The sequence below is a fragment of the Cydia splendana genome, chromosome 13 (assembly GCF_910591565.1).
Source record: "Cydia splendana chromosome 13, ilCydSple1.2, whole genome shotgun sequence".
NCBI classification, from domain to species: Eukaryota; Metazoa; Arthropoda; class Insecta; order Lepidoptera; family Tortricidae; genus Cydia; species Cydia splendana.
The window spans coordinates 2,647,098-2,714,184 of NC_085972.1; the positions used below are offsets into that span (position 1 = coordinate 2,647,098).

General features: G+C 39.5%; 2 protein-coding genes across 4 annotated transcripts; one reads left to right on the forward strand and one right to left on the reverse strand.

Annotated features, from left to right (window-relative positions):
- Positions 1–10,548: 10,548 nt before the first annotated feature.
- On the forward strand, positions 10,549–16,517 carry LOC134796480 (multiple inositol polyphosphate phosphatase 1-like). Its single transcript, XM_063768672.1, has 7 exons — positions 10,549–10,704; positions 10,953–11,101; positions 11,227–11,505; positions 14,302–14,400; positions 14,582–14,791; positions 15,369–15,616; positions 16,253–16,517. The coding sequence occupies exons 1-7, from the start codon at positions 10,551–10,553 to the stop codon at positions 16,515–16,517; spliced, it is 1,404 nt and encodes a 467-aa protein (XP_063624742.1). The 5' UTR covers positions 10,549–10,550.
- A 5,984-nt stretch (positions 16,518–22,501) lies between these two features.
- On the reverse strand, positions 22,502–60,625 carry LOC134796355 (F-box/LRR-repeat protein 4). 3 transcript variants are annotated; one of them, XR_010144922.1, is made up of 14 exons: positions 60,287–60,625; positions 59,765–59,858; positions 58,446–58,638; positions 55,611–55,768; positions 53,219–53,340; positions 35,487–35,639; positions 34,001–34,098; positions 30,611–30,720; positions 28,867–29,022; positions 28,351–28,516; positions 27,320–27,505; positions 25,980–26,049; positions 25,032–25,206; positions 22,502–22,795 (listed from the first exon to the last, which is right to left on the reverse strand). XR_010144922.1 is itself a non-coding variant. In XM_063768515.1 (13 exons), exons 1-13 carry the CDS (start codon positions 60,503–60,505, stop codon positions 25,096–25,098), a joined length of 1,833 nt encoding a protein of 610 aa, XP_063624585.1. In that variant the 5' UTR covers positions 60,506–60,625; the 3' UTR covers positions 24,961–25,095. The 3 variants fall into 3 exon arrangements, 2 of the variants coding, with proteins under 2 accessions (XP_063624585.1, XP_063624584.1); XM_063768515.1 differs by lacking the exon at positions 22,502–22,795 and having other exon boundaries at positions 24,961–25,206; positions 58,446–58,635; XM_063768514.1 differs by lacking the exon at positions 22,502–22,795 and having other exon boundaries at positions 24,961–25,206.
- Positions 60,626–67,087: the final 6,462 nt, after the last annotated feature.

A 67,087-nucleotide genomic window follows, 5' to 3' on the forward strand; every position in this document is an offset into this window, starting at 1 on the left:
TAAAAGTTAGATTTTTTTGACTCTAAAGTACGCTTTCGCCGAGGTAAGAAATCAAGCCTGTCTGAACTTTGTTCTAGCGGTAAATGTTTTGACATTAACTAAGTAAAAGTTAGCTAACCTGGTATGTATAGTATCTGTAGTACCTAAATTATAAATAATATCACTAATTTTCTCTATAATAAAGCTTTTTTTTTTTTAACTAATAACAAGCAATTTTACGTGATAAAGGGGTCAATGGACATATATGGGGTGAACAGTTACGCCATAGGGGGTGATTAGATACAACAAAGGGGTGTAAAGACGTGCCTTGGGGGTTAAAAGACACGAGAAAATAATTTTGTGTCAAATAGCTGTTTAACAGATATATATACCATTTGCCAATAGAGTATCAACATAATAACGACCAAATTCGATGCCTATGACAACTAAAACTTAATATTTCTATTCACCCCTTTCTTGTGTCTATCGACCCCGTTTTAAGGATATGGAGAAAACAGGTAGATTTCTTTGATTTTCTCTGAATTGGGTAGGTAAACATTTATTTCACAAATGCAAAAGTGAAGAATTAACCAAGACTCAAAAAATGATATCAAAATTTTTACTTTTATCATTTAGATCAGCGGTCGGCAACCTTTTAGCAGCCAAGGGCCACATAGTAGTTAACGGAGGTGACGCGGGCCGTACTTTGTTAATATTTATGACTTTATGAGACATTGTCGTTTGTCACTATTACATTCAAAATAACCAAGGCGCCTCTCGGGCCGCAAGTGACAGATTCGCGAGCCGCATGCGGCCCGCGGGCCGCAGGTTGCCGACCGCAGATTTAGATTATTGGCGAAAATCGTCCTTGAAGTTGAAAATCGTGTCTTTTCACCCCGTTTTACGGTATGTACTTAATGCTTTCTATAGAAAACTAAATGTCGGGCGCTTTGGTCCGGACCTGGGCCGTTCTACCGTAAGCCGTCCTTTACTTTGCACTCTTGTGGATAAAATGCAACTAACTCATCAGTTTTTGACGAATAAAGGGAGCCTTTACGATCTGGTGTGGTGACAAATACATATATCGTTCTCGTAATATAGTTTTCGTCACTGTCACGTTACCTACACATTTTAAAATAAATATGAAACGTGTACCGAACTTATCACATCAGTTCACATCACACACAAGGAGGGGTATTAGCTTTTTAGGGTTCCGTACCCAAAGGGTAAAACGGGACCCTATTACTAAGACTCCGCTGTCCGTCCGTCCGGCCGTCCGTCCGTCCGTCCGTCCGTCTGTCACAAGGCTGTATCTCACGAACCGTGATACAAAGATGATGTATTTCTGTTGCCGCTATAACAACAAATACTAAAAACAGAATAAAATAAAGATTTAAGTGGGGCTCCCATACAACAAATGTGATTTTTGACCGAGGTTAAGCAACGTCGGGCGGGGTCAGTACTTGGATCGGTGACCGTTTTTTTATGCAGTTTTTTGCATTATGGTACGGAACCCTTCGTGCGCGAGTCCGACTATCACTTGCCCGGTTTTTTACCTATAGGTAAATGTGAAACCTGAAAACCGAACTGAAAACCTGCTATGTGAAAACTGAAAAGTTCCAATAATATTTTTACAGCATTCTTCATCGAAATTTAGTTGTAACTGAAGAACCAATGAGCAACGTAAAATGGAAATGTTTATTCAAGCGAGTCCTCTTAATATTTGTGTTCGAGTCCTAAATGCTTATTCAGATAGGTAAATTTCTTGTTATCAATTTGTTAAGTAAGTATATTATTGTCAGCTGTCAATAGTCACATTTCTTCAAATCAAATGAGTACTGTGAATATAGGTACGTCCTTAAGACCTAGAGTACCTATGGGCCCGATTCGGATTTTGAAATAGACATCTATTAGATATCTTTTAGACATCACCAAGATACGATAACGATATGTTTAAGATCTAACCTGTCAAATTTGACATTTGCGCCATTCTGGAGATACTCTTGAATTCCACAGGATATGACTTAGAGATCCAATTCACATCTAATAGATATCTTACTCTATCTAACGTAAAAGTGACATTGGTTGCCCGAATTGCGCTGCAAAAGAGAACTAATTGATATCTAAACTATAACGTATCTAGAATGGATCTAGTACGTGTCGTCTCTTGTGAATATCTTGAAGTTCGAATACGGCAGTATGTCATTTGTAACAAGCATGACCAGTCAGCTGTCAAGACTGACATTTTTTCAACCAGAAGACCTTTGACCGACCGCTGCAACCATTTGATAACAACAAATTACTATGTGAATAGACCTCATACTATGAAAGTAGGTATTTACGTTCCTACATATATGCAAACAGCTGAATAGCTTCATTTGCCAGCGGAAATATCGCATAGGCGGCGCTCTTGGAAAAGGAAAATATCGCGCTAACGGGGCGGGTGCGAGGCATAGACTGAAAACGGAAGAATATCTCACTTATTTTATAACCAAGAGACATGGTAAGGAGAAAGAGGTTTTTAGAGTTAGCTAAGTTAACTTTGCACCGACTTGCCAAATGACAGAGAGTCGAAGTGCCACAATTAGTCAAATATCTCTAAAACATTTCAGAATCGCACTTATATAGCCTCGTAAGGCCATCATACAAAATATTCCTATTTTTAATAAGAAACGAAAATATCGTCGTATAATTTCGTTGGAACTTGGAAGATTATCTCGTAGGTGAGTTTAGGTACTCGCGTAGTGAGCTGTGCCAGAGGAGTTGATACTCGTTGTTGAAGCATAATATATAATAGGAGTATTGTACTTACACATTATACTAGGATAGGTATAAGTACCTACTAAGCTTAAAATTCAGGAAATAGAGTTATCTTTCTCTTAACACTAGCGATTCGCACGGGTTAACAAATTATACACCACAACCTTCCTCAAGAATCACTCTATTGATAAGTGGAAACCGACAGACAGACGCGGCGGGGTACTTTATTTTATAAGGTGTATCGAATGAATTAATTAATTAAATCGTTTATTAAGGTTCCGTCACACAGGTGCGTTTTCCGGGCGGGGCGTGAGCGTTTTTTCATATGAAAAAACGCTCACGCGCCGCCCGGAAAACGCGCCTGTGTGACGAAGCATTTATTCACAATGAACATAATTATTATGGTAATATAATATAATATTACAAGCATTGCGTCCCATTGATACATTCAGTCTAAGCAGACGTGTGAAAACAGTTGTCAGTGAAACAAAATCGCTGTGAATCCCGCTAAATCTTATCGCTTGCACCGTCACGTTATGATCGTGACATGTTCTTATTGGATGCACTCGTTTGTACAAACTGGACAGAGCCTTTATGAGCAGAGACAACTCGGTACCGATTTAAATTTCAATTTGTATTGAAAATCCGTTCAGTAGTTTTTGAGTTTATCGCGAACATACAAACAAAAACAAACAGACATACACGGCGGCGGACTTTGTTTTATAAGGTGTAGTGAAACAAAATCGCTGTGAATCCCGCTAAATTTTATCGCTTGCACTGTCACGTTATGATCGTGACATGTTCTTATTGGATGCACTCGTTTGTACAAACTGGACAGAGCCTTTATGAGCAGAGACAACTCGGTACCGATTTAAATTCACATTTGTATTGAGCAAGCAATTTTGCCGATCGGTTGAGGAAAGCAATATCTTTGTGGTAATTTTGCTGAGTTATATTTTGTACCAAATGCTTTTCAATTCTCTTAGGTTTACCTCACAGACAAAACATCCTCCAGACAGCATAGTAGCTCTACCCCGTCTGCCACAAATACGGTAGTTTTACTCCATTTTTGAGTCGAAAGTGTCTTTGTGTGACGTCCGTGTCTTTGAACCGACCAATCACGGCACCTCGCTCACCTCGTCCCCCGCACCCCCGTACTTTTGGCAGCATCGGTTTCGTGAAATAATTGCTCTAAACTCCTAGATTCCTAGTCTATGGTTTACCTACAATGATTATTCTGTGTCGTGTTCTGGGTGTATCTTATCCGTTTGCCGGGCATCTTCCAGAAGCGGTATCATGGTCGCATTTTATCACCTGTTATGCCATGCGTCACTTTCGCACTTACATACTTGTTCAACGTGACAGACATGGTGACAAATGATAAAGAGCCGACCATCTTAGCCCTACAGAAGCGGTATCACGGTCGCATTTGTATCACACATGTCATGCCATGCGTCACTTTCGCACTTACATATTTGTTAGAACGTGACAGACATGGTGACAAATGATAAAGAACCGACCATCTTAACCCTGGGCCTTACCATTGAATTGCTAAGGGACGGAGCTATATACCTAAGTCGCATAAGGCCGTCCCGTTAGGGCCTAAACAGAATCGCAATAAGGACATCATGGTAAGGCCCCGGTCAAATCATGGAATTAGTTGTCGTTCGGACCCCAGGCTTCCATGAGCCGTGGCAAAATGCCGGGATAACGCGAGGAAGAAGGGGTAAGGGCCACTGTGGATAGTTGGGTGTCAGCTAATATTGTTATTCGATACGCAGAACAAACAATACGCAGACCGATAATCTATTCAATAGAATATGCCAATGACTACGAACTATTATTTTGATTGCATTGTCCGAACGTTGAAAACAAACTAGAACAAACGAATATAGCAGCTGCGTTTCAAAAAAGGCTTAGCAGACTGAGCTTTTTCGATTATCAGCAAATTGACTCGTCAGTCGCACGCTGGAAAACAAAATAATATCTGAGGGCCTACCGCAAATCACGTTCGACGTGTTGTCTCTCTGTCGCACTTGTAATTTCGTACGTAAGTGTGACAGGGAGGCTACACGTCGAACGTGGTTCGTGGTAGGGCCTCTGGACCTTGTTTCTATGTATGCATTTTTGCCATCAAAATGTTATTAGAAACGTATTAAATGCGTACTCCTGATGCTTTCTCTAAAGTTTCTTCAAATGCGTGCGAGCGTAACGCAGAGATTCATATTGGATTTGTATTATAGGTATTTGGATTTTGGTTTTTGAATACAGGCCTCTATATGCCATCACGAAATTGCGAGTATACTGGCCTGTTAATTTGAAAGGCTGTAGGGATTTTGGGAATATACGTTTTATATGAATAAGGATGTGTTTCGCTCGTTTCATTACAATCCAACACGTAGTTTGATAAAAAATAAGTTCAAAAACTAAAACCCGACTACTGCAAATCGCGCTATAAAAATTATGAAACAAGATAGAATTCTTATCTGAAATTATCATATAGGAAAATTATAAGAGTTATCATTTTTTTTATATATTTACAGAGATATTCAAAGGATCGCCGTGGACGTATGCCACGATTATAAACTTTAAGGTAAAGTGGCATACGACCACGGCTATAAGAATAAGAATTCTATCTTGTTTCATACTTTTTTGAGCGCGATTTGCAGTACCTAGTCGGGTTTTAGTTTTTGAACTTATTTTTTATTTAATTAATTTTGAGGTCAGGATTTCGTTACTTACAATAATATTTGAAGTCACCTTCGGCGCCTGGCTTTGGAACGCGTACAGCGAGCCTCGTACCCCTAGTAGCATTTTCGTTGGGGCCCACGGTGCCAACGGTAGGGAAAACGTTGGGATGAGGTTCGTTCCGTAGCCAACATTAATTTTGTATTGGCCCACCATCGCATTTACCAACATTCGCTGTGGCACAGATGCCCAACAATGGGCCTTTGTCTATTTTGGTACCGTTGGCTAAACAACGATAATATTCGTTGGCCCAATGATGACATATATCGCATTTACCAACATAGGCAGTGGCAGTGATGCCTAACAATGGGCCTTTGTGTATTTTGCTACCGTTCGCTAAAAAACGATAACATTCGTTGGCCCAATGGTGACGAATACCGCATTTACCAACATTGGCTGTGGCACGGATGCCCAACATTGGGCGTTTGTGTATTTTGGTAACGTTGGCTAGTCAAGGATATCATCCGATGGCCCAATGATGACAAATATCGCATTTACCAACATTGGCTGTGGCACTGATAGTCAACAATGGGCCTTTGTTTATTTTGGTAACGTTGGCTAATCGACGATATCATCCGATGGCCCAATGACGACAAATATCGCATTTACCAACATTGGCTGTAGCATTGATGCCCAACAATGGGCCTTTGTGTATTTTGGTAACGTTGGCTAATCAACGATATCATCCGATGGCCCAATGATGACAAAAATCGCATTTACCAACATTGGCTGTGGCACTGATGCCCAACAATGGGCCTTTGTTTATTTTGGTAACGTTGGCTAATCAACGATATCATCCGATGGCCCAATGACGACAAATATCACATTTACCAACATTAGCTGTAGCATTGATGCCCAACAACGGGCCTTTGTTTATTTTGGTAACGTTGGCTAATCAACGATATCATCCGATGGCCCAATGACGACAAATATCGCATTTACCAACATTGACTGTAGCATTGGTGCCCAACAATGGGCCTTTGTGTATTTTGGTAACGTTGGCTAATCAACGATATCATCCGATGGCCCAATGATGACAAATATCGCATTTACCAACATTGACTGTGGCACTGATGCCCAACAATGGGCCTTTGTTTATTTTGGTAACGTTGGCTAATCAACGATATCATACGATGTCCCAATGACGACAAATATCGCATTTACCAACATTGGCTGTAGCATTGAGGCCTAACAATGGGCCTTTGTGTATTTTGCTACCGTTCGCTAAACAACGATAACATTCGTTGGCCCAATGGTGACGAATACCGCAGTTACCAACATTGGCTGTGGCACGGATGCCCAACAATGGGCCTTTGTGTATTTTGGTAACGTTGGCTAGTCAAAGATATCATCCGATGGCCCAATGATGACAAATATCGTATTTACCAACATTGGCGGTGGCACTGACGCCTAACAATGGGCCTTTGTGTATTTTGGTACCGGTGGCTAAACAACGATAACATTCGTTGGCCCAGTGAGCACAAATATCGCATTTACCAACATTGGCTGTGGTACTGATGCCCAACAATACCAGCTGAGTTTGCTTGTGGCGTCACTAGATGGCGTTACTCTCTCCAAACATCGAAGTTATAGTTATTTTCTCGATTATTCCGGATATAATCATAATATTTTTTTAAAGTAACTTATAAATCTAATAGCTATAACTATAAAATTTATACATAAATTTAAAAAATTGTATTTTACCAACATTTTCTCAATTTAAATCTCAAAAACATAAATCTCGCTTACGAAGTTTCGAAGTGCGGTTACTATATATACAAATTAGAGTGTATAGTAAGTGTACTTGCTTCGGCAGTTCATATACTAAAATTGGAACGATACAGAGAAGATTAACAACAACTGCTGCCTAGCCTAGGGCCTTCATGTGGATACAACCAATGCCTACCGTAGTGTAATTGTAATATTTATCAGCAAAGGCCCAACGTCGTATTACACAACCACTTACTTAACGTAGGGTAACTGTAGGACTCGTAAACAAAAGCCCATTACATAATTAGACTGTAGGCACACTATAAATTACACAACTATTTACCTACGGTAGTATTGTAAGAATCCTACACAAGGCCCAACGTTAAAGTTACAATGTTGGCCCTTTGTGGGACAAGCTGTGTTGGGCCTTCAACCTGGTGCACGACTACCTACCGACCTACCTGACTTGCCGTTGGGTAATTGTTGAATTTGCAAACAGAAGTACAACGAAAAAATTGCCCTTTTTTATTTTTTTGCAGTTGGCCCTACAGCAAGCCATACGGCCAAATGTAACAATTAACCAACCATCAAACAAATGTGTATAGGCTCAACCACGGCCCAACCAAAACCACCACCGTTGAATAATTGTATGATTTATTTAAATAGGCCCAACGAAAAAATTACTCTAATGGCCCTCTGTTGGGAATCTTCGGGAGGGCCTTTATCGAGGGCCCTCCAGCAAATCGTACGACCAAATGTAACAATTAACCAACCATCAAACAAATGTGTATAGGCCCAACCACGGCCCAACCAAAACCACCACCGTTGAATAATTGTATGATTTATTTAAATAGGCCCAACGAAAAAATTACTCTTATGGCCCTCTGTTGAGAATCTTCGAGAGGGCCTTTGTCGAGGGCCCTCCAGCAAATCGTACGACCAAATATAACGGTTGTCCAACTAATACGTAAACAAAGGCCCAACAAAATCCCTACAAGAAAATGCAATTAGGGACGTCGGGCTACGCCCGACTTTTTTAGTATGAGGGCGCCTTCGGCGCCCGGCTTTGGAAGGCGTACATCGTGCCTCGTACGTCGGGCTACGCCCGACTCTTTTAGTATGAGGGCGCCGAAGGCGCCCGGCTTTGGAACGCGTACATCGTGCTTCGTACGTCGGGCTACGCCCGACTCTTTTAGTATGAGGGCGCCGAAGGCGCCCGGTTTTGGAACGCGTACAGCGAGCCTCGTACGTCGGGCTACGCCCGACTCTTTTAGTATGAGGGCGCCTTCGGCGCCCGGCTTTGGAACGCGTACATCGTGCTTCGAACGTCGGGCTACGCCCGACTCTTTTAGTATGAGGGCGCCGAAGGCGCCCGGCTTTGGAACGCGTACAGCGAGCCTCGTACGTCGGGCTACGCCCGACTCTTTTAGTATGAGGGTGCCGAAGGCGCCCGGCTTTTTGAACGCGTACATCGTGCTTCGTACGTCGGGCTACGCCCGACTCTTTTAGTATGAGGGCGCCGAAGGCGCCCGGCTTTGGAACGCGTACATCAGGCCTCGTACGTTGGGCTACGCCCGACTCTTTTAGTATGAGGGTGCCGAAGGCGCCCGGCTTTGGACCGCGTACAACGCGCCACGTACATCGGGCTACGCCTGACCCTTTTAGTGTCGCCTTTTGGACCGAGTCCGGTGCGTCACATATGTACGTTTCAGTATGTTTCGCCTGACCACTGCGAATTTTAACGAGGTGAATATACTAAGATTACTAAGCAACTTTTACCATGGGACCTAACCCGATCTCGTAAAAAAATTTGCTGATATGGACTTCTATACCTATTCACGTTATAAAATATTGCAGGTCATTTTAAAAAAACACCATGTATATAGCGGCCAAACAAATTTCTTTTGAAAAATCCTTCTTGTATCGCCGTAGTCGCGTAACACGCGGATAGATAGAATCCAGAGCGATTGTAGATTCGTAGTTCGAATTACCTACCAGATAAATTAATGTTTTATCGGGTGCATGCAAGCAAAGCCGGGTGCAAAAGCTAACAATATGTATATATTTGAAATGTGCTAATTGAGCTCTTTCAAATGATATACAACACGTCATCATTACTTATTTTTATTTTTTTGGGTCGTGACTTTATGACCTCTAGAGGGCGCCGTGTTCATTTTTTTGTGACGTCATATAGCCTATAACCAGCGGACGATTAAGACGATTCGAATGACACATCGTTTGTCAAATTTCAATGAGTACTTTAGAAGTTATGAGGGAACAGATGAACATACATACATACATACATACATACCGGTCAAAATCATAACCCTCCTTTTGCGTTGCCGTAGTCGGGTAAAAATGACAACGAAACTCGGTTTTATGGGAAGGTGGAATTCGGCCGAGCTTGATGCGAACTTAAGGCAGTTTTTCCATTCCAACTAAAATGCTAAACATCACCATTTCTATTGTATATGTTGATGAGCTATTCCGTTGAAATAAAGTCGTAAATTGTTTACAGTTTTTAGGTTAATAATTGGTAGCAATGTTCCGAAAATGACGCCAGCGCAAAAATATTTGAAGTCAGTGTAACAAGCGTGACGGTGACTGTTCTATCATTATCACATTTATTTTGCTCATAAGGCTACACACACTATTGTGTGTGTAGCCTTATGCCGAAATATGATAATACATAATTACTATAATTAGGTAGGTACATAGATGAAGAGGAGATATACATATACTGTAAGTACCTATAAACTTAATAAAGGCATGACTGTACTTAAACTGTAAACGACAGTGAAGTTAATAGAATAATTCAAATAATTGCAAGAGATCAAATAGATAGATATCTTGTCGATCATTTATCGAATCGAATACATAGGTACAAGTAATCAATTATTCTTTTGATGATTATGATACAATAATAGCATAAATAACATAAAACATGTTGTATATACCTTATTCACTGTAAATACACAAATTATGTATTTAAATAAAATGACCAACGGCTAGCTGACCAACAAGCTGATGCCAGGTAGCCGTTAGTAGCGTCATTTAGGCAGTGGTGACAAGAGCCTTTGAGGTTCCGATTTCTAAAACATACATGTTACAATACTGTTCCAGTTATATAGACGACAAGACGAAAACTCTAACATATTATTAAACCATCCATCAGATCACTAGGTTTGAATTATTAACACCGTTTATTACGTGTTCGAAAAGCTTTAATTCTAAAAATATTATTGCCGATTAGTAATCCTAAACTCGAGCGCTGATTGGACCGCGGCCGGCTATATATATATACTTAGTATACCGGAGCCGCGCCTGCATCGGCGTGCTCGCAAGTCGCAACCATGACCTCAATCCTCGTCCTCAGTCTAGTCAGCCTGGTCGGAGCAGCCAGCGAGAGCTGCTATTGGAACCGTCCATGCCCCAACCTCCTGCACTCCACCAAAACTGCTTACGAAACCATCCGCGGGGATATAAGGGACTATCCTGACCCTGAATGTGAGTACACAGTCGACATGAATACTACTAATTTATTCATTAAATCTGCAAATATGTCATGAGTTCCTATGTCCAAATCCTCCAATCCTAGTACCTACTATTATTCAGCTTTAATTTTGCTCCCAAGTCTGAAAAAGACATGGACAGAAATTTGAATGTACAATATAAAAAAATACACTAAAAATTTGAATTTATACCCATACTTACCTCATGATTTTCCACGTGATATCATTGATTGTGCTGTGTAGCATGTGAGGCCGTCAGCATTTGGACGCTGCACCGGCACGGCAACCGCAATCCCGGATCGTCCTCCATCGACATGAAGCGGCTCATTGACGCCGTCCAGGGGCAGATCATCCGGGCCCACGAGGACGGCCGCAGCCATCTCTGTGCTCAGGTATGAAGTGCACCTTATATCTTTCTGATATCCTTCTTCTGAAAATAAGTTCAGCTAAAGATATTACCTATATTTACCGTCGGTTTTAAACCAAAAGTGATGCAATGTTGTTGCAATGGTGTCAGGACATCGAAGCTTTCCGCAAATGGACTTTCAACGATACGATCCTGGAGTCGCAAGCGTACCTGACTGGTACCGGCTACGATGAGCTGTTCGACATTGCCAAGCGGCTGCGGCAGCGCTACCCGCACCTGATGCAGGGCGCTCCCGAGGACTACTACCTCCGGCCGACCAACTCGCAGCGCACCATCGCCAGCGTCATGGGCTTCGTGCATGGATTCACCGATGAAACAAACCTTAACATTACGTTCGACGGGCCTTTTGAGAGAGACGACGTGATCAGGGTGAGTTTTGCCATAAACATCATTATGTTTCAATAATTAACAAAACGAGCGCGAAGCGTCTCCTTTTCAGCTTGAATAAGAATAAGAATAAGAATAAGAATTCATTTATTGTGCAAAAATGTTGTCGTATCCCAAGTAGCACAGATAGCTCTATAACTACTCACTTTTAGTTCTATCTAACGCTCTGTGCGTATTAAGACACTTATAAGAGCACACTCGTGGTCCTACAGCTGTATAATAGATCTCAGTGATATTTATATAGCTTAGGGCCGATTAAAAGCTGCATTACGGCTCTGAAAACTACCATTAATACGCAAAGAGTGATATAAAGGTATATTTGCTACGACCCTATACAGCTTTAAGGGTTATCAAATGCTTTAACCGTTATAAGGTCTGTTTAGTGGATAAAATTACGCCATGTGCTGTATAAGGAGGTAATTGTGGACTTTTATTACGTTGACTTATTAAGGGAGCACAAGTGAACTATTATGAAGCTAATAGACGTATAATGGAACACATGTGGCACATAATACAGCTTGTCGCTTAACATGTTTACCACTAAGCAGCTTTTATTACACTGACTTTTAAGGGAGCACGAGTGAACTAATATGAAGCCAATAGACGTATAATGGAACACATGTGACGCATAATACAGCTTATCGCTGAACGTGTTTATCGCTAAGCAGCCTTTATTACGCTGACTTTTTAAGGAAGCACGAATGAACTATTATGAAGCCAATAGACGTATAATGGAACACACGTGGCGCATAATACAGTTTATCGCTGAACATGTTTACCGCTAAGCAGCTATTATTACGTTGACTTTTAAGGGAGCACGAGTGAACTAATATGAAGCCAGTGGACGTATAAATGGAACACATGGGGCGCATAATACAGCTTATCGCTGAACATGTTTACCGCTAAAGCAGCTTTTATTTCGCTGACTTATTATAAGGGAGAACGAGTGAGCTATTATGAAACCAATAGACGTATAATCGAACACATGTGGCGCATAATACGGCTTAGCGCTGAACATGTTTACCGCTAAGCAGCCTATTATACTACCATTGGGACTGTCTGCATAGCGGCTGTTAAAACGTTCATAAGATGCCTTATAACTGTTTAGAGGTTCACTAGTGTATCGAAATAGCGACTTGGACTTTATAGTGGTTCACTTAAGTATCTTTATCAGATATATAACAGTCGTATGCTGCATATAAGAATTTTAACGGTTCACGTTGCTTTTTAACATTGACCGCCATTTTATTGTATATAACCTACAAGATTGAAATTGCTTTTCCAACTTTTAAGGGTAACAATATGGTTTTGTGCCTGAGTTCTTAACCTAAATCATTAGTTTAGTACTTCCTATAACGTATTATTAACTTTTTATCTCATAATTCTGTCCAAACCACTGAAATAGTTTTTACACATAGCTTATTTATATCATTAAAATAAATAAATACTGATTATTTTCGTGGCGCACTGAAATTTTCTTAGATAATGTATATATATAATGTCAATAAACTTGCATTCCCAAACATCTTTCTCGCATTAATATATAAAAGATCATCTACAAACATTTAACTAAACACTTTAACAAAATGACTTATGGTGTCGTTGCGCTTAATGTTTTTGCTTCAATATAAATATGTTCACCTCTGCGTTCGTCGTCACTATACTAAATATAATAGCTGATTTTTAAGGCAGAGGTGTAAAAGTATGTTATTAATTATCTTTTATTCAGCCCAATGTCAATATTTCCCGGTATTAGGGCGCACATGTGACATATTAGCTGAATAAAGGGTAACTGGTGGTCTCTTACCCAGCCAATATACACCTCTTATAACTCCTGTTACCCCTTATAATTCCGTTAAATTGCTGCTACAACGCTCTTAAGTAGCTATGTGAACTTAAGGCTGCCTAATTTGTGCCCATTTAAGAGTTATAAAAGCTGAAAAGACGCTTATACAGCTCTTATGCAGCTTTTATATTCCAGCTTCAAGCGTATTCGTACTTCATTATGCGGCTGCTATACAACTAATCTGTGCTACTTGGGATGTATGTCTGACTGTCTGGCTATTTCTTGCATTTCGCATGTCTCAACCGATTCTCATGAATTGTGATGGTGAGCCAGGTTATGCAGATATAGTGTGTAGCTTTCAAATAGAGCTCGACGGCTAATCCTATTGTCTATTGTTAAGTGAAACCGCACGTGCTACTTACCTGCAAAAAAAGGGCCTTAATTATTCTATTTGGCACCTGAGAACGGGCTAATCCAACGCTCAAAAAACCAGTGTAGGTGCGCTCTCCGATAACGCGCCTTTGTTACGCATCTCGATGACACATTTTAGACTGGTTCTGTAGTATTCGACTCGCCGGCACTCAGTAACCGAAGTACAGTAAAGGGCCATAAAGTTTGCACATCGGTATTTAGAAAGAGAATATTGGAGGCAACGAGAATGAAAGAGACAACGCTCTACGAAGCCGAAATTCCGATGTGCAAACTTTATGGCCCTTTACTGTACGTATTTTTTATGCAGGTGGTTGTGGCACGTGGCACGAGCGGTTTTACTTAACAATAGACAATAGTATTAGCCGTCGAGCTCTATTTGAAAGCTACACACTATAATAAGATCCTGTTTTTGGAAATTTTCAAATGGCCCAATTGGGCTAGCGAGGTCTACAGCTCAAATGTATAAGCTTGCCCGTATATTAGTCAGCCGTATAAATATAAAATGTACATAAGTAAAAACACGTTATTTGGTTATTCGTTAATAAAATCATTCGTTTTAGCCTTATGAAAACTGCCTAAGATATCAGCATGATGTGAGAGGAGGTGCTTTACTTGAAGAGCAATTGAAAGAGTATGCTAAATCTGCGGAATACGTAGCCGTAAGTATTATAATGTCTGCCCTGTTTATCAAAAGCTTACCATATTTGTGCAGTCCCCTTGTTTTGTCGCCAAACTTTTCTTTAGGATAGAACTGCGACCATACACAGAACCGATTTGCTATCCGAATAGCAGGCTAGGTCAATAGCTTACGTAATTCATTCAAACCACAAAATTCCATAGCTTCAGAAAGCAGTTCAAGAGCGGCTGGGCATCACGTACCAGCTGAGCGCCTCGGACGTGTACACACTGTACGAGGTCTGCCGCTGCCACCGCACGTGGACGCCGACCCTGCAGGACGCCTGGTGCGCCGCCTTCTCCGACCAGGACCTCGTGATGCTGGAGTACCGTGACGACGTCCACTCCTACTACAGGAACGGCTACGGCTCATGGGTGAGTGACTAAGTTCAAGAGCGGCTGGGCATCACGTACCAGCTGAGCGCCTCGGACGTGTACACGCTGTACGAGGTCTGCCGCTGCCACCGCACGTGGAGGCCGACCCTGCAGGACGTCTGGTGCGCCGCCTTCTCCGACCAGGACCTCGTGGTGCTGGAGTACCGCGACGACGTCCACTCCTACTACAGGAACGGCTACGGCTCATGGGTGAGTGACTAAGTTCAAGAGCGTCTGGGCATCACGTACCAGCTGAGCGCCTCGGAAGTGTACACGCTGTACGAGATCTGCCGCAGCCACCGCACATGGACGCCGACCCTGCAGGACGCCTGGTGCGCCGCCTTCTCCGACCAGGACTTCGTGGTGCTGGAGTACCGCGACGACGTCCACTCCTACTACAGGAACGGCTACGGCTCATGGGTGAGTGACTAAACATCAACTGAGCTCCAATTAACCATCATAATTTCATAGAAATTTGACGTTTAAAATAACACTGCATGGTCTATCAAAATCTATGCCGAGTGCAGACTTTTCTCGGTCTAACTTCTATGCTATTTTTTACATGATATTTTGTCAGGTGAACCAGCGAATGGCCGGCCCCCTGCTGAAGGACCTGCGCGAGCGCATGCAGGCGGCGGCGCGCGGCGAAGGCCACAAGCTCGTGTCGTACTTCTCGCACAGCGCCATGACAGAGATGGCGTTCGTGGCGCTTGGCCTGTTCCGCGACGCCGCCGCCGCCAAAGGCGCCAGGAGAGACTCCGCCCGCAAGTGGCGTACCAGCTTCATTGCCGCCTTCTCCACGAACATGATGGTGGTTCTAAATAGGTAACTAGCGTTACATGGCATTGTATGTAAGTAGGTACTCGTATATTCCTATATTGTACACGCGTATAGTATTATGAATTTTCTCAAATGATTTTTAGGCCTCAGACCCTAATCTGTTAAACAAAGGCCTTTGTTTCTTTTATGGAGAGGTCTTAGGAGCGTGCCAAAGTAACAATGTCGTTAAAAAGCAACTATCGTAATAGTATGTACCTACTTAGGTTTTATGTAACAGCTAATTTCGAAATAACGAGTTTAGGTAATGTAGGATGATTGGTCGCCCTTGTGTGGCATGTCAGGCAACAGAATGAGCTGTTACACGAATTTGAACCATGTAAATATGACGGTAAAATTGCTTTTTAAAGGAGTTTGTTCCCGTTCAATCAGTTCAGGGAGTTCCCTCTGCCAACAAACTGTCCTGCAGTTTGGCAGAAGAAAAAATCTGTACGAATAGGGTTTATTTCGCCTGAATAAATGATTTATTTCATCATCATCATCATCTCAGCCGAAAGACGTCCACTGCTGGACAAAGGCCTCCCCCAAGGATCTCCACAGCGAACGGTCATAAAGATTTAGGTATGTATTTATTTTAATTTTTTTATATGATTATCAGTACCCTTCTTATAATTTAATTTTTAGATGCACGGAATCCGGGACTCAAACTCACCGAGTTCAGTTCTTCATCAACGAAAAAGCGACGGAGCTATGTCCGCCGGTAGGGTGCTCGTGGCAGCAGTTCGAGGAGCTGGTGCAGGACTTTGACGACAACCTGGAGTTCTGCAGCCCCGACTACCCGGAGCCCGAGACGCCGGCGGCGCCCGGCGCCGCCGCACGGAGCCTCGCCGCGGCCGGCCTGCTCGCCCTGCAAGCTGCATTTGTGATCTGTATTATCTTATCTACCTAATGTTTTGTGATTATTATGTCTGTGATTATGTAGGATACCATTATACTTAAGAAAAACAAATAAACTGTGTGAAGTCTTTTTAGGGTTGAAATCTTTACCTATAGCGTCAGCGAAGGTCGCCGTTTTAGCTTGGGCAAAACGCCGTTGCATCCTCACACCGCTTTGGTGGAAAAACAGCCTAAAACGTGCCTTGACTTGAGTAAAGGTCGAATTTGATACTAATGAATATATGGGTACATTGGGTACCTAAGACATTTATTGTATGTTTGTAGGTACGGAACACTAAAGGGGCCCACTGATTAACAGTCCGCCGGACGGTATCGGCCTGTCAGTTGTTCGGAACTGTCAAATTTTTGTTCTAACTGACAGGCCGATACCGTCCGGCGGGCTGTTAATCAGTGGGCCCCTTTATTAGGCGCGACTCCTTGACCGGTTTATTAGAACTTATGGGAGGCAGGACGTCAAAAGAAAGTCACATTAAAAAAGTAGATATTTATTGTAAATCGACGTAACATTCAACTACTTACATTACACTTATTTACCTCAATGTAAACAAGTCACGTTTGAAAAAAAATACAATAAATGGCGACATCCTAGAACCAAAGAGGATTTGAAGTAGAGAGTTACTGTCATGGTAAATTATGTAGCTACAGTTAATTTACTGCCATCTTTCGACAGAAGATTAACACTGTTTGAACGCCATTTGACTTTGATCCTTATTCTCTAACTGATATGTGTTAACTTTTTAAATTAATATTCACGCCATCTACTCGAGCATATGCTGAAGGTTGTGGCGCCATCGCTCGAAAACATGGAACCATACCTTTGGCCTATAGTCGAGTAGATGGCGTGAATATCAGTATTTAATAAGTTAACACATATCAGTGAAAGAATAAGGATCAAAGTCAAATGGCGTTCTAACAGTTTTATGTTCTATCGAAAGATGGCAGTAAATTTACAGTGGCTACATAATTTACATTGACAATCCGTCTCTATAGACTTTATTCTCCTTGTTAAAACTAAATAGTATGATTTTTTTTAAATAATACCGACAATGTCATAGCACAGGAGCATCGTGACAGTATCTCGCCCGCGAGATAGACTATTCGTCCTTTTCTAACTTTATTAATCAGAGGAGGACGGGTAGTATACCTAGCGGGCGCTCCTGTGCTAAGCCTACATGTGTATGAAATACTTTGGACGAGTAGCAAAATACTTATGTAGAATTCTTAACAATATATAACATTTAAATACATATTTCTTATAAAATTTCAACGCCAGGCATATTGTATAAATATATTTCTCTTTCTCTCTACAAACCTAAAGATTTTAAGGCTGTATTCCTGATCATATTTATTTAAAGACTAACCCCCTTATTCCTAAAACTTTACGGGCCTGCGGGCGCAGCATAGTTCCATTTTTATCACCTGTCACTATGCCCGTCACTTTCGCACTTACATACTTGTTAGAACGAGACAGGCATGGTGACAAGCGATAAAAACATCTAATTTTCTAAAAATATTTTCCATAGTGTCAATAACCGGAAAGGAAAATGGGGGCTTCGTTTGTACGGAGAACCGGTCGCCCCTTTCCTCTTAGGTTGTAGGTATTCCATGACTATTTTTTTAGTACTTAGGGCACTGAAAATTCCTGGACCTGGCCACTTAGAAAGAATAAGTCGTCTCATATATCAGAATCCAGAAACTTTCAGTATGGCCCACGTATCTTTAGAAACGGGTGAAAATTTCAGTCATGTTATAAATGCGTTATCTTATACCTCGTTTACATTCAGCCGAAGTGAGCAGGGAAGTGGGCAGGACGAGTGTGTAAACATGATACTTCTCATGCCACTGCCATTGCCACTCGCGCTGCCCGGCGCTCCCCAAAATGGCGGTTTTTTGTGAGGAAGTCAAAGGACCGGCAGCGCGAGCGGCAGTGCGTGTTCACATTCTGCTCCGTCGCTCATTACTCGCCGAGCGCCTGGAGGAGAAAGACGTGTGTTGTTCGTATTACAGGCCACATCCCGTATAATCTGTGACGCGGTGAACTATTACCAGATCTCAAAGGGAAGTTCTCTGTGTTAATGCGGGAAGACGACGTCGAGTGGCAAAATGAAAAACATTAACATTTATATGTCAATTTGCATACTAAAAATGACAGATAGTCCTGCCTGAGGCGCGTACAAAGCATAAACATAATCAACCACCATCGTCTACGACCATAGACTAAGAATCCTCTAGACCGAGTTTAGAGCAATTATTTCATGCAACCGATGATGCCAACAATGCGGGGGTGCGCGGGACGAGGTGAGCGAAGTCCCGTGCCGTGATTGGTCCGTTCAAAGACACGGACGTCACACAAAGACACTTTCGACTCGAACATGGAGTAAAATTACCGTATGCGTGGCAGAGGGGGTAGCGCGACTATGCTCAGTCTGGAGAAACATCTGTGTCTACGACGAACTTTCTTTTTTTGTATTCGATATCTTTTTAAATATCGAACATAATTGCGTATCGCAAAAAGACACAGCGCGACCGCTGTAATTATTTCGACGTCTGCCATTGCCGAAAGTTGAAAGCGAAGTGAGTGGTGGGGCAGTATGTAAACACACACTCCTCTCGATCCTGCTGCAGCAGTATTTAGGGAATTATTGCCGGCAGCGCGAGGGGCACCGGCAGGGGCTGAATGTAAATGAGGCATTAGGTTATTTAATTACCAATTCATTAATTGAAATTTTGATATATCAGTGTTGGCCGAACGTTAATGCAATTGACCATTAAAAATTAACCATTGAAAAGGTTAATTGCCATTAACCATTGAAGGAAAATTAATTATCAATTGCATTGATCATCAATTTGCATTAATATTAATTTATTTCGAACCACTAACAATTAAAAAGAATTAATGGTTATTGCTTTACAAACCATTAAAAATTAAATCAATTTTGAATGAAAATTAAAAATGTGATTGATAATTAACAATTAACAAGAATAAACATCGTAATTTTTGTCTCTGTATTTTTATGCAGGGTTTTCCCATATGTTCCCCGCGAAGACAAATGGGAATTCACCCATTATTGGTAATAATGGGTGCTTATTGGTGTATTCCCATTTGTCCCCGATTCGCGGGACCTACGCCATGCATGAAGCTGGGACAAATGGGAATGTTTTATGTGAATGAATATGAACGGCGGGGTACAAAAGGGATACACCCGATATTAGTGTTCCCATATGTCTCCGCTCCAATGAGATGGGGAAAAATGGAAATATTTCTATGCAGCGTCTTTTCCCATATGTTTCTATACACTCATTATAGGTGCATTCCTATTTGTCCCTGCCATATGTGAGTTGGAGACAAATGGGAAACGGGGGCAAATGGGATTTATATGCAGAGCCTATTCCATCTGTTCCAGGTGGGAACAAATGGGAAAACATCAGAAAATGATGTGTTCCCATTTGTTCCCACCTTATTGGTGTGGAGACAAATGGGAAACGGGGTAAATGGGATTTATATGCAGCGTCTATTCCATCTGTTCCAGGTGGGAAAAAATGGGAAAACATGGTAAAATGATGTGTTCACATTTGTCTCCACACCAATAAGGTGGGGACAAATGGGAATGTTTTATATGAATGAATATGAACGGCGGGGAACAAAAGGGATACACCCGATATTAGTGTTCCCATTTGGCTCCGCTCCAATGAGATAGGGAAAAATTAAAATATTTATATGCAGCGTCTTTTCCCATGTTTATATACACTCATTATAGGTGTATTCCTATTTGTCCCTGCCATATGTGAGTTGGAGAGAAATGGGAAACGGGGACAAATGGTATTTATATGCAGCGTCTATTCCATCTGTTCCAGGTGGGAACAAATGGGAAAACATCGGAAAATGATGTGTTCCCATTTGTCTCCACACCAATAAGGTGGGGACAAATGGGAATACACTCATTATTGGTTATAATGGGTGCATTATTGGCGTATTCCCACTTGTCCCCTATCCACGTGTCCTACGCCATACATGAGAAGGGACAAATGGGAACACATCATTTTCCCATGTTTTCCCATTTTTTCCCACCTGGAACAGATGGAATAGACGCTGCATATAAATCCCATTTGTCCCATTTCCCATTTGTCTCCACACCAATAAGGTGGGGACAAATGGGAACACATCATTTTCAGATGTTTTCTCATTTGTTCCCACCTGGAACAGATGGAATAGGCTCTGCATATAAATCCCATTTGTCCGTTTCCCATTTGTCTCCAACTCACATATGGCAGGGACAATTAGGAATACACCTATAATGAGTGTATAGAAACATGGGAAAAGACGCTGCATACAAATATTTTCATTTTTCCCCATCTCATTGGAGCGGAGACAAATGGGAACACTAATATCGGGTGTATCCCTTTTGTTCCCCGCCGTTCATATTCATTCGTATAAAACATTCCCATTTGTCCCCACCTTATTGGTGTGGAGACAAATGTGAACACAATATTTTCCCATATTTTCCCATTTTTTCCCACCTGAAACAGATGGAATAGACGCTGCATATAAATCCCATTTGTCCCCGTTTCCCATTTGTCTCCACACCAATAAGGTGGGAACAAATGGGAACACATCATTTTCTGATGTTTTCCCATTTGTTCCCACCTGGAACAGATGGAATAGGTTCTGCATATAAATCCCATTTGTCCCCGTTTCCCATTTGTCTCCAACTCACATATGGCAGGGACAAATAGGAATACACCTATAATGAGTGTATAGAAACATATAGTGTAGAGTCTCATGTTAAAATATGTATCACGATCTGATAATTCACTGAAGCTTGTAATGGTTATTTTTATTTATAATTTTCATAGTTCCAAGCAAAAGTAACATTAATTATTAGTTTATGAAAAAAATATTTAATTCCATTAAACGTTAATGCAGATTGACAATCAATGTAATTAAACGTCTCAAAATTCAATTCTAACTAATTTTAATTATATTGATGCGTAATGCAATTGATTAATTGCGGAATTAATGGTTAATGCAATTGATTAATTGTTAATTAGAATTAACCATTACGGCCAACACTGATACATATACCAAAATACAGTCCATATTGGGGTCAAAATTAAAACAATGTACTTATAGCTAATCACTAATATCAATATCATCCAAATAAAGTATGTACAGAAATATATATTTCGAGTTACTTATAATATCTTAATTATAAGTGGCTGCTACGTTTTAAAATAAGGTTCTGCTCCAGTTAAATGAAATGAGAAAATAGTGTCTTATATTTTCTAAAAGTGGAAATCATTTCAAAATAATACTTAAACTAATTTAATTATTGGTTCATATAAAAAACATCTAAAAATACAGGTCATATTGTATATTAAATTGGCTATTCTATGAAACAAGTGTGCCATAAACAAAATTAGGTTTTTCCTTTTCATAAGGACACTTCAATTAGAAAAAAAAAGTTTTCTTTGATACAAAAATTATGGGCCAGTGTTTGTGTCGGCCCATAATGAATTGTATTCGAAAAGGCGTCATAGAACTGACAAAAAATTGAGACACTTTTGTATTTAAATCTAGATTTAATTCTGAGGAAAAACCAGCTAAATGTTTTTTAAACCAAAACTTTCTATATTTATGAACGAAAGAATGGTGAGTACATTATTTGTGAAAATGCCCTAATAACAAGTTACAGAATTACTTCACTGGAGCAGAAATAATGATATACAGGATGAAATTGATGACTTTATGGTCATACTGAACTACTTTTACTATGGGACCAATGCCGATATCGCGAAAAAAAATTGGTTGTCTCATAGTAAATGTATGAAACAGCCAAATTTTTATTCGCGATTTCGGCATTGGTCCCATAATAAAAGTTATTCAGACCTATAAGTCACTAAGCAGAGTATGGCTGATGGTTAAAATCAAGGCTCGGAACCGGTTTTCTTCAAAACCCCGAAATAGCCCAATATTTCTAATTATTTTATGCTCTTTACGTAGGACTGAATCAGGTGTTTAGGTAACAACTTCGAATTATTAGATTGTCCCATTTAAAATAAAATAATAAACCAAAGAACGAAAAAGAACGGAATACCGGTATTTTTTGTATGAAGAAAAAACCGGTTCCGAGCCTTGGTTAAAATTTCACCCTGTAGGTATTATTCGTATAAAAAAATCATTCAATCAAATCATTGTCATCAAGTCATCATATTCATGTTTGCTGCTTAGCAGCCGTCATAGCTGTCATCATTTTCGGCTTGTTCGCTTTCCTACAGATGAAAAATATATTAAAACGTATTGCAACTGAGTTATTTTATTGCCATATTTGTCTCTTAAATATTGCACACTGGTTCGTCAAAATTAAGTACTTAGTATACCTACTTTTTATATATAATAAATATAGATGAAGCTCTCAGTATACATTTTTGACTTCGAAATACGGTTCATATGACGGACACTTATCTGACACATACTTAGAGCATTTAATAACCGGATTCGCCTTTAAGAGCTTACCCCTCTGCCGAAAACCTTGCACAATTGTGCAAACCTTTGTATGGACTGACGTTTATCTGACATGGCTATTTGTACGTTACGTACAAATCATGTACAAATAGCCATACTTTTGACGTGCCCCTCCCCCGCAAAAATCGGCATACTGATTTGTACAGAAAATGACAGCCAAAGCGTCTCCAGTTACTAAATAATCAAAGGACACATACCATTAAAAGTTATCCCTCCTCCATAAATGTACCATCGCCCACACTCTTAACTGTACATCGGTGACCTTATGCCTTTTGTAATAAAGTCCACCGATGTACAGTTAGGAGTGTTGCTGTTTGTACCCAGCTCTCAGATTTGAATACTACCCAATACACAATTTCCACTGAAATAAAGTTTTTTTACCTGCCTAGTCTCGTAAAAAAAACTTGGTTTCTTAAAATGTAGACTCTAAAAACTCCAGTTCCTACCAACACTAATTATACTCGCTAACATTTTAATAGTAAGTAAATGCTTTACGAAACTAACTTAGGTATTTAATCATTTAAATTTAAAATCTTACAATTTTGTCATTACAAATTGTGATGTTTTGTGACATTTCATTATCTATAATTACTTACGCAACTAATTATTAGATCATTTAAAGTAATAATCAGTCTTTAATACATTCATACATAGGTACCATCAGTTCATTCGTCGTATGTTCAGACCATTTGTTTCCTTATTATGACTAAGACCAATCCCTCTGGCGTATAAAATATACTTATATTCTCTTTATTTATTTTTCTTCTAAGTTAGGTTGTTTATAATACAAAAAACATATAAACACATTATAAGAAACCTAACCTAGGGTGCCGCCGGCAGCGGGGCAGGGCCCAAGCTGCCGGTGGTCAGGGCCGTAGAGTGAGGAACCGACCTATACGCGCCGTGTCCAAGACTACCGCCTTCTGCCACAGAATTAATAATAGTACTAGGCACAGAAGGTTCACTCTCTAACAAAACGCGTCTATTACGACAGATATGACCGCAAGCGCGAGCAGGCGTCCGTTCCGTAGCGGTGCGCGGTTGTCAATGTTGCGCATAAATTAAATATGCATACACTTACAAAACTAAAGCAGTTCATGACTAACTATTTAACATGAAATATATATTAGGTACTACTCAATATTTCTTAAATTTTAACTCACCCACCAAAACATTAACTTCCAATCCTCATTTCTAATACAAAAATATATTATATCTGACTGAATTTGCTTAACATTTAGACTTAACTACATCATAAACTTTTTAAAAGCTTTTTTTACGCAATCGCGCGTTGACACACTGCGTTACTAAAAAAAGAGACGGCGCATGAGGAATTTCGTGACGGCTGTCAATGTCCCTGTGCGAACGGGACAGCAATATACTTATTCGCGTGCGATAGAGATAGAAACAGGCGGGTCAATGTATGAAATCCCTCGTGCTAAGCGTCTCTTGTTATTGTATTTAATGAATTAATATAAAAACGTTTTTAAAACTACATTAAATTGCACCTCAAAGTTAATCACGAATCTAAAAACAATGGACGTCTCACAAAAATAAGTAATTCGACAAAATATCTCTAACAGAATAAACCGGTTTATGCAGTTACTACAAGTGGACCAAATTGGACCATATTAGAAAAATCCGGTTTATGCAGTTACTACAAATGTACCATATTAGTAAACCGGTTTATGCAGTAACTAAAAGTGTACCTTATTGGAATAACCGGTTTGAGCAGTTACTACAAGTGTACCATATTGGAAAAACCGCTTTATGAAGTTAGAACTAGTGTACAAGATTGAAAGGACCGCTTTATGCAGTAATTACCATAAATATTAAATTTAAAAATTTTGATTAGGGTCAAATTTAGCTCATTCTTTTCAACTCAATGTCGTCGTTTAAATACCTGAATAAAAAACTATCCAGTTATAAAATGGACTCCTATTATTTTTCCCTAAAAAAATATAAATTACTTGCAACACCTACATAAAAATGAATAGATTTCCATCATTTTCTTCATGAGCACGAACATCGGGCATACGGTGCAACATCATTCTAGGCTCGGGGCCAGGAATAGGGGGTTTGGAGTAGCAGTCAATGTGGCGGACTGGAAGGACCGCTTTATGCTAACGTGGGGGTAGCGCTCACGCCATTCTAGTACCTGGAATGTGGGAAAATATGACTACATTAATATAAATGCCGGGAAATCGGGATTTGCTGGCTGGGTATGATATAAAAGACCAAGCGCGGCGAGGACATATATGTAATTTGCATATGGCCATGTATTGGCCGGTAATGCCTCCGGCAAAAGTAAGTAGTGTTTTCTCAAAAAATGAGAGGAAATTCCACCTAAGATCAATAATGAAAAAACAAATGTTTTCTATTCTATTTTAAAATCACTGTAGTTAAGTCAGTCTAGACCAGCGGTCGGCAACCTTTTAGCACCCAAGGGCCACATAGCAGTTAACGAAGTGGACGCGGGCCGCACTTTGTTAATATTTATGACTTTATTAGACATTGTCGTTTGTCAATATTACATACAAAATAGCCAGAAAGGCTCGCGGGCCGCATGCGGCCCGCGGGCCGCTGGTTGCCGACCGCTGGTCTAGACAATTTCAAGGGAAAATGGTCAATTAACTTAGAAATATTAGACGTTATTCGGTTTCATTTAGAGGAATGATAAGAATTATCATACTATTTTTCTTTTGTCCCACTACTGGGCAAAGCCCTCAACTCCTGATTTAGCGCTTCTTTCGGCCAGTTCTTAAGGGAGGCGTCAAAGTCGTCCGCCATCTCCGCCTGGGGCTGCCCCGCCCAAGCTTCTCCGTCGGCATCCACTTGGTGGCTACGTGAGCCCATACATCATATCATACATCCCCACATCATACATCATATCATACTACTATTTATACAAATAAAAATAAAATAGTTTACCTGAGACTCTTGTATTTGATCGCAGAAACTGACATCCAGCAGCTTCAGCTCGTGGCATTCTGCTAAGATCCTGTGAAGAAATATATTCCAATCAGAACACAACTTCAAACCGTTCAAAACTTCAGAATACGAGTAATACTAAGATGATGCGTTACTAATATCAGGTGTGGTGGTGCGGTTGCCCTAACACCCAACAACTGAATCAGCTTTGGTGGTCTCGGCAGCAGATTCCTAAAGCTCCCTGTCACACAAAATACTACAACTACGTAGAACTCTAGTACTAAGATACTTACGCGCCACATATGTCAGGTGTAACAGCCCTAACACCCAGCAAGTCCAGCTGCGTCAGCTTGGGGACTTTCGGCAGCAGATTCCTAAGCTATGTCACATCATGCGTAAATAAGGACAATCAGAGTATAGCTTCTTCGCTAAGCCAGGTAACCAACTTAGGCGTGACCGAGTCCAAGTCTTCAGCTGGTCCAGAATACGAGTGGAGGGGACAGCGTTGGAAGATATGATAAGTGGTCTGCTCTCCCTCACCGCACTCGCAGAGTGGAGAATGTTTCCAACCCCATTTGTATGTTAGAGAATCACTGCTGCCATGCCCAGTTCTGTTTGTTTAGGCGGCTCCAAAGTTTGCGAGGGGGGTTAAACCCTTGTACTAAGATACTTACGCGTCACATATATCAGGTGTGACAGCCCTAACACGCAGCAAGTCCAGCTGTGTAAGCTTGGGGACTCTCGGCAGCAGATTTCTAAGCTATGTCACACAAAATACTACAACTCCGTAGAACTCTACTTGTACTAAGATACTTACGCGTCACATATATCAGGTGTAACAGCCCTAACACCCAGCAAGTCCAGCTGCTACAACTTGGGGACTCTCGGCAGCAGGTTCTTAACCTATGACACATAATGAGTAAAGAAAGACAATCATAGCTTCGAGGTCGTTAAGCTAGGTAACCAACTTAGGCGTATCGAGGCCAAGTCTTCAGCTGGTCCAGAATACGAGTGGGGGGAGCAGCGTTGGAAGATATGATAAGTGGTCTGCTCTCCCTCACCGCACTCGCAGAGTGGAGAATCTTTCCAACCCCATTTGTATGTTAGAGAATCACAGCTGCCATGCCCAGTTCTCAGTATATTTAGGCGGCTCCAAAGTTTGCGAGGGAGGTTAAACCCTTGTACTAAGATACTTACGCGTCACATATATCAGGTGTGACAGCCCTAACACGCAGCAAGTCCAGCTGTGTAAGCTTGGGGACTCTCGGCAGCAGATTTCTAAGCTATGTCACACAAAATACTACAACTCCGTAGAACCCTACTTGTACTGAGATACTTACGCGCAACATATATCAGGTGTAACAGCCCTAACACCCAGCAAGTCCAGCTGCGTCAGCTTGCGGACTCTCGGCAGCAGATTCCTAAGGTCTCGGTCACACACTCCGCGTAGAGCGCCCAGGAATAGCTTGCGCAGCTCGCCGCCGTTCAGCCAGGCTAGCCATTCGCCGGAACCGCCGGCTTGGAGACTAAAACAAAAAAAAAACAGTGTCACTGATTACGCGGATTACGCTAACAGGCATTATGAAGCCTTTACAAGCACTAGGTCACCACACATTGGTGCAATTTAACTTGTACAATTTTACGATTCGAGCAGCACTGAGTTGTAATTATTCTACACCTATACAAAAAAAAATTACGTCGCGTAATATTAATGAGGTCGCGCTCCCATACTAAATGACTACGGAAGCGCTTATTTGTAGTGACTTCGTCACATTCTCCACGTCTGCGCACGTCTCCAGGGAAATTTACAAACGGGAGCGAAATACGAGCGAAGCGTTTCCATTTCAGCTTCGGCAAGTCATATTTCACCGATCCTCTAAAAATTTTATGAGCAGGTTCAAGATTTTCAGTTCAGGTTTTTCATAATATATTAGGTCTTCAACTCACAGAGCCCAGGGGCACAGACACTAGTGTGTTTTATTTTGATTTAATTAGTCTAGTGTCCTGCTGCTGGGCAAAGACCTCTTGGTTCCTCCACTCGACCTTATTGCCTGTATTTTCCCACCAATTCGGGTAGAACGCGTCCAAGCTTTTTTTTATACTACGTCGATGGCACACAAGCATACGGCCCGCCTGATGGTAAGCAGTCACCGTAGCCTATGGACGCATGCAACTCCAACAAGCGCGTTTTTGCCGATCCTAACACTCCGCACCCTCATTGAGCTCTGGCATCCTTTCTCACCCGCCAACGCCATCTCCTCTTGTTAACCCAGTGTCAAATTGTACCGGTAACCATGGTAACTCCGGTTTAACCGGTTAACCCCGGGTTAGTGAATGGTGCAAATGGCCCTAAGTATCATAAATATCTTACCACCATCCGACGTCAAGCTCCTGCAGCTTCCTGCAGTTGCCGAGCGCCCTGATGCCGGTGGGGGTCAGCGAGTAGGACTTCCAAAAGTCCGCAGAGACCAAGTCGGGACAGTTCATGCCAAGGGCTATGGCTACTTCGTCCATGGCTGATATCATCTTGCATGAGCCTGTAAATAAATTAAAAATACATATATATTATGGGACAATCTTACACAAATCGATCTAGTCCCACGGTAAGTTCAATAAGGCTTGTCTTGTGGGTACTAGACGACGATATAATATATATAATAAGTAAATAGACAAATGAATGATAATGATAGAATGTAGAGAGTTGTTGAATGATAATGATAGAATGTAGAGATGTTGGACACTACTATAGCCACAGCGGCGGTCGCCGTTATATCTGTCCTGTACAGGTCTAGCCGTTTGAGTTTAGTTAGCGAAGAGAGGCTCTGTCAGTCGAAAAACTACAGAACGAAGGCACTAAACAATAGGCCAAGTAATATTAAATACTTACCAACATTGATGTGTTGCAGTTCAGGATTGGACACGACTATAGCCACAGCGGCGGTCGTCGTTATATCTGTCCTGTACAGGTCTAGTCGTTTGAGTTTTGTTAGCGAAGAGAGGCACTGCCAGTCTGAGCAGCCGACTACGGAACGGAGGCATAACTCTGGAAACAGTGGAGAAAATATATTGTGAATATGGGATTTTTCAGTTAACCCGTACTCTGCGACATGAATATAGTATTGACTAGCGACCCGCCGCGGCTTCGCACGGGTTACACAAAACCATAACAAGTTATACACCTAAACCTTCCTCAAGAACCACTCTATTGACAGGTGAAAACCGCATGAAAATCCGTTCAGTAGATTTCGAGTTTATCGCGAACATACATACAGACAGACGCGGCGGTGGACTTTGTTTTATAAGGTGTAGTGATTAAGGATCGAGTCCTTTGAATCCTCTGCTTTAAGACTCGATTTAGTTTTTCAGACTCTTATAATAGGGGATATTACTGCAATGTTCTGCCGCCAGAGTGCAGCAGCACCGACTCTAGTAAATTCATAGACTAACTTATATATACTGTGCCTTAAACTGTTTTTAGACAAGTTTTCACAGACAATAAAATATGACATTTATGCATCAAGGCGGTTTGTTAACAAGGGCCTACCGGTAAACGCGAAAATCGAATTTTAGTAATCTGCCTCTTTTTCGTTCGAATATGCAATAGTGATAGAAAGGCAGAAACCGAACTTTCGATTGTCGTGTTTCACAGTAGGCCATGTGATTGACGTAGTGACGCATGATGTGTCATTGATGTTTGTTTACTGTATGTGCTCGTTGTGCCACCTACACAGAGCTTTGCCTAATATTCCCTATTAAGTCTTCACTCGAGTTCTTTTCAACTTGTTAGAGACCAGAGTCTGTTGTACGCTTGAGTGATTTTCAGAGGATGTTTTTTTACAAAAAATAAAATGCATTGTCTTCGTGTAAAATTCATGGCTTATGTACACCGTACACCATAGACTAACGCCTTTCTTTACTGTTACTAGTAAATATTAAATAAAACCTAAAAAAGGCTCGCGTCTTAAAAAACTCGAAAGATTTTTTTAAGCGCAGTTTCGTAATAACGATTAGAGTTCTTCAAATTTAGACTCAATATCCTACCAACACTAATAATTATGTAGGTCATGTCCCCGACAACTTTTATGGAACAAATCCTAAAGTATCATATTAGGTACCTATGTAATATTAAAAACTGCTATGAAAGGACATAACAAACTGTAAGATTATGCACTTTGGGGCTATTCACAAATTACGTCATTTCAAATTAGGGGGGGGGGGGGGGTCTGGACATAGGATGACGGTAGCATGAAGTAGGAGGAAATGGGGTCATTTGAAGCATGATTTTTGGATGATTATAGGGGGGGGGGGGTCAAAAATCGATGACGTAATTTATGGACAGCCCCTTTGTTGTCAATTAGTGTCAACCTTTTAGTGTTAAGTACCTAATAAGCGTAGGTACAAAACATAATGCATTAATGTGACTAACTCATTGATTGTTAATATTTTCTGGCTATTCAATTTCCAATAGTTGCAAATTTTAATTACATAACATTTATTATGCTGAATTTGATTTGAAGGTTAAATTGCTAAGGTATGTAGCAAAAGTTGTTTATATCTAAGAGTTGAAAAAGAATATTATGTAATTCAATACGACATGTAGAATTTTCTAAAGATATTATAGATATGCGAACCTTGAAGGTAGATAGAGCTGTCGACGATGGCTCTTAGCACGGCGTTGTTAACGAATTTGCAGCAATTCATCCTTAAGTGTGTTAACTCGGCGCCATTGTCTTTGAGGAAACTGTAAATTAAGAAAATTATATAAAGTTAGAACGGTTTTCAACCTTTTTCAGGACGAGGCCCCTTTTTGCATATCCACCCTACCCTCCCCCTTACCCTTATCCCTTACCCTTACCCTTACGGGGTTTACCCTTTTCCAGGCATAGTACCTACTATTTATCAACCACATACGCGCCACTAGAATTTCAACTTTAGCATTCCGATTTAAGATTCATATTAGATTTCACTTTCGGGAAATTTGACTTGTCTTCAAATGAATTATCAAAGCTGGATTCATTGGAATATACTTGGATTTTTCAGGAAAACCTTGTGGATTGGTGCGGCATGGAAAAGGGTTAAAGGTATTTTTTTGCCTGACACGTTCATAGCACGGTCATGGTATGATACGGTGTAGTGGACAGAGACCTTTAAATTGTGCAACTCCCCAACCCCATAGGGTGGTATTCCACCTGTCCAATTTCTTGGACCAATGTGTATTTGCGTCTCACATTTTGCTTAACGAGAGAGTGAGATGCAATGCACATTGGACCAAGAAATTGGACAGTTAGAATACCACCCTTAGATTTTAAGCGTAAAGCCAGGAAATTAGAAAGGAACAAAAAATATGGGACACCACGCGAAACTGGCGACGGAAGATTTGACGATCGCGCGGATTTTGACCTTTTACTTCAATAACTCTGATAGTATACTTCTGGTCAAATCCCTCGGGTATATTACTAGCTATTTTATACTCAAATTATACTGCTATGGAATGCAGGATAACATTATACAATTGAAAATAAATGAAAATTGGACATGCTTTCGTGATTTTTTTCTATCGGGCCAACTTTAAACTTTTAAGGTTTTTTTGGAGTCCGTCTTCGGAAATATAGTCTTGTTTCCTATATGTGAATCATTGTCCATTGTCTATGATTTTTTTCATCGCATTTGCTCTTCACTTCATTAGATCACGCGGTCGCGGTAGGCCTAAGAAGCGCTGGCTGGACGTCGTGACAGCGGACATGGAAGAGAACAATCTCACACCTGAGGATGCCGAAGACCGGGCAAAGTGGAGAAGACTGAGCAGGAAAGCGGACCCTGGTGCTAGGCCGGGAAAACGCTAGGTTGAAGAAGATTTGCTCTTCATTAAAACGTGTAGAAATTCAAAATAAAAACTACAATTTTGCGGGAGCCGCCTTTTAAGAGCTCCCGGAATGTATGGAGACCCATAGGTGGAGAAACAGCCCATCGCTACTAATATTATAAATGCAAAAGTAAATATGTCTGTCTATCACGTCCCCATGCTTAAACCGCTGAATTGAAATGTGGCATTGAGGTAGTTTAAGGCCCAGGAAAGGACATAGGATAGTTTTTAACAATCATCATCGTCCACGCCGACGAAGTTGTCACGTAAATGTCATAGGCCAACTCGTAGTATGGCTACTAGACCTCCTGTGTAGACAGAGCCTATATACAAACTAAATTAAACACACGCAAGCATCAATCTATTTACATAGGTACCTACATGGAATATTTAACCTTCTGTAACTAGAGTAGGTATGAGTTACCTAATACCGCACACTACCCATAAATTCAAAATGGCATTCTATATATTTAATGCTGAATACCTGAATAGTGTTAGGGGCCGCGAAAATGAAACCAAACTCGAGGCAAATGTACTTTAATTCATAAAATATTTTTCACTCGCCTATCAAGCGTGTTGCTAATATAACTTGATACTTTAATCCTTAACAATTATTCTTAACCAAAGATCTCATTTATACTGGTTTATTTTGGCAAAGTTCGCCTTTGGTAGGCGATATGATACATTCCAGATATTGTGTCCTATGTCAGTTCACATCAAATAGTAATTGTGCAATAGATGAAAAATAAAATTAAGAAACCAGAGCCTTGTCCAATTTCGAAGCATCAGATAACAACGCCCTAAAGGAATTTTACAAGTTTCATCCTTTTGATATGACATAATAACATTAATGTTTTCGTGGTAACGCTGACAGTGTGATGGGCCCTTACAGGCAGGATACATTTTTTCAATACCTGACACTGACTCAAAAACCCGGGATATTTATACAGGGTGGCTAAAAAATAACTGCTTTCCCGTTGCCAGGGAGGTTGTGGTATTATACTGAGCAACTTTTACTATGGGACCAACCCCGAAATCGCGGGCACAGAAAACCCAACTGTAACGTTAAAGCACTAAGATTCATTATTGGCCATCACCCTTGTGGTCGGCGTTTAAACGACTAGACAATTTTTCCAGTGCATTGTCTGACAGTGTTGAAAAGATTACAATTGACATTGACTTTAATTGAACATTAGGTTAATGCGATTAATTGTGAGATGTAATTGAAAATCCGGAATGATCTGTTTACAATGGAACGAGGAAGAGGGCGATTTATTGAGTTAATAGTATTATGTACATCGTTATGCTATACACAATCATTTGTGACGTTATCTATGAAAAGGGACCTTATTGTCGATGGCGCTTACACCATTATTAACGACGCTCCGTTAAAAATAAAATGCCGCGCGACGCAGTGCGGCGTAAGCGCCATCGACAATAAGGTCCCTTTTTATAGATAATGCCCCATTTATTTACTTAATCGTATGGCATTATACAAAGCTTCTGCCCGCGACTTCGTCTACGTGGGACGATGATGATGATGACGATTTATAAAAACTCATATGTCCTTCCTCCAGTCCGGTCTCAAACTATCTCTATGCCAAATTTCACCAAAATAGGTTCAGTGGTTTAAGCGTGAAGAGGTAACAGACAAGAGTTACTTTCGCATTTATATTTAGTAGGGATAAATAGTATAGATACAGAAATCATCATCATCATCATCATATCAGCCAGAGGACGTCCATTGCTGGGCATTAGGCCTTCCCCAAAGAGTGCCACAATGACCGGTCTTGCGCCACCCGCATCCAGCGGACTCCCGCGACCTTTACCAGGTCATCAGCCCACCTTGTGGGGGGTCTACCCGCACTGCGCCTTCCGGTACGTGGTCGCCACTCGAGAACCTTTCCGCCCCAATGGCCATCGGTTCTACCATGGTATAATAATATACTCCGCCTGGTACTCCATTCCCGTCTTTTCTAGGTCACCTAACTGACACAAGCCTACGTCATCATGCGACAGCGCTATATGATAATATGCGATAGCGCTATATATAGCGGCCATGTTGTTGTGACGTAGGCCTGTGTCACTCTGGGAATAGAAGACCATGTTTTATTAGACTATGGGTTCTACATAAATCACAATTAGATAAATTACTTACTTTACAACGTAGTTGGGAAGTATCATAAGATGGCTTCCACACCACGACAGGTCCAGTTTCTGAAGGAATTTGCATCGCATTGAAAGAGTCACCAGTACCTGATGCAAATATATATTATATGTTACGACTATTATATAAGTAAGTACTTTTCTACATCTTTAAAATGACACTTTACGGCTAGGCCACGACATTGCGCGACTGGCGACAGCGGCGGCGGCAACCTTAGGTGGGAACGAAAGGTCCGATCGCCCAATCGATCGATCGATCTATGGTTGCCGCCGCCGCCGTTAAATGATCCTATAATTTAATAATTAAATATTGCACTAAATAACAACAAAAAGAAACAGAGATTCTACTATTAATCCTCTTAGCGCCACTTGCACCATCCCACTAACCCGGGGTTAAGCGGTTAAACCTTTAACCCAGTGTCAAATTGTACTGGTAACTCCAGGGGCCAGGGGGCCAGTGATTATGTTTAGGACCTACACTGAATTGCTAAAGGACGGAGCTATATAAGTCGCATAACTCCGTCCCTTAGCAATTCAGTTTAGGTCCTAAACAGAATCGCAATAAGGACATCATGGTAAGGCCCCAGGTTTAACCGGTTAACCCCGGGTTAGTGGAATGGTGCAAGTGGCGGTAAAGACGTCACCATGCAGCGCCTTTACTATGCTTTCATTATAGCTTTTTGTCTTTGACAGCGGTCAGACTAGTCTAATTTTACTTCCGAGCTATAAATATCAGTAAAGAAAATAAAGCTGTTTGGTAGAGAATCGTCGATTTTTCTAGGCAGGCAACATTTGGAAAATTCCATATACATATAGTCTGTAATGCCATTTTCTTCAGTAGAAAAAAGCGGCAAATTTAAAAACTGAAGGCGCGAAGGGTAATAGTCCCATAGAACATTTGAATTTCGCGCCTTTTTCTAATGACAAAGCTGTTGGACAGATTATTATCGACATAACTTCACAAGATGTCACGAGAATCGGCTCGGAAATGTGACCTGTAGAGAGCAGCCAGTCAGGTCAGGCCACAGACAAAACATCCTCCAGACTGAGCATAGTCGCGCTACCCCCTCTGCCACGCATACGGTAATTTTACTCCATGTTCGAGTCGAAAGTGTCTTTGTGTGACGTCCGTGTATTTGAACGGACCAATCACGGTGCGGGATCTCGCTCACCTCGTCCCGCGCACCCTCGCATTTTTGGCATCATCGGTTGCATGAAATAATTGCTTAACCCTAGGCAGTCTAGAGGATTCCTAGTCTGTGGGTCAGGCATACGAAAGCATATTTTTGCCTAGGCTGAACAAGCAGAGCAGACACATCGCTCAGGCGCAATCGTTAGGCCAATGAATAAAGGAACTGTTAGATTATGTACGTACAGAATAGATGTAGTCTGAAATAGCAAGACACGTTCGTACGTTTCCGTGAAAATACCAAGGAAAACAATTATGCACTACATCTTTAGTTCATGTTCATACTTACTTGGGATTGCACGCAATGCCAATACGGCCTAAGGTCAATGCTACGATACAGGATGGCGTCAGAGGCGAGCCTGTTGAAATGTCTGTTGACCTGCGCGCAGCGGCACAGCGATTGCATGTCTAGGTACTTCATCACGCAGAGGATCGTCTCGTCCTGAAAGGAAAATACGTGCTGAAGCGTGCTAATGTTTAGATAAATGATGGGTTGATTGTTGGGTTTTTGTTATGAGAAAATGACAGAACATCCTCAGTAAGTGGTCCAGAAAAAAGTAGCAGATCATATTAATGAATATTTGACAGACTGGCAAAGAGTTTTTCACATCGCCTATTCGGAAAGTGGTTTTTTCTTCCCGCTAGTGATCAATGGGTCAAAGTGGCACTTTTCTGTTCGAGGACACGATTTTTTTTCTTTTTTGCATACTATTTATTTTGGTTAAATAATATTTTGAAACATAATACTTTTCCTTATAGTTGATGTGAAATTCAGTATGTCACGTGGGCGAAAACCTTGGGTGTTAACACTTGATTCCTTCATTAGGCTCAGAATTCTATTTTAGAATCCCTTGCTACGCTCAGGATTCAATTGTAGAATACTTAGCTTGTTCAGGATTCAATGTAGGTACGCCCTCGCCGTAAATATATCATTTTACACCCTTATGACACAATACTACATCAAGGTTTCAAAATAGACGGGGGAAGAAAAATGTTTCCTTGCATCAATTCCTACAGTTCTGAAAGCTTTTTCTAATCAATATTTAGGGTTTACAGATGCCCACGGTACGATTATCCGGAGCGCCCTAATTGAGCCCTTCAGGAAATTAATGACCCTAGGGTCAAAGTCTAGAACGCTATACCGACAAAGTCGTACAGTCGGGAGGATGTATAAATTACATTTCGTTAGTTAGTTCATGATTAAGAACAAAGAAATCCCGAGAATTTCCTGTGAGCTGTGTAAAATAAGCTCAATCTATAGTTTTTTTTATAACAATCGATATAAATGTAACTTAGAAAATCCTACACAACTCGAAAATTCGATGATTTGGTCAAAATATAAATCTTTACTTATATGGAAACTATCACCAACGGGATACAATGAGATCTATTTATTATGGCGTATTTTTTGTTTTATGTTGCGTAAAAAACTAGTTTACTTAAACGTACACTCCAGATCAAAATATTTCTACAATCGTCCGTTTATTTAACACACTTTACCAAAAAAATATTGGAAATAAAACAAGTGCTTTGTGAGAAATTAAAATAAATAACAAATAAATTAGAGACTGCTATTTTAAAAACGCCGCCACTTTTGCGCAGACATGCGTAGAACAGATAACGTACCTGTTAGATAGAGCATATGAAGCGATTCAGGTTTTATACATATTATAATATATTGGTACTCCTTAAACTATATCGCCTGACTACGCAGTTGCATAATTCGGTTATTGTATTTAAGTAATGAAAAAATCAATAATAATCTAAATCATGGGGCAAACATAGGTTGATGTAGAACACAACAGTGTAGTGCGGTTAGCAGGTAATGGTAACATTCCATTTCTGACTGCAGCTGCACTACTAGTACTGAACGCGTCGCTGTTATTGTCAATTTCCATAGTAAAATGAACAGTAATGCAGCTGTCGTTGGAAATGGACTGTCACCTTAATACATAATATACATATTTAATTTCGACAATTCACTTCGAGGTTTTTGTAAGGTTGTGCTAAATGCGTCTCTTTCTTCCTCAACATGGCATGTCACATGAAAGAGTATATGTTATGCAAGTAAACAATGCGAGGTCTATATGTGGTAGTCTATATAACCCGGGCTTTGTGCGTGACGCGGCAGCGGCACACGTTCCGACGCGTTACGATGCTGTGAGTGTGTGAATAAAAGGGAGGGGTATATTTTCGTTGTTTGGATACCGTTCGTATGATCATGACATTCTTGACCGGCCGATTAATATGCATTTATTTTAATGTACCGGGTGTTTCCTGTAACACGACACGAGCAAATAATTAAACCATATATTGTACTCTTCAAACGATATACCTTTTGACTAACTACTTTTAAAAATTATGAAAACTTTAGATTTTCTCTTTTTTCATACAAATTAAATAATATATTCAGTATACGCTGTCATCACTATCAGAGTGTTTGACATTGCTTGTCATGCCTTAAAAATAACAAAATTTGCAATATATTGCATCTGAGAATAAACTGATGTGTAATAAAAACCAAAAAATAAGTTATTTTTAAGTTCCTGAACAAATGTCAATCAGTTTGAGAAGTAAAGCCTACAATTTAATGTCAATATTGCTCCTGGTATACGAAACACCCGGTATATTACAAACATTTGCGATATATAGGCTCATGGATTTTTCTGTAAATACTCGTAAATGTCGTTTACGAAAATTTTGAGGGTGCAGATTACAAAATTGATGACTATTTTGGAATCCAATATCTGCCATATTGGAAATCGCAATCCACTGCCACGCAATCTACCTATTGCAAATTTTATACCTGCCGCTGCCGTATGCTCTTATTCATAAAAGTCATTTATCTCATTTCCGAAATTGTTGGGGATGCAGATTTCAAAAATAATGTCCGTTAAGGAATCTAAGATGGCGGTCTTGTACTTTTTCATACAAGTCGTGATGATACTTGTTTCCAAATTTTTTGAGGATGCAGACTTAAAAACAATGTTCTTTTTGGAACCAAGATGGCGGCTATGCAATTTTCGTAAAAGTCGTCATGGTACTCATTTTCGAATTTTTGCGGGTGGGTGAATCAACTTTTAAATGTCCACATGATGAAATTATGGTTTTTTTTTTGTTATTGTCCATATTTATGGGTGAATCAACTTTTAAATGTCCACATGATGAAATTATGTATTTTTTTTTCTTATTGTCCATATTTATCGATCTCTTGTTTATGATTATGTATAAAGCAGAGCTGTTTCTTTAAGACTTTAGTGATATTGACGAAAAAAATTCACCAGCTTAAATCTGCTCTGTCCCCTGGACCACCCAAAAGTATTTTTAGTCAAATTAGACATCAATTATTGGTTATCAATTATTTTACTTACATTAATTAAACAATGCAGTATAATTTTTTATCTTTATAAAAATTGCCCTCTGGACAACTCTTATTTTACATAATCGGAACTTTTTATCTATACGCGAAATAGTTACAGAAATCTAAGAAAATTGCTCCTGCTACTTTGTTTTATATTGTGTTATTGTTTCTACATAAAATATGAACTGCGCTCGAATTTAAAACGAAAAAAATAAAGATATGTGTTTTTCAATTTAGGGGCAACTAAGTTGTCCCATAGACATATCTGGTTGTCCAACGGAAATATTAATAATAAACCTTACCCTAAATGACACAAATTTAATAAAATATCAGAAAGCACTAACAATATAGGTACGTTAGTGCTTTCTCATACTTTATTGAATTTGTTTCAGACCCTATAAAAAATCTTATCACATCGTTTTTGTCCAAGGGACAACCAAAATGTCCTATGGAGCAGGGATGTTGTGGATGCAGATTTTTTGACATCCGCGTATGCGGATGCGGATGCGGATGTCAAGATTTGGTACTTAAAAAACGTCAAATATTACATTTTTAGCATTTTTTATTTAAAAAAAACGAAACGTTTAGTATTTGAGCAAGAATAGGCGCGTTTTATTTAATAAACAGTAACTTGGCCGACTTTTCGGGATCTAGACGATTTTGTTATATATAATGACGAAATTACCTAGCACTTGCGCCGCCGGCGCCGCCGCTAATACGTTCCTGTTACCGACTTGGCCGACATCCGCATCATGCGGATGCTCCGCATCGATTTTATGCGGATGCGGATGCAGATGCGGATGTTGAAAATAATGCGGATGTTCCGCGGATGCGGATGCGAATATTCGCAACATCCCTGCTATGGAGTACCACTTCCGTTGTCCAAGTGACTAGTTGTCTGAGGGACTTATCTGTGACTTTGAGGCGTATAATAAATACTAAAGATTTTTTGTGTTTATTTCACTCTTACGGTAAAATATATGTAAAATAGTATCTGGTACAATACAATTTATTGTAATATGTTAAGTATTTATGTATTTGTGCCAGTGATTCAATGGACTTATAATAAAGCCACCATCACTCTCCAACAGTACTCGACCGACTGACGCCGCGAGTTTCGTGTTGTCAAAATGGGTAGGCCTATCTGCTTATCAGAAATTTGAACTTGTCGTCAAGTATCTTGCTACGTTATCTATATTTAGATTTTATAACTAATTTATGGTTGTCCAGTGGCCTGCATGGCGAAGATAATTCAAGGGACAAAATATAAACGCAAGAAATTCATAAACCGTTACATGCAAACAACAAATCGGTATGTTTTATTGATGATACTTATCCATAAAAAGCGGCTAAGTGCGAGTCGGACTCGCCCATGAAGGGTTCCGTAGCAGAAAATAACATAATAAAATTGCGTGTTACGATTTATGTTGTATTAAAAAAAAACTACTCACTAGATCTCGTTCAAACCAATTTTCGGTGGAAGTTTGCATGGCAATGTACATCATATTTTTATCATTCCCTTATTTTATACGTTACAGGGGGGGGGGACACATTTTACCACTTTGGAAGTGTCTCTCGCGCAAACTATTCAGTTTAGAAAAAAAATATATTAGAAACCTTAGGGTAGTTTGAAAAAATAGAAATGGGTACTAAAATTAATAGTTTGGCAACAAAAACGGAGCCTTAAAATATATTAATATGAGTTGTGTTTTAATGCCGTTACAGCTTTTGATTATTTTTAGGCAGGTACCAAGTATTTATTTGGCAACTGAATTATTATATTGGAGACCATTTATGAAGCATATTTTAAAAAGAAAACGTTTCTATTAATTCAAAAATGAAGTTCTTTTAAAATATTTTGTTGGTCATTACACGGTCAACCTAACACGCTCCTCCTCGCTTTGCTCGTCGTCGCACCTATCTGTTGACTCTAGTAGAACACAGTGGTAACTATTAAAATTAGTAATTTAATATTTATAGATCTAATGGTATAATGGCCATTAGGCGTGTCATGATTAGGAATATCCGACTATTAAGTATACTGACCATTCTTCTTCTTCGACCTAGCGTTTTCCCGGCCTGGCGCCAGGGAAAATAATAAGTAAGGGTAAGTATACTGACCATTACGTTTTGGAAAATTAATTCGAGGTGTTTTGTGTAAAGAGTTCATTAAATTTAGCAGCTTTCGTGTTAAAATACTACCTAGCTGAAACGATATGGTCAGTTATGACTATAGTTGATTACTTAGGTGTGAACAACTAGATGACAATTAAATTATATGATCGCTTTAAAATATTAGTTGCCAATTTATTATTTTAGTCGCCAACCTATCTATCACTTTAAGTTCCCTATAATTTTTTTGGGTGGCTTGATTTTGCTGCCAGTTATTTTAATAATATGATGCTTATATTTGAGGCTAATATATATTTTTTGGCGCTAAAATATCAATGCACAGCCAAATTATATTATTATATGCCCAATGAAAGTTCCTGTTTAATATTTTAGTTGCCCGGTTAATAATAAGCCCAAAAAAAAATTCTTGAGTTTCAGTTTTAAGTATGGGGACCCCCAAAAATTATTGTTTTTTTTCTATTTTTGTGTGAAAATCTTAATGCGGTTCACAGAATACATCTACGTACTAGTACGTACCAAGGTTCAACAGTATAGTTCTTATAGTTTCGGAAAAAACTGGCTGTGACAGGGGACGGACCGACAGACAGACATGACGAATCTATAAGGGTTCCGTTTTTTGCCATTTGGCTACGGAACCCTAAAAATTATTATGTGTATTAATATCAATTCCGCGACAGTATTTTTTCATGATACAAAGTTTTATGGTGCGCTGTTGCAAGGGAACAATCTGTCCTACTATGGAAAACCAACTTTTGGTCTTTTGGACAACCAATAAAAAACGGGTATATTGTAAAACAACGCGAAATGTTTTGTAATAAAATGTTAGATAATATTAATAGGAACATAACGGAATACTAAAAAAAACTCATACTCTTATATAGACTCAAACAATCGTTTTTGCGACTAGAACTTTTGTCTGATCATGATGATTTTTTACGAAAAATTGCGAATCTTGAATTCCAAAACGGACATTGTTTTTAAAAGCTGCATCCCCTAAATATGTATTTGTAAAGAGTATCAACTCGACTTAAATGAAAAAGTGCATGACCGCCATCTTGGATTCCAAAACGGACATTATTTTTGAAAGTTGCACCCCCAAAAAATTCGGAAATGAGTACCATGACAACTTTTACAAAAAAGTGCGTGGCCGCCATCTTGGATCCAAAACGAACATTTTTTTAGGGTTCCGTACTCAAAGGGTAAAATCGGGACCATATTACTAAGACTGAACTGTCCGTCTGTCCATCTGTCCGTCTGTCTGTCACCAGGCTGTATCTCATGAACCGTAATAGCTAGACAGTTGAAATTTTCACTAATTATGTATTTCTGTTACCGCTATAACATCAAATACTAAAAAGTACGGAATGAATATCATAACGACTTTTACGAAAAATTGCAAGACCACCATCTTGGATTCCAAAACGGACATTATTTTTGAAATCTGCATCTCCGACAATTTCGGAAACATGTTTTGAAATCCGCACCCGATATTTTTTTTAAATAGTTCTCGTTTTAAAAATCTGCACCCAAGAACATCCAGACAACGACTATCATGACAGCCATTTTGTTAAAGGTCTTGGATTCTAAGTCAATATTTACAAAAAGGTTTATCTAGCTTGCATTACGGTCGAAACCAGATCGTCAAAGATGGTCGTTCTTACAGCGTGATAAAGCGGTGTCCGTCACTTTGTGTGTGAAAAGTGACAGATATTTTATCACTTGAATAAAGATGGATAAAGCCATCCATAATGCACCGGCAGTATCGAGTAGGTAAAGGTTAAATGCAATACTAATTCTACTAAATAAACGGAGCCCATATTTTTCTCCATATTGTATATAACTAGCGTTTGCTAACTCCTAAGATACCTACATCCTGAGTCGACGCGTTGCTCTGCGGTCGCATGTTTTGAGTTATCGCCATTGCCTCCCCTCCCCTCCCGCCCCGCGCCGATCATTTAAATAATTTAAGGATAACCATTTTTACAATTGTGTCGAACGCTCAGTGTATTAATAGGAGATACTTTGACGCTGTGATAACATTCAGTACAGGCTTTATGGTGCATTAAAAAAAAATACTGTAGAATTAGTGCGCGTGGGCTAAAATTCGTTATAATTGTTTAAAAAATAGTAAAAACAAAATCCCCTGGATTTTCTTTTTTTTATATTGAGTAGAATAATTGGCGTAACAATATAGTGGAAAATCACCAAGTGTTTAATTAATGTTGTATAGTAATTATTTATTTTAATCATTTTTATTGCTCGTGACGTATGTACCACTAAAAAAGTGGGGGATATTTTACTTACAGAGTAAAATATTTAGTTTTGCTCTTTGAATAAAAAATCACTACTGTACAATTTAATGTTTACATCTTTTTAAAAACTAAATTTTAAAAAAATTTTTTTCGAAAAATCTCAATATATTTTTTTGAGATAACTTTACACATACATTCACACAATAGTGTTCTATAATATTCCAAACACAAATATACTGTAGGACATAATGTGATGTTCTCGAACAATTCAAAGTTTGTTCCCCCGTCTAAAAGGAGGTTTTATTTATAATGTTTGTTACTTCATAACTCCGTCATTTTGCCACCGGAGATATGAACCCAGTAACATATTCAATTGGGTGAAGTTCAGTACCGTCGGCTATATGCACATTATGATGCACAGAAAACTTTTTGACTATTTTTACATAATGGCAGGTGGCCAAATCTAGCCAAAACAACACGGATGTGTTAAATGCGAGCAGCATGGCAACAAACATTTCTCAAAACATTAATTACGTACATTTCGCCATTTATAGTTCCCGTTGTGATAAACTCTTAATTCGCTTTTTAGTCCAGACATACCTTCAGATAGCCTACCAAATCTTACACGGTGGCCAAAAAATAAGTGCATTCCCATTGCCAGGGAGGTTTTGGGATTATACTGAGCAACTATTAGCGAAATGGCGGAAAAAAATTGGATGCGAAAAATACATTATGGCTGGTCCATTTTCTATGGGAGGGTACATTTTTTTTCGCGATTTCGGGGTAGTTCTCATAGTAAAAGTTGCTCAGTATAATCCCAAAACCTCCCTGGCAACGGGAATGCACTTATTTTTTGGTCACCTGTATTTTTATGGATTTTTGCAGACTATTTTGTGTTTCTATTTATCTTTCATATTGTCTGTAAATTGTTACCAACACAATATTCAGCAACCACACGTTATATCGTCCATTATACGTAGCAGTGCGATTTCGTAAAAGTAGGTGTATAATTTCCTGACCTGTGTCTTGGCACTTCTCTTTACCACTTTCTGTTCCTTTAAGGTCTCCCCAGATATATCGACGCGGAATCGGCAAAGGCCGATATGAAAATTATGTCTGCGCAATAAGAGCGAAAAAGTCGTCGTTCGACTCAGCTCGCATCGGCCGGCGATTGCCGATGCGTCGACGGCTTTTTCGCTCTTATTGCGCAGACATAAAGCTTTTTCTTATCGGCTTTTGTACATTGCGCGTCGATATATCTGGGGTGACCCTTACAGTATCAGCCCAGCAGACTTCTTAACTAGGTGGAGCGTAAACTTGCTGGTATTCAACCTGTGGGCTAATTTTCTTTTACGCCACTTTAATGTAACAGAATATTAACTAAAAGCAATGAGGATTTGAAGGAGAGAGTTACTGACATGGTAAATTATGTAGCTACAGTACATTTACTGCCATCTTTCGACAGACGATTAAAACTGTTAGAGCGCCATTTGACTTTGATCATTATTCTTTACCTGATATGTGTTAACTTGTTAAATATTAATATTAACGCCATCTACTCGAGAGTAGGCTGAAGGTTATGGCGCCATCGCTCGCAAAGATTGCACCATACCTTTGGCCTAGTGTCGAGTAGATGGCGTTAATATTAATATTTAATAAGTTAACACATATCAGTGAATTAATAAGGATCAAAATCAAATGGCGTTCTAATACTTTTAATCTTCTGTCGAAAGATGGCACTAAATTTACTGTGACAATCCGCCTCTATACACTGTATTCTCTTTGCTAAAAGTGACTCTGTTACAACTCATGTTGTCAAATTTTCCAGTATTTATTAAATAAACTTGACCAAAAGGATAAAAAAAGGCACGAGGAACATCTCATTACTACCTTCTTATACAGATCTTCTATTTATAGGTCGTTATGTTGATATCGGCCGCCGTCACTGGGGACGGATTCTTATGAATCGTAATGTTGTTTATGTCAGTACTTTCTGGTCTACCTCTGTGACTTTTGAAAAGTTTAAGACACAAGTTTGTGTTTCGACGTGGAACACAAGCAAAATGAACTGAATGGCTCGCGGTTTTTCAGAACTATTAGCTTGCTTTATTCTACTAGTAATAGTACCGTCAGGTACAGATGTAGTGCTAAATAATTGCTTGTATAATTATTTTCCTTCGTATTTTCATGGAAACGTACGAACGCGCTATTACTATTTCAGTATTTCAGTCTCGGTACAAAAAGTATTGAGGTTGACTGAAGTAGCATGACAAATACGAACGTTTCCGAGAAAATACGATGGAAAACATCTATATAAAATTTAGATGTATACAACTTACTCAAAAATATGCCCCATGTTAGATTGCCGACATAGGGATTATATTATAAGATATGGGATTTTTACATTTGAATATAGGCACTTTGTTCTTGAATATGGGTTACTCACGAGATATAAAATTTTTGGTTGGGAAGACCATCATAGGGGCAAGAACAAGAACTCGTGTTTGTATAAATACGTACTTCGCGCTGATATTCATTCTGCTCTACCGAACTTCTATGTTTTTTTTTTAAATCATATATTTACATACAATATATATAAAGTGGTACTACTAAACGAAATTATTAACTAGATTAAATCTAAAATAGGCCCCTGAGGCATTGTATCAAGGATTGTATCTTCTATAAGTGGATTATCATAAATCTTATAAAACGAAGTCCCCCGCCGCGTCTGTCTATTTTTATGTTCGCGATAAACTCAAAAACTACTGAACGGATTTTCATGCGGTTTTCACCTATCAATAGAGTGATTCTTGAGGAAGGTTCAGGTGTATAATTTGTTAAGTTTTCCCGTGCGAAGCCGGGGCGGATCGCTAGTGAGTACAAAATCAAGAATTAGAATCGAGTCTTACTGATAAAGTAGAAGAGTCGTGTAGAACACCGACCAACATTTGAATTTAAATAGGCTCAAGTAAACATTTATTTCAGTTTTATATACGGTTTAATATACAAGGATAGCAGAGTCAGTAACAATAATGTGTCTCAAACTTTGTGACGTCACTTTAACCCCACCTGTAATCTGTTCGGAAAGAGAAAAGTCGTGGAATGTAATGTAATAGGCCCCATACATTCCACGACTCTTCTCTTTCCGCACAGACTACGAGTATAATTGAAAATTGTTTTGATTTTTGTACAGTGAAATAACTAGTTTTTTCCACGATAATCGTTTTTAGGGTTCCGTACCCAAAGCGTAAAAACGGGACCCTATTACTAAGACTCCACTGTCACTCTGTCTGTCACCAGGCTGTAACTCATGAACCGTGATAGGTAGACAGTTGAAATTTTCACAGATGATGTATTTCTGTTACCGCTATAACAACAAATGCTAAAAAGTACGAAAACCTCGGTGGGTGAGTCCGACTCGCACTTGTCCGGTTTTTATTCATATACCTACCTAACATATACAGGGTGATTCATGAGACGTGAGCAGGACTAATCCTGCACACTCAGTAACTGATAATTGATCGATCACCGTCGTATTTAGGTGAAACAGCCAGATTGTTTCCTATTTTTTAACTTTTTGGTGAGGGCAAATTTAATCCTCTACAATCATGGTCACCCTACAAGACCTAATTAATAAGCATAAAACCTCTTTAATTTTTGATTACGAAGAAAATAAACTGTCAAACTTGAGTGAGATACGAGTTTTCAAAAGTAACCAGACCGCGATGACAGTGGTGACATTCAATTTGACACAGAATATCGGTAGTTTAGTATTCTAATTTTAGGGTGACCACGCATGTCGTAAATAAATTAATAACTTTTTTTTTCAACACGACTAGAAAATTAACGTTAACCTCACTAATACTGATACGAAAGTGTTGCTTATAATCTACGAAACGTGCAGTATTAGTCCTGCTCACGTCTCCTGAATCACCCTGTATAATTATATACGTAGGTATAGTACTTCGTCTTTCGTTTGTTAACAACATTACTATTTACATTTTAAATTGCAATTAAAAATAAAGTGTATTTACTTAGTTTCCAGGAAATCAAAGTTAATGGACGAAACGAGTAAATCCTTTTTAAGGAATAATTAATTGCAATATTAATGCAGTTTACAATTTCCTGATAGTTACAAGGTCTCCTTTCTATCCCTACTAATATTAAAAATGCGAAATCAACTCTATCTGTCTGTTGCCTTTTCACGGTTAAACCGCTGAACCGATTTAGATGAATTTTGGTACGAGTATAGGTTAAAGCCCGAGGAAGGAAATAAGTACTTAGTCGTTTTTATCATCATCATCATCATACGCAGACGAAGTCGCAGGCAGAATTTATATTAGACATGACATGCTGCCTTTTGGCTAAGAATGTCACATTTTATAACAATTTATTCATATGAATAACGACAATGACATGACATACAAAGAGCGGGATTTTGTTACTGGTATATGAATACTTAAAATATTTTTTCTCAAAAATGGACGGCAAAGTCGACTTTGCCGTTCAAAAAATAGGTTGCGAAACGCGTAGTTTATGGTTAGTCAAAAATTAAAAAGTTAAAAACATTGCAGTCTCGATTTTGGGACTGCAATGTTGCATACAAATTCCATTATTTGTCGAGTTCCAAACTTTTTAAAAGTTGAAATGGCCATATCAAATGAAGGCACAGGCCCATTAAACAGCCAAACAGAAGATTAGTACCGCGACTATTTAGCTGTCTCAAATAGGTTGGCGTATTTTCGGCAGAAAAATACACTTCTATTTTTTTATTAAAAAAATAAAAAGGCGGCAAAGCTAATTTTTTCAATTGTTTCTACTTTTTTCTGTGAAAATATATACGTAAGAAAGTTGCTTTTGTAAAATATTTCTATGATATTTATATTTATGCACCATTTTTGAGAAAAGCACTATATATGACTCGACTGGAAGGCTACTTGCTGGCTTCGGATTCAATTAAACGGACTCCCAAGGTCGTCCGTTTAAAACGAATCCTCAGCCTGCAAGTAGCTACTTCCGAGCCTCGACAATAATGTACTATTACTAGCTACCTACTTAGATACGTTTAGAAAACTTTGTTGTTGGAATGTAGCTAATATACAGTCTTCCATAACTAACAATACAAAATCTGTATTTAACTTCGGGTTCTTTTAGGGTTCTGTACCAAAAAGGTAAATAGGAACCTTTATGGTGCGACTCTGTTCATCTGTCTGTACCCTATCGATTTGGCTATAAACAAGGCAATCCTAGACGCAATTAAAGTGTGTAGCTGCCTATTAAAAGTATAATAGGCAATAAAAAACCATTTAAGTGTACGTTGACGAGGTTCTGCGTTTTCAATGCCAAGTTACCTATGTGTAACTTCGACGAACTTAACATTGGAACGTGGCTTTCCACTGTTTGCTCCCAACGTGTACTTGGTTTCTTCCGTCATCTGAGCAGGACAGGGCCAGATAGCCTGGAAAAGCTCATTATTACTGGCCGCATGGCAAGGAAGGGTAGGGATGGACGTATGGTCACGCGTTGGGCGGACAGAATAACGTCAGAGACAAACGCCACATTGCAGGCTAGCATGCACTGGGCCGAAGACAGAGCGGCTTGGAGAGCACTGGTGAAAAGCGTCCACATACGTCACGTCCCTCAGCCATGAGAATACGACAAGGAAGAAGAACGAGACAAGAAAATCGCTTAAGTATAAAAACACTCTGAAGAATATGGCTCTTATGACACCAGAGGGGTTGCAAGTGCCTCGCCTGCCTTTAAGATGAGATTACACTATTTTCTTGGACGCAATTATGGACTAGGATAACCACAATGGATGGAAAGTTTGGATCGGGGATTATCCCGGATAAGAAAATAGATGGATTTGAACTGCCGAGGCGTACATATGGTGTAACCTTAATAGATTGCGCACCGGCCACGGTCGCTGTGCCCTATATAAATACCGTTGCGGCTGGGTGGAAGTATCCTGCCTGTCACTGTGGTGCCGAGGAACAGAGTATTCGACATATTTTCCAAGAGTGCCCATCTACTCGATACACTGGAGGCCCCCCGGAAGACCTGATAAAATTGAACGACGAAGCTATCAGGTGGATTAATACTCTGGAGTTAGATTTATGATTTTTCTGAATCTGTATAATATAATGCCATACGATAAAATAAAACACTCTTTTTCTTGAAGGTTCGAAGGACCGGAAATACCGCAGGTGACAGTTCATTCAGCAAACAAATCCATTAAAATAACTTTTACGTATTTAGCTAATGAATGATATAATTTTTCACAACACTATTGTTAGAAACGCGTAACGTAAATGTTATCACATGACTCATGTTGATGTGTCTAGGTCAGGAATCCATGGCTATTGTTTTGATAACTGCAACCGGCAATTATTGTTACGACTTGCTATCATTACACACGCACGCACACATACACACAGGATTAAGGAGGCTGTACTAAGTGTGTCTAGTGTACTGTACTTCGAGGCTTGACGAGAAAGAGGTGATTCCGAGTTCTGACAATTAAGCTTGAATATCAATAAAAAGTGGATAAAACAGGGCTCGAACCCACGACTCTGGATCACTAATCCATGCTCGGCCAACACACGTTGACGGTGCGGAATCGCAGTGACGCGCCGTAAGCCGGGTCCAGACGGTAATTAAAAAAAACCGGACAAGTGCGAGTCGGACTCGCCCACCGAGGGTTCCGTACTTTTTAGTATTTGTTGTTATAGCGGCAACAGAAATACATCATCTGTGAAAATTTCAACTGTCTAGCTATCACGGTTCGTGAGATACAGCCTGGTGACAGACGGACGGCCGGACGGACGGACGGACAGCGGAGTCTTAGTAATAGGGTCCCGTTTTACCCCTTGGGTACGGAACCCTAATGGCTGTGGCGTCTACACACAGAATTCGTGTTACATTACACGATGGATTACATTACACGTTACACCCGTCTGGACCCGGCCGTAAATGTCACAATTTTATCGGATGCCCTCCAAGTAACTCGACGTGACTCGCGACTCTCATGCGAGTTCTCAAACTGTACCATTTTTATTCTCAGAGGATAAAAATAGAACAATTTCTAATGCGCCTATGCTAAACAACGTAAACAACGTATATTCATTCTCGATTCGAGATTGCATTATCATTGAATAACCCCTAGGTCAATGATATTTATAGAAGGTGCCCTATAAACAATACATATCATGTAGCATTCGCCCGTGAATGGTTCTAAATGGTGTATTTTACTGGGATTTAAAAGATCAATGGTCAAGCTGAAACCACCATCAGCCACCACCACCAGAACCAACAAAAGTTGTTATTGTTCAATAAAAGTTTTGACTGGCTATAAAATCAAATTCTCTATGTCAAATCTTTTGCGCGGCATTACAATATTTGACGGTGTCATGTCGCCATGTGCGCAGTAGAGTTAAGTAGCACGCAGCACTCGGCCCAATTTCCGTGGGATAATTTTTCAGCAATAGTCGACTTCTACAGGGTGATTGGTAATTCGCCGTATTCCTTGAATGGGGCTGTCCATAAATTACGTCATCGATTTTTGACGATTTTTGACCCCCCCCCCCTATAATCATCCAAAAATCATGCTTAAATGACCCCATTTCCTCCTACTTCATGCTACCGTCATCCGATGTCCAGACCCCCCCCCCCCCCTAATTTGAAATGACGTAATTTATGAATAGCCCCAAAGGGGTTATTCTATGGGTCATTTGCAATGATTTAAGTCCAGTCAACCAGGGGTCAAAACTCATTGGTTTTCAAGTTATTTGAGTTTTTAGTTTTTTGTTTAAAAAACCCGCCTTTCGACTAAAAAGTGGTAATTGTGAAAAAACTACTCAAATTTGGAATTAAAAAAAGCATTCATCTAATAGCCAATAAACTACTGATTACGTGAAATAAAAAAAAATGCCAAAACTTTCCAGAATTTAAAAAAAAAAAAGGATTTGAAGTCACAATTTTTTTGTAATTTTCCCAAGACTTTGTAACATTTTAAGGCATTACTTAAAAAAAAAATACACTTTGTGTACAAAATACAGAAATGAGTTCCTCAGCTTTCCAAAAAAGTACGAATGTCGACAATTTCTCTTACACTTTTTGAAATAATAATAATAATAGCAGAGCAGGCGGAAGACTTGACCTAGCGTACGTGACTATTAATCGGTTTGTTTGTGTCACTTTATTATCTCCATGGGCTTTATTTGTCCCTTAATCGGTTTGTTTATGTCATTTTAGGATCTTCTTGGGCTTTATTAGTCACGTACGCTAGGTCAAGTCTTCCGCATGCTCTGCTATTATTATTATTATTTCAAAAAGTGTACGAGAAATTGTCGACATTCGTACTTTTTTGGAAAGCTGAGGAACTGAGGAACTTATTTCTGTATTTTGTACGCAAAGTGTCATACTTTTTTTTTAAGTAATGCCTTAAAATGTTACAAAGTCTTGGGAAAATTACAAAAAAATTGGGACTTCAAATCCTTTTTTTTTGAAGATTTTGGAAAGCTTTGGCTTTTTTTTATTTCACGTAATCAGTAGTTCATTGGCTATTAGATGAATGCTTTTTTTTATTCCAAATTTCAGTAGTTTTTTCACAATTACCACTTTTTAGTCGAAAGGCGGGTTTTTTAAACAAAAAACTAAAAACTCAAATAACTTGAAAACCAATGAGTTTTGACCCCTGGTTGACTGCATATTTAATTACACAAACGGGTCTACCGCGATATAATTTCATTGTTTTTACCTTTAAACCGTTTACCGTTTGTGTAATTAAATATGTGTACAAAACGCGAGAGTTTAAAGTGTTACCCTGGTTGACTGGACTTAAATCACTGCAAATGACCCATAGAATAACCCCTTTCAAGGAATACGGCGAATTACCAATCACCCTGTATAGTTAAAATGAATGATGAATGTTAAGATGGATGTGTCACTACACATAACAAGAATGGATAGGATAAGGAATGAGTATATAAGAGGAATCCTGAAAGTTGCACCCATTAGTAGAAAAGGTAAGAGCGAATCGCCTAGCGTGGTACGGTACGGTACGGGCATGCATGTGATGTGGAGGGATGAAAGTCATGTGACGAGAAAGGTATTACGAATGAATGTGGAGGGAATTAACGGGAGAGGAAAACCGAGGAAAAGGTGAATGGACTGTGTGAGAGATGATATGAAACGAACGCAAGTGAATGATGAGATTGACGGGCGAGAGAGAGGTAGGTATGGAAGAATAAGACATGCCCCGCAACACAAATGCGTTGCCAGCCTTCAAGGTAGGAGTAGGTACGCTCTTTTCTTGAAGGTATGAAGGTCGTATCGGTCCGGAAATACGGCAGGTTCATTCCACTATTTAGCTGTGCGAGGCAGGAAGCTGGAGAATCGCACTTGAAAACTGCTAACCATCTAAGCTGTGTGCTGCAGTTAGTAAATAAAGAGGTCGAGGTTTTAAAGACAGTAAAAAAACGTAAGCTGAAACGAGAAATATGAAGTTTTGAACTCTTTCAGCTCGTTATACAAGGAAAGATCCAAGGGAAAAGATCATCCGGACGAAGACGTAACTCATGGCACAAAAATCTCCGAACATGGTTCAAACAGAGCACACCTTCATTATTCCGCGCAGCTGTGTCTAAAGTTCGTATAGCCCTCATGATAGCCGTCCTCCGGTAGGAGATGGCACTGGAAGAAGAACCATCTAAGCTAAGAGGTGAAGATGGAAATGTCGCGTAGGCTGATGGCGGAAAGAATCGACAGGGATTAATCCAAACATTTCCACTGTAGGTATATAAAACTTAAGAGATTTCTTAATCTTTAGAGATAAAACCGCCTGTTTTCTGCCTCTACATTTAATCAATTGTTTCATTTCTTTTGTATCTTTTTACTGCATTCTTCCTCGGTCCCTCATTGCTGAGGGTCGCAACCATGTATGCTCCGTCTCCACAGTGTGCGATCATAGGCCATATGGGTCACGCACTGCATGTTGCCGTCAACCACCCTCTTCACAACATCAGACCATCTCGTGGGTGATTTTCCTCGCGCTCGCTTGCCCTCTATTTGGCCCAAGATAATCTGCCTTTCTAGGTCATGCTTTTTAGACCGCATGATATGACCCAAGAAGCTGAGTGCGCGTTTTTGACATATTGTAGAGAGCCGCGTGATGATTTTCAGCTCCTCTAGGATGGACTTATTGGTTCTCATAGCCGTCCAGGGTATTTCTTTTTACTGAGCTGTGCCAATAAAGAGTATTCTATCTATTCTTACCGGTAGCCGTTCAAAGTCTCCCGGCGGCGGCCCCGTGTCGATCTGCATCTTGCCCCCTAGCGCCGCGGGTGGCATTACCGACTCGTGCAGGTTGGACGCCATTATTTTATGCAACAGCTGACCTGTTGACAAACGCTACTGTTGTTTAAATGTGGAACAGATCCATATATTTTAATGTTAAAAAATACTCCAGTTGTATGTAAGAAATCCGCAACGCAGGCTTCGTCCGGTGGCTACGAATGCAAATCAGCAACATGCTTCGTCCCAAACATACCAAGGATGATATCCGCAACAGGCTAAGTCAAAATCTAAGTTAAACAATCTAACCGTCACGAATCGTACCTGGCTCAAAAGTCCCCATTACGCTGGCAGCGTTACCGCGCTGAATGGCCAATGAGATCTGTTGGACCAGGTACGATCCGGACCGAGGGTCGCACCCCCTGTCCCTCTACCTCTGTTTAGCTTTAAAATTAACATCACACTCGGGTAAGGTAAATCCATCTGTCAGATCATGCGATTTTGGTAATATGAAAAGGTAATAGGGTAGATATTTGCTGAGGGTCGAATGGATTTACCCGAGTTTGAAGTTAAGCGACACAATTTGTGTATTTCCTCGTTCATGTTTTCTATTTTAATTGATCTTAACACAAACACACACATACAAATCACACTTATTTCCCGGAGAGATAACGCACGCAGTAGAAATTACGAACGGATTTAAAGGAAGAAAAATATCCTAGTAGCAGCAAAATACGGTCATATTCAAGAGGCTGCCCTCTTCCGTTCTACGAGGCATTTATATTTTGGGGTAATTTTGAGCTCTAGTCAGACTTCTATAAGGTGGGGTAAGACTATCACCGGGTTAAGACTATCACATGTATGGAATCCTCATACTGTTTGTCTTGCCCCGAGCAAAACAAAATAAACTGTGTTAGTCTTACCCCACAGTTAGTCTAGTTCGTTGACAATAAGTAGGTATAAAAAGACGTCACTCTATTATACCTAACTAATTGCATAGTACCAAACGTTTAGTTTCATAAGGAGTAGCCGATTCGACTCCATAACAAAATAGCCTATTTTAGCCCCTATTGCACTATTACGTCGGTGTAGTATAAGTCACAAGCCATTATTTTATGTAAGACATGACCTGTTGAATAACCGCTAGTAAACAGTAAACACTAAATGTAGGTCAAACATACCTAGTTTGTACAATGTCTTAAGTGGGTGAGTCAACTATTTCTTGTTATATTCTGTCCCGTTGCAACGAAACGCAACTGTCTCTGTCGCTAACTCAACTAATATGGAGAATGATAGAGAAGAGAGATATATTATAACTACGCTACCAAAGAGAATTTGAAATAGAGAGTTACTGTCATGGTAAATTATGTAGCTACAGTTCATTTACTGCCATCGTTCGACAGAAGATTAAAACTGTCTTTTATCTTTCACTGATATGTGTTAACTTGTTAAATATTAATATGAACGCCATCTACTCGAGAGTAGGCTGAAGGTTATGGCGCCTTCGCTCAAAAAGATTGCACCATACCTTTGGCCTACAGTCGAGTAGATGGCGTTAATGTTAATATTTAACAAGTTAACAAATATCAGTGAAAGAATAAGGATCATAGTCAAATGGCGTTCTAACAATTTTAATATTCTGTCTAAAGATGGCAGTAAATTTACACTATTTACAGTGGCTACATAATTTACTTTGACAATCCGCCTCTATACACTCTATTCTCTTTGACGCTACTCTACGGAGCGTGAACGATTGGCATCTTGTCTAGGCACCCAGTATGTTGCAGTTTTAGAATATTACACCAACCTAATTTCCTAATTACTTTCCTAAGGTGATTAGACTACAGACTGCTATTTATAACATCAAGGTGACACAGAAATATCTTCTTACTTCATTAGATAAATCAATGTCAGTAGGTGACGCAACATACTATAAAGCTAATAAAACTATGTAACGGACTTTACGTTCAAATTTTATTATGAAAAAAAAACCGGGCAAGTGCGAGTGGGACTCGCGCACGAAGGGTTCCGTACCATAATGCAAAAACCGGCAAAAAAAAAACGGTCACCCATCCAAGTACTGACCCCGCCCGACGTTACTTAACTTCGGTCAAAAATCACGTTTGTTGTATGGGAGCCCCACTTAAATATTTATTTTATTTTGTTTTTAGTATTTGTTGTTATAGCGGCAACATCAGAAATACATCTGTGAATCTTTCAACTGTTGTATAGTTATATCGTTGATAGCTAGCTATCACGGTTCATGAGATACAGCCCGGTGACAGACAGACGGACAGTGGAGTCTTAGTAATACGGTCCCGTTTTTACCCTTCGGGCACGGAACCCTAAAAATAAATTTAAATATATTTCTTACCCTTCTCCATGACAGGCCCATTTATCTTATGCAGCAGCGACGGACACATGAGTTTGTTCTTAACTTGGAACTTGCAAGGCTCCCTTCCTTTCAACAATACGGCATCGAGTTCCGTGTAGTATGGCAGCAGTTTGTGGTTGAACTCCAGTCTTAGCACTCTGGAAGAAATACCATTTGTTGAGTATAAACAAAGAGAATAGACAGTATAGAGGGGTCCCGTCATAGTAAATTTTGTAGTCACAGTAAATTTACTGCCATCTATCGACACACGACTAAAACTCAAAATGAAAACGTATAAAACTATCGAAAAAAAATTATATATATGGATAAATTATTTTTATATCATTTTGACCCATGCTCATTCACTGATACCTATGTGTTAAAATTGTTAAATATGAAACGGTGTCGTCAACGCCATCTAGCCGACCATAGGCCAAAGGTGTGTGCGCCATCTATCCGAGAATGACTTTTTCTTTATTTCCGAGGCACGTTTTTTTCTTTATCCGGAGTTACATTTGGTATAAACTAGCCCCCTTATTCATAAACGCTACAAACCTCAATTAGCTAATAATCGTTTGTCTTTATCTGTCATTTTGACTTATGTATATGTAAGAAAGGGATAAAACCAAGGACCGAATACCGGTATGTTTTTCATACTAAATTAACTGGTATTCAATTTCGGTATCGCGGTTGTTTATGTATATTTTTGCATTTAATTTAGCTAATTTGATCAACCATTATCCTTACCTACATACTATTCTATAATATCAAAGAAATATTGTGAATGCTATGAGATATTTGATTTTGATTATTAGAACCGGTAATGGTCCCTGGATAAAACATAATTTAACTAAATCAGGCCCGTAAAGTTTTAAGTATGAATAAGGGGGTAGGTCTACACCTCGCAACATGTTTCAAAAACGGAATAAACAAAAAAATATTAAATTTTACAGGGTGATTTTGTTGTGTCTAACGTCTAACCATACTCTGATGGCTGGAGAAACATTTAGCCTGAGGCACTTATGTGACAAAGACCAAAAGTTGGGAAATCAGTAGGATAACAATAGTAATATACTGATGTATACAGAAATTAATTGGTTTATCAGAAAACACAATTCTCACAATTAGGGCGCCACTGGACGGTCGATGCAGTCTTAAGTTGTCACACTACTATATTAACCAGGGACCGTTTCCGGTATAACTATATATCAAAATATCTCATAGCATTCACAATATTTCTTTGATATTAAGAATACCTATAGTATTTAGGTAAGGAATATGGTTGATCAGGGGCCGATTGCATAACAAACTACAACTAATATTACAAGCGGAACTCCTTTTCTAATTTCACTTATTAAATAAGGAGTTCCGCTTGTAATATTAGTTGTAGTTTGTTATGCAATCGGCCCCAGATTAGCTAAATTAAATGCAAAAATATACATAAACAACCGCAATACTGAAATTGAATACCGGTTAATTGGTATGAAAAATATACCGGTATTCGGTCCCTGATATTAACTGTTAACTGAAATAGATGTCATATAGGTACTAAAGAAGGTGGCCTCCAGTGGCACTTGATTGATGTTTTTTTATGTGACTCTATTAACTAGATAACATCAGAGGGCTAACCGCGATCCACGTTCGACTTGTTGCCTCCCTGTAATACTTACGTACGAATTTACAAGTGCGACAGAGAGGCAACACGTCGAACGTGGTTCGTGGTAGGCTCTCCGGTCAGGAGTCATCTGAGTTTTAGGATCTCCACTTCAGATGTAGAGGCAGGCGTGGCTCACTCCGCGATTTCATCGCGTCGCAACAAGTAGCTACAAGTACATCCGTCCCACACCAATTGTGGTGGCTAGCCATAACCCGCGCGTGGTGCTTGCGCCCACTAGCGGCCATATGTGTTCTAGTCGTAACAGACGCGTTTTGTTAGAGAGTGAGTCTTCTGTACCTCGTACTATTATTTATTCTGTGGTAGAGGGTACATTTATATTGTATTGCTATATGACTAAAGTGGGAAGTCCTGTTAATAAACTCAAAGACATATGGGGTAAAATAGTTTATTATTGATTGATGAATTATTACTTCATAGAGACGGTGTCATAAAGAAACACAATATTATTGATTTGAATAATTTTACGGTTTAGACTCACTTGTTTGATTACTGGTACGAGAAAAATGTTACGTACCACGTAAAATACGTGAAGCAATCGAGATTGGGCGGCGCCCTAATTTCAATCGGGATAGCGGCTGGGCTGTGCCGCCAGCATGGAAGCCTGTGCTTCTTCAGCAGAATACCTAGTAGTGGACATAGTGAGTTCGTGCTGTGTATCGCTACAAGTGTTAGGTGACCCAAGCCCAAACACACCACTATGCCCGCCTAAAATAACAGCGGAAGACCTCCCCCAACCTGTTTTCTCGGCGCGCGCGCAGCGTGCGACGCGGCGAGCCGCAGTAAGCGATACACGGCCGTCGTGAACGCTGCTCGCACTGTCAGTGCTTGAGAAAGGAGACCTAGGCTCTCCGAAACATGTCGCGCGAGTGACTAAAAACAAGTGAGTCTAAACCGTAAAATTATTCAATGTTAGTATGTCTCACAACAGTTTAAATTCGAATATTATTGATATTTAAATAATAAATAAAGAATAATAATTATTAATTGTCATGACAATCCTCTTTGTCTTTGTAAATTTATTTTAAAGTAGTGCTAGAAAAAGGATTTGCAATTGGAGGATCCTACAAATACAAAGGAGAGGAGGAGTGAATTGTAATAATAAACTTAATTGTCTAGAAAACATGATTCAAATTATAATGACAATGTTTCCTACTAACCTTGTTAATACATCAATCTGTCTTATCGGAGGACTGAAAATCCTCGGTCTATCCCCAGCATACTCCGGTTCACCTTCCCATAGCAGCATCCACATGGACGGACCCTGGGCCCAGATGCGAACCAGTGCACCGGGATTGTATGTCTCAAATACGGACACCTCGACCGGGTATACAGCTTTCTCGAACGATACTTCTGTTGGAAGAGGAGTTTACAAAATGGGATATTCAACGTGAATGAAGATCAATAAATGAAATATAAAAAATACATCTAAATTTTTATATTCAGTTCACATTGTAAAATTAATAAGTAGTACATTTCATAAGGGGCTGTCCATAAATTACGTCATCGTTTTTTGACGATTTTTGAAAAATCATGCTTCGAATGACCCCGTTTCCGCCTACGTCATGCTACCAAAACATTTGTAACCCATGATGTGCTGTTGGAAAGTTTCCAAAATTGCAAATTTATCACCTCAATAGCTGTCAGAAACATCTTATATTTTTGTATATTCATACCTACTCATATAGGAATCGAAATTTTCCATTTCTAAAATGAAAGTTTCCTTTGTGTCCTGTGATATTTTTCTGAAATTTCCCTAATTGTAAAACAATAAAATATAAAACTAAAATTCGTTTATTAAAAAAAGAAGATAATATTAGGTACATAACTAGCTCAGTGGTCCGACACCAGGCCAGGCCTGTATTTTTTTCAACTTTTTGGAAACTTCCCTTAACTTGGACATCTGTGGAACATCTAAAACTCAAAATCTAATTCTCTTAAGCAGCGGTTGGCAACCAGCGGCCCCGAACCTCTCACTTGCGGCCCACGAGCCTCCCTGGCTATTTTGTATGTAATATTGACAAATGACAATGTCTGATAAAGTCATAAATATTAACAAAGTGCGGCCCGCATCCACTTTGTTAACTGCAATGTGGCCCTTGGCTGCTAAAAGGTTGCCGACTGCTGCTCTTAAGCAATGACACCACCTTATTCATGTTTAAAATGACATAGGTAGTAACAGGGGTGCGAAACTCCCGACTTTGGGCAAACTCAGCTCCGTTCGGCTCAGCATTGCTCCGAGCAATTATTAGGGTTAACACAACTTGACGTCCCTTTGTGTGCACGACCACAGATAAGATAATGGCTTGAATTTTGACAACCCTAAATAGCCGAAAGGGATAGTGCCATATATTAGAAAGGGACAGCATGATTCCCTGAACCGCTGTCAAACTTCGGTTTTGTAGGAAGTTTCCTTTCTGTACGGTAGTACTATTACTTATTCTGTGGTAGTAATGAAGTTTACTTAAAAAATACTAACCAACAAAATCCTGGCTTGGAATGCTCCTATTGTTTTGTGGCATGTAGTCTTCCTGAGCTGATGGTGCTTCTTCCCACCAGGTACCGTAAGTTCTCTGATTTCGAAATAATAGTCGTTTAGTAATACATACAAATTGAGATACCTAAATGCTTTTTATAAAGTTAGTTTGCATTTTTTTTATCAAAATTTCATCATTTAGCAACATATATAATCTTTTAAATAGGAAGAATAGGTAGTTCAAATGCAACTTGTTTAATGTGTAGGAATAATTGTTTTGAAGCTAAGCTGAGAAATGTTTATTTTTATCAATTTAAATAATACTGCTATTTCATTTAAATATAAATGAAGTTTTAGACGAAAAAATCCAAGTTTTCATGTGAGACTCGGCACGTGATCGCATTTTCTACATATTTTGAATGCCTGTGCAATTTTTATCGTGAAAAGCGAGAATACAAGAGCACTAATTAAAAGTTGGAATTTGTCGTTGCAATGTTTGTTTTAAACTTGATTTACAGAACTTACCATCACAAAAGCTTGAGGATAGTCGCCATAATCTGGAAAGTTCGACGGTGGACCGCGAAGATTGAAAGCGGTATATGATACACTGATTTCACTTCCGTATTGAGAACTAAAATCTTCAACGTACTGCACAAATTGTTCTATGATATCAGGTTTTTGTTCATCGTTGTCCTCATCTTTAAACCAAAATAACGACGAGATCACATCCGAAGCACTCTGCATTTTTACTTAGAATTGTTTGTTTACGTTTTTTGTATTTGTTGTGGCGGAAAAGTACCTACGACAGTTTTATTATTATGGACGTATGTAAACGTCCGCTCGAGCCACAGAAGGCTTAATCAATGCACACTGCACAGCAGGGGGGGGACACTTCAAATGTAGTTAACGTCAGTAAAGATGCAGGCGACTTCTATATCTTGCTTCTGACAAAATTAGTTGACTTCCGATTACACAAACTACTTCACCAGATGTCACTATAAAATGTATATAATTTTAGTGGCATTAATATTTAAATTAAAATAAGTACGAATTCATATTTGTAATTATTATAATTTTCTATAAATTTTGAAAAAAAATAAGTATTTTGTTATAAATTGATTTAATTATGCTGTTTTTTTATGCTGGCAACACTTGCATATCCGCCAAGACATGCAATTTTTTTGCTGTCACTGGAAGAGGGTAAATTTGAAATATTTTAGTGATGGTTCAACCATTTCCTTCATTACGGTTCTGAAAGAAATTAGATTATAGCCCGAATTAAAACACATGCCCTGTTATGAAAACCTCGAAAGTGCGTTGAGTTGTACCTCTGTGTTGGTCCGCCTTGTCGTTGAGCATTCGCTGTGTGCTGTGTTATTTTGTGCGATATGGACGCTATTTTACAGTAAATTTATTTTGTGGTAGGTACCTAAGTACTAGTAACTTTTGATAAGGCAGGCCACTATCGATAAATCTGCTACAATGCTTAGACTATGTGCTGCTGTAAAAACACTGGTAAGTTCATTTTCACGAATTATGGTACCTAATACATACAAGTTCAAGTTCTTTATTTGCATTCATGTTGTACATATAGGTATTAAATAACAAATGAGTTGTTTCAAACATGAGCCCTACAAGGGCATAGCAATTACTGAATCTAACCTATACCTAATACAAATAAAAATGAAGAATTACTTATTAGAATACATCTTAAAACTTATCATTTAAATATTATTAATTAACTATAAAATAAACTATAAGAATCTTCTCATATCTACGCATATGTATAGTTTAAAATCCCATATCTAGATACTCCAGACATGGTATAAAAATATGTGTCATACCTACTTATTTTAACATTATCTTACATGTATCAGGCAAACATAATACAAGGAGAGTGAATTTATTTTTTCAGGAACAATAACCCATCGCTTTCCAAATCCTGACAAGTATCCAGAAGAATTCAAATCTTGGGTCACACTTGTTGGTGGCAAGTTGGAATAGTCTTCGGATTATGAGTACCATAAGAAGAGGATCATTTGTGATAAACATTTCAAGAATGCAGACAAAAACCGTAACCACCCGTTAAATAGATTAGCAATGCCTTCACTCACTTCACTGCATTTACCTGGTATGAATCTATAAGATTATCTTTCAGAATTAGTTATACGTATGTAGGAAAAACCAGTCTAACTCTTTATAACGATGTTTTTAGGGTTCCGTACCTCAAAAGGAAAAAACGAAACACTTATAGGATCACTCGTGCGTCTGTCTGTCTGTCCGTCTGTCACAGACTATTTTCTCGGAAACTACTGGACCAATTAAGTTGAAATTTGGTACACATATGTAAATTAGTGACCCAAAGACGGACGGACGTGTAACGTAAAGAAATGAATTTTAAACATGGGGGCATTGGGGGGCCACTTTTGGGCGGTAAATGAGAAAGTTAAAAAATAAAGTTTTTCAAACTATATTTATATACACCAAATGAAAGAGCGCATTTTAAGTACATATATTAAATGTATTTATTTTATAATAGAAGTTATTTAAGAAAATTGCCAAAAAATACCTTGTACACACGTAATAGTTCTTTTCTCAAACATGCAATGAAATATTGATGTTATGTTCCTTAAGCGAGGCTGCGAAGTATGACGTTTCAGGAGGCCTACCGCGAACCACGTTTGACGTGTTGCCTCCCTGTCACACAAAGCCCCTGCTACACGGCAGCCGACAAGCCCCCAAACCGCGTGGCCTTGGTCTGTCCCGGACCGTGTAGACAGTTGTTACCAACAAAATTTCGTTTGACCTCCGGACGCCCTTGGCATGCGAGCGCGCGCCAGCGACCGCGGTCTGAGCGGTCGGTCCGGAACCGTGTAGCCGCCCGACGCCGACCGCACTAGGCCATTTCGCTTGAAGGACGCGCCGTGTGCGCTCGTGTGGTTAATAGCCATGCCATGGGTACTCAGTAGCATTTCTAATAATTCAGCAAATACTTTCCTCTTCATTCTCAGAAAGTTATGTATGTCCCCGTAGCGTAGTCCAGCGAATTCATTAAGTTGAAATGACTCAACAAATGCCGTTTTTTGAGCCAGCGTTTCATTCATATACCCTTTTCTTTTTTTACAAACTTTTTATTAACTTGCAATATACCTAATGTAAGTATGTAAATATGTTTTTATGGGTCAAATCTTGCAAGTTAAATTAGACCCACTTTCTAGTTTCCGATGGAGCTGAAAATTTGCATACATATATAAGTCGGGTGACAATGCATTATTATGGTACCATAGAGCTGATCTGATGATGGAGACAGGAGGTGGCCATAGGAACCCTGTGATAGAACAACGCGACCTAATTGTGTTTGGGGTTTTTAGAATTGTCTCGACGAGTATTAGATGCCTCTGGAAAGAAAAGTACAGTCAGCGATAAAAGCTTGTACCAAATATTTTTTTTTTCCTAAAACTTATTTTTTTGTCATTGCACTAGTATGAGTAGGTAGGTTATGAAATTTGGCGCCCCGGCCAATAAGTTTTGCCGCCCCAGAAGTGAAGGAAGAAAAACAAAATGCAATCCGCCAGGGGTGGCATACGCCGCCCTTAGGGCCATACGCCACTGAGTAGGTACTAATGCCACGCCAACTTTCTGAAAGGTTAGGGGCCATTTTGTGCGCTTGCAATACGTGTTGTCTGTCCGCGAGTTCTGAACACACTGTGGTTTGCCACCGTCTAGCCAGACAACTCAGACGGATCCACACACCAAGGACAGACCTAGGTCAGACGGTTAGTAGGCTTGTCGGCTGCCGTGTAGCAGGGGCTCTTGCTGACAGAAATAAGGTCAACGTAGCTAATTCTGTCATATGAACTATTCCGTCCATTAACGCACCAGCCAACCTCTGTACCTTTTTACAGAAGAAAGGCATGTTGACAACTTGGAAATTTCGCATGCTACTCAGCCAAACATAAATGAACAAGCCTCTACCTCAAACTTACAACAAGTTTCTAATGAAGCACCACAGCAGGCTGCATTACCAACCAATACGGGTAATCTATATATTTTATATTATATTTTTAGGGTTCCGTATCCAAATGGCAAAAAACGGAACCCTTATAGGTTCGTCCTGTCTGTCTGTCTGTCCGTCTGTCCGTCTGTCCGTCTGTCCGTCTGCCCGTCTGTCCGTCTGTCCGTCTGTCCGTCTGTCCATCTGTCCGTCTGTCCGTCTGTCCGTCTGTCCGTCTGTCCGTCTGTCCGTCCGTCCGTCCGTCCGTCCGTCCGTCCGTATGTCACAGCCACTTTTGAAATTTGCACACCAGGTTAGATTTATAAACTGTACAAGAGATAAGAAGCGATTTTGGAAATTCAACCCCTAAGGGGGTTAAAAAGGGATGAAAGTTTGTATGGGGTTCAAGTTTTATTTTATGCTAGCAATTTCAAACTTCGTAAAAAGATATATTATTAAAATACAAGAAAATTAATTTCGGCATTTTGGGAAATTCATCCCCTAAGGTGATGAAAAAAGGGGTTGAAAGTTTGTTTGTTTGTATTTGTTGTTTGTAAGCGATAATTTCCCTTACCGAACAGGCTACCACCGTCTTTTTGTTAATCGCCACAGTTTCTCTTTTTCTAACGTTATTTATATAAAAAATTGTTTTTTTCAGAAGTTTTTGAAATGCCTCAAGCCGCCTTCTTTCTGCAGCTTCAGAGTGTCAGTACACCAACAGAAAGCAATTCCGCAGGTAGGTTTTTGCTTAAATAATACCATAGAGAAATATAGTAAGACAAGAGTGCTCACTCCATACATCAGTTTCGGTACCAAAAATATTAGTATTTTCATAGTCGGCATCTAGCATCGAGTAGCGGAATTATCAGTACCGCTACTCGATACTAAATGTCTCTCAAGTGCCGACCAACGAAATTTTTATTGAACAACAATTTACAACTAATATTAGAAGCGGAAGGGGTTGAAAATAGAGTTCCGGTTAATCAGTTTATAATATTAGCTGAAAATTGTTGAGCATTAGACTTTACGGTCGCCGCTACATCTATCGTCAAGTAGCAGTACTGATAATTCCGCTACTCGATGCTAGATGTCGACTATGAAAATACTAATATTTTTGGTACCAAAACTGATGTATGGAGTGAGCACTCTTGTCTTACTATATTTGTCTATGATACTACGTACTTACCTAAAATTTGTTTAATTGCTTGTAAAGGTACATGTTTTTTTTGTAAAATTAAGCAATTAAAATATGGAATGTGAAGGAGAGTATTCTAGCAGTTGCCTTCTATTTCATTCTCATAGAAATTTTACTTAATGTCATGGTTTCATGAGTGACAGACAACCTCATCCCAAACAAGGGAACACATAAGAGCGACTGGAGGGCAGCATGAGGCGCACCCAGCTCTATGCGGGCAGAGACATTATCCACAGCCATAGCCTCAGAGTACGAGCAGATTTCATCAAATTCGATTCAGTTATTTCCGGTTTAGCCGTACCTTTTACTCAACACTGTACCACAGAATAACTATTACAAGCTTTTATTTAGTTTCACCTGACCGTTGTCTGTCTGTCTGTCTGTCTGTCTAAGTGTAATAAAATCTTGCAAGTTAAATTTGATCCACTTCCCGGTTTCCGATTGAGCTGAAATTTTGCATGCATGTATAAATCGGATGACAATGCAATATATATGGTACCATCGAGCTGATCTGATGATGGAGACAGGAGTTGGCCATAGGAACTCTGTGATGAAACAACGTAACCTAATTGTGTTAGGGGTTTTTAGAATTGTCTCGATGAGTATTAGTTGTCTGTCGTAAGAAAAGTACAGTCAGCGATAAAAGCTTGTACCAAAAAAGAGATTTTTGCCAAAAACTTATTTAGTAGGTATAGATAATGGATAGATGAAAACAATCTTAATACTTTTTCAGCTAAACTCAAGATACGAGTGCTGCTCAAGCTCGCGCCGGTGTAATCATGGAGCATAATTACAGCGTGATAAGCAAATCTAAATGGGCTCCGGTGCTTTGGGCGGTCAAGGTATATTTACATTTATACATAACATTATCATGATAAATGAGTAGCTTACTTTTTGTTCACCTTTTTAGTCTATCCGAATGCTTACGGCGGCGCTGCCCAGAGGGCCTACCGCGAACCACGTTCGACGTGTTGCCTCTGTGTCGCACTTGTAAATTAGTACGTAAGTGTGACAGGGAGGCAACACGTCGAACGTGGTTCGCGGTAGGCCCTCAGCTGCCATGTTCGACGGCGGCAGCCGGATCGCGGCAGCGTCTTGCCGAATGCTATCTTAATACACTCTTCGAATACACTTTTCTAGGCATCATGCCGAAACTAATGAGGTATCACACGTATTTTTAGGAGTAGTATCTCTATTTTTCACCGTTTTCAGGATCTCGAACAGACTATCTGCTTATTATACATAGATTACCCACACATACTTCCACGGAGCTTCCTTTTTTATCTGAAATAAAAGCTATCCTTTGTCCTTCCTCGGTACCTACTCAGAAAACTATCTTTATTGGTACCAAATTTCATAAAAATCAGTTTAAGATAGAAGAGGTAATGAGGGTATCGTCTTGGGTCGTCCCATTCGTTTTTCGTCAAGTTCTTAAATTAGCCCTATTCTGCTTTGGTCACTCATTCTACATTGAAAGCCACCGACGATTGTGACGAATGTAGATTGGGTGACGAAAGCAGAATAGGACTAATTTAATAACTTGATGAAAAACGAATGGGACGACCCAAGACCATACCCTCATTACCTCTTCAATCTTAAACTGATTTTTAATAAACACAATAAACATACAATAAACATATAAATAGTACAATAGGGAATATTAGGCAAAGCTCTGCGTAGGTGGCACCACTAGCACATACAGTAAACAAACTACGTCAATCACATGGCCTACCGCGAAACACGACAATCGAAAGTTCGGTTTTTGCCTCTCTATCACTCTTGCTAATTCGATCGATGGAGAGGCAGATAAAGAAATCCCGATTTTCACGTTTCGCGGTAGGCCACCTGTAAGCAAACCACCTTGGTGCATCAATGTCAGAGTGAAAACTTGTCAAAAAACTGTTTAAGGCCTAGTATGTATAAGTTACTCTATGGCAGTGGTTCCTAACCTGGGGGTATTTACCCGGGACTCCCTCTGGTCGCATAACAGCTTTTGTCATATTTTTAATTGTCATAACACTTTATGTATAAAATTGTAAGTCATAAAAATCTTTAGTCAGAATTATTCCTGAGCATAACTGGGTTTTTGTCATAAATTAGTTGTCATAATTTTTGTAGTCATTAAATTAATTCGCAT

Bases quoted from the DNA above. Each gene is read 5' to 3' on its own strand.
- LOC134796480 (XM_063768672.1), top strand. From the start codon at position 10,551: ATGACCTCAATCCTCGTCCTCAGTCTAGTCAGCCTGGTCGGAGCAGCC. The intron at 11,506-14,301 runs GTGAGTTTTGCC...CATTCGTTTTAG, and splicing joins AGAGAGACGACGTGATCAGG to CCTTATGAAAACTGCCTAAG. The intron at 15,617-16,252 runs GTAACTAGCGTT...TTTAATTTTTAG, and splicing joins ATGATGGTGGTTCTAAATAG to ATGCACGGAATCCGGGACTC.
- LOC134796355 (XM_063768514.1), bottom strand. From the start codon at position 60,505: ATGCAGAGTGCTTCGGATGTGATCTCGTCGTTATTTTGGTTTAAAGAT. The intron at 58,639-59,764 runs GTTAGTATTTTT...CTCTTCCAACAG, and splicing joins TCCAAGCCAGGATTTTGTTG to AAGTATCGTTCGAGAAAGCT. The intron at 34,099-35,486 runs GTAAGTATGAAC...TATTTGCATCAG, and splicing joins GGCATTGCGTGCAATCCCAA to GTACTGGTGACTCTTTCAAT.